Genomic DNA, 63,077 nt, shown 5'->3' with positions numbered 1-63,077 from the left:
GTTGTAGGACTCTTGGTGCTTTTAACTCCTAACTATATTCCCCAAAAAAATACACAAAAATTGACATGTAACGTCCACATGTTGTCTGATCTGCAAGAAAAATATATGCCGAGTTGGAGTTTTAAACCTAGCTACATGTTGCCTTGGAGAGAAGTTGACCTTCTGTTTGATTTGTTCATTTGTGGCCACGTGGTGTACGTGGTAAGCAACCCAAAAAAGTGTTGTTTATGTGTGGGCCACTAGTAGCTAGCATATGGCACATGCATGCCAGCATGCCAGCTAGACACATACAGTATATACTACTCCCTCCGTTTCTAAATATAAGTCTTTTTAGGCATTTCAAATGAACTACAACATACGATGTATCTAGACATATTTTAGAATGTAGATTCACTTATTTTGCTTCATATATAGTCACTTGTTGGAATCTCTAATATTTAGAAACGGAGGGAGTAGTATATTCGATCTGTACGGGCGTACCGTGGATAGTTGACCGTGGGAGCAGCCGGCCGGACAGAAGGCTGCCGTCCGTGGAGTAGTATGTTAATTTAGCACAACCAGACATGATTACCGACGATAATGCGACCTCCATTGTTTTGTCTTATGCTCCGTAAGCGCCCACAGATTTCAGCGAATGCAAGTACAAAACGTACGGCCGCTGGCATCATCATTGTCTAGCTTGTGGTTTTCGATCTCCTACGCACCCATAAAACAATCTTTGTGGATGTTTCCTTGGATTATAGGATGCGTCCAACGCATGTTCATGGACTTTCAAACACGCTACTGCAGACATAAAATTATGTTATAGTACGGATTTCAAGTAAACTTTGGTTGATTACCAATCGGTTAGACAGAAATCAGCATCAATGAGTTCATTACTACCAAGTTGTCAGTTGTTCTGATTGGTTTACAACGTCATTTGGATAGTCTCTTGTATGCACATCCATCAAGGAAAAATAATTTGGATCCATGATCCCAGCCTGACATTAAAATAGTGATCTAAAAATTCCTATATTTTCTTTATGAAGAGGGTACAGATTAACTGCAGAGTCGTGATCGAGAGCTAAAAAAGTGATCGCTCATTGACAGTGGTTAATTTCCGCAGGCTATTCATACGTCCCCGTTCGGCCTCATCCCTTCATATATAACATAATGTGCAGTGATTTGCTGACACGAGCAGGCGATCCCGTCTCACAGGCCTGATTTGACTATACAGACTTTTGACAACGAGTTCATCGCGCTGTATAATCGCTGTACGTAAGTCTTCTATACATACATACAGGAGAAGAAACTTCGAGGGCAGGACTTTGAATTGTAGAAAAATACAGACGTGCCGTACAACAAGCGTAGTATTGGCACCCATCCCTTGTCAAGTCAAAGCAGCAGCCATGCAAAAAAAAAGTCAAAGCAGCAGCGAGTCGTGCGTGCGTAACCGGCAGTTTTTTACACGTGGTGCAGTGCATGCAGCTACTCCAGGCGGCATGCAGCATGTCAGTAATCAACCGCGTATAAGCATGCATAAGAAAGAAGACGGTATGAATCATGGGGGGACACACACAGACGTACCCTGATAGAAAGACTGAAAGTCGAAAAGTGGCCGCTGAGGCCGAGCTCCACTGAGCTCTATATACATTTCTCAGCCAAAATATCTTTTTCATAACTCAAAAAAATCTGAAAAAATATTTTCATATAGACATATACTTAAAGTATACGTGTACAAATTTTTATAAACATATGTATTCATATGTGATGTATACAAAAAAGACAAATACACAGATTGAAATAGGCTTTTTCTTTGTTGTATTTGTGTCAGATTTTTGTCTTTTTTGTGTAGCATTCAAATGATCAAATTAGTTACTGAAAATTTATACATACTTAAAGAACATGCATATGTGTTTGTACAAAAAAAATTGGCATTTTTTGAAACTTTTAAATATATTTTGATTTTTTTTTGGTAAAACGGGCTTTCTGGAGCCCGGTCTCTGCGACGCCTCACTCGACTGAAAGTTCAGTATCCACAACACGAAGGACACACACGCACAATTATCCCTGAAGGCCCGCGCTTTCATGTCGACCCGGCCGGCTCTATCGTGTCCACTGAACCCGGCCACGGTAATTATCGGCTCCGGATCCCCCGAAATCCAAGGGGGAACAGAAGGAAAACGGCCGGTGAACCTAGTCCCAAACACAGGACCATCTCTGATCTTGACGGCGAGGCGTATGGCCTCCTCTGGTGCCGTGACCGGATCCGTCCGTCTTTTTAACTGTCACTAGCTTGGCTTAGACAGGATGGAAAGGAAGGTGTTAAGCGTGACAGGCTCAATGATCCCCGGTAGCGGTGTCGCCTTGGATGATCCCCGGCTCAATCTCCGGTGTCCAACTCAACCTGATCTTCCATCCGAATGGATCAAGGATCACAAGTCAAATCGTTTCGGAATTGAGCCAAACTTGCAGGAATAGCCATCGTTGCCTCACTTGCTGAGCCAGGAATTCGTACATAAAAGGGCCAAAACTATGTACTCCCTCCGTCCATGAATAAGTGTACATCTAGCTTTTGTCTTAAATCAAAGTTTTAAAATTTTAACCACCATTTTAGAAAAAAGTAGAAACATTTATGGCACCAAATTAGTGTCACTAGATTCGTTTTGAAATGAACTTTGATAATATATTAATTTGATGTTATATATGTTACGACTATTTGCTATAAAGTTGGTCAAAATTTTAAAACTTTGACTTAAAACAAAAGCTACATGTACACTTATTCACGGACGGAGGGAGTAAACGTTAAGACAAGGATGAGCACTGCATTTATTGGGGCAGACCGGCGAAACAACGTGAAGAAGTCCGAAGAAGTGTGGCCACAAGCCCACAACTGGTGTGGAGCTGGCTTCCAATCTTCATCTTTTTCCTTGTCGAAAAGAACCTCGAGGCGTTAGGACGTCAACAATTGCTGTGGGATCCGGCTGCTACGCTGCATACCTTGGTCTCTTTTATCCGTGGATTACTCAACATAAGTCGTTAATCTCGTTTCCGCCACTTCTTGCGTGTTTTGCATGGCAACTTCAACGGATACCGTGGATTCATTCGTCTTGTGTGTACGCTGTCTGCTGTGGTTCATAGTTCTCACACGTGAGCTGAATAAGGAACACGCCTACAATGCTGCACATGTTAACGAAAGATTGATATGATATCAACACACATGATTGTAAACAATGGCGCAACGTGTGCGGCGTATCAACGTGCGAAACGAATCCAACACATATACCTGCTCCCGCCGTGTCACTTCGAACCAGAATATAGCCGTCGTCATGATTCCTATTTCAGTTTAGAACGCACTGGACAGAGCAAATGAAGCAGCATCAAGGCACCCCAAGTACGTCAGATATGGTTACACCTTCGGGATTGATCCATTTGTTTACATTTTGAACGACAACACAAACCGAAATGGTTTTCAAATAGTAGTTATGTGCCCTACTCTGCAAGTTATCTGATCTCACGGAACGAAATGGTGCAAACGAAGACCCAGTGCACTGCCACGAAGATGATATTAGTGCTCCTTCCCAACATCCATTTGAAGCTAAATTCCAGCTTCCAAGTCAGCCACCAGGGGGCAGGGCCAGGCGTGTAGTTGTTAAAAGATATCGTGGCAAATCTCCAAAAGTGAGAGACCTAGCATCCACTCCAAACCTAGTGTATTTACAGATCCAAATCACCAGATAATTACAGCCCCGATCATGTTAAAAGCTCCAAGCAAAAACTGCAAAGGTCCTCCTCAACGTCAGCCCATCACTTCACACCACCTCGATTTGCTTCACACCACTGCCTTCCTTCCCATCATCAGCTGCACAACATAGAAGTCATGTGAGGGGGCACGATCAACAGAGGAGAACATACGCAAGAATAGTTTTTTGCAACAACAAAATAGGACATGCGAGGACAGTGGGTCAAGCCTAGGTAAGAAAAGGAAGCACAGGATGTGAAACATACCCTCTTTCTTCCCTGGGCAGCAGCAAGAGAACATCTCTAAGAACGGACGGTCTGGAACAGGGATAAGCTTTCCCACGAGTGCCAACGGCCAGCTGAACAAACAAGAGGAAGATCCCATCAGCTGAAGTTTCAAACAGGGGTACAAAGATATACACCCTCCGTTCCTAAATATAAGTCTTTGGGGGAGTGTAAAATGAACTCCCCCGACGACTTATATTTCGGAGCAGAGGTAATAGTATATATGTTCTGTTTCATCATATCATAAACTAAATAAACTTGTACCTGATAAAAGCAAGACCTATGGACACCAACCACAGCTGCCAGCTCAACCTGACTGTTGTCGTGAACTTGCCAAGGAACTCGATGATAAGCACCTGCACATACATAATACAGGAATGAGCAAGTGACATTAGCAAAACCTAGATCACTTCACGTGGCATACAGAACCCGCACAATAACTACTTCTGCGCCCTTCTCTTACCTGGAGCACAACCGTTATTGCTATAATGGCAATGAAGAGTTTGTTCCCTGCAATACCCTTGAAAATATTCAGCTCATCTGGTTTCCGAGCGTTGAACTCACTGAACACCTGCAGAAGACAAGATTGTGGGTTATGTTTAGTTTAACCCCACCACATCAACTGTACGTATTTCTGAGTCAGACTAGAGCAAAAGCCAATGACTCACTTGGCAGAGAACAAATGTGTTGAATATGAAGGTATTTTTCAGAATTTCAGCATGCGCTGGGTTGTCATGTTCCAACCGTAGAAGGCTCACGCCCTTGAAGGTGAGAGTAAGGAGGATTGCAACTTGATAGAAAGCCTGAATAAACAATACGTTAGGCAGCAGAATGGCCACAGATATGAAGAGTAAAGTGAAGTGCATATATAGCATACCATTATGAGCAAGTTTCTCCACATGATATTTGTTATCAAAGGCTCCCTGCAAACAACAAGATTGGGACATATTCAGCATGCAGAAAGCAAACTATGTTGGCACTTAATTGCAGAATGGAAGATATTGGCAAATCACTTCCAATCCATGAAGTTTGCAAGATAAGCGAGCTTAAATTATGCCGAAACAAAGTAAGATATTTGAGCAACAAAAGCACAAGAGAACAAACCTCCGCCCAACTGGTGGTCTCTGCATAAGATGGTTGTTTGGTGGCTCAGTCGCCAATGCAAGCGCTCCCAGCGTGTCCATGATTAGATTAACCCAGAGCAACTGTAAACAAGGGAGGCAAAAGCATATTACAGAAACTGGAATGAGCAATTCATGTATCTTATAACAGGTTCAGAATACCAGCATAAAGAAAATACCCTTAAACAAACTACAGTGAGACGTAAAAATACACAACCCACAATTGAACTTTACACAATATATCTTGAGAAAAACTTTGTCCAGTGATCTGGAAGTTTCCAGGCACAACATATTTAAGAATTCGAACCTGGACAGCATTCAGTGGCACGTCACCAGAACTGACAGCAGAAACTACATTAATTATCAAGGCTGCAACATTGACAGTCAGCTGGAACTGAATGAATTTCTGAATGTTTGCATAAACTGAACGTCCCCATCTGACAACCTAAATCCAGAAACAAATATCAGATGTCACCATAGAGAATACAATTTCTGCTAAAGCAGTTAATAAGAGGACACAATATACATACCCTCACGAGTGTCGCAAAATTGTCATCCAGGATAATAATATCAGAACTCTCCTTGGCAACTTCAGTTCCCTGGATGCCCATCGAGAGACCAATGTCGGCCTATAAATTCAAAATTGTGTAAGTACTACCGGATAGTGGTTCTTGAACATGTCCTGAAGATAGCTTCAACAGCTTGATGCAAAACAAAATGAAGAATAGCAATTCACAAACCTCATGCAGTGCTGGGGCATCGTTCGTGCCATCACCAGTTACAGCAACAACATGACCTTTGTTTCTGAGTGCCTTAACAAGTAGAAGTTTATCGTTTGGTGAAGACCTCCCCATAACCTATAACAATGTATAGAGTACACTCAATGCAAGGGCAAAGTAGAAATGATATGCAAAACTTAAAGCAATTGGTATAAACTAAACATATGGAAACATCAAATTAAGGCAAAATAGCATAATAGTTTTAATCATGGGGAAACAAAACTTTGTTCACTCATGCCAAGAACTGTGTTCTATATTTCTGCATATCTAACAGTTTAGCACATGATGGGGGGCATAGACGAAATCAAAACAACATAAACCCAGAACAAAAAAATGGATACCAGGAGATTTAGGTAATTAGAAAGTGTGCGTCAAACAAAAGTTTGGTTGATTCCTACAACACTGATGCAAATCATTTCTACTACTGCAACACAGCAGTTGATCATTCTGTTGGCTTTTGGTCTCATACATCACACCTCCCAGGTTCATGTACGCAGGGAACAAGAAATCACAGAAACAAGCACTGTAGTTTCTTACAAGGTTGTAATCTACTTATAGGTTTTATCCACTGAAATCAACAAGATGCAAGCAATTGAGGGGAATAAACATACAGAGATTTTGTCGGCGACTTCCTCCCTTTCCAAATCTGACAACTCCCGGAAGGTCTTCCCTTCAATGATGGTTGGCTCTGATACGTTAGGATCAGTAAGAATACCACATTCCAAGGCAATCGCTCTGGCAGTTTGAAGATTATCTCCAGTGACCATGCGGACCTAGACATTCAAAAATTAAACTCAATACAAAGAAACACTTGGCTAACAAAGCTAGTACAAAACAAAGTTATGGAGCTCATCCAAATGAAGACCGTCTATTCTTCATGGTATACAGTTACTAAGATATGGCAGAAACTAGTGTACTGTCACTGACTCGCACAAGAATATAAGAAATACCTTAATGCCAGCTGCGGCACACAAGCGAATAGAATCTTGAACTCCTGGGCGGCAGGGATCCTGCAAAGTGAATTGGTTGTAAATTCTTGCAAACCAATGAAGGTCTAAATGGTTCATGACTTATAAAGGAGAATGGCCTCATGCAAGTTATACATATGTTTGTATCGCCTACAGATTTGGTAGTAGCCCATGCTTGTTGTGCATGCAAAATTTCAATAAATGTTACAAAAAACATTAGGCAAGAAATATAAGGTAATGATCTCATGCATGTGGAAAAAATGTTATTATCACTAGAAATGTTATTATTGTTACTAGTACAGGCTTCTGCATTACTACCATCAAAGTTAGGAACAATCCTGATGGTTCTGTGTCTTAAGAGCAGCTAACAGATGTCCAACAGTATCTCTTTTTCTATAGCTTTTACTCATGATTTTAGCATGTACTTGTTTGAGATATGGGTAGTACTTATCCAGACGAACAGTTTAGTGGAAACAAATTGGATACAGAGGGTCTGAGGGAGAGAGACAGAGAGAGCAATGCCAGTAGAACTAGTAATATGCATGTATGCAAACACACACAATGACAGAACCAGTAATATGCACATACGCAAACGCAAACAATGACACGAGTCCCAACCACTAATCAAGGAGTGATAAGCTATCGAAATAATAATACCCCATTAATAGTCATGGCTCATAGTTCAAAATGCAGGATTGCTGCTTACCTTTATTCCCACGATCCCAAGCATAATCAGGTTATCCTCAGGTAATACCCAGTCAGCCCTCTGGTCCTCCTTTGGAACATCACTCATCTCACAAGGCCTGTAAGCAAAGGCGACGCAGCGAAGGCTAGCAACAGCCATGTCTTCAATGAATTTCTTGAACTCACCAACCTTAAACAGTAATTAGCTGGTTAGTTAGTTGCAACCATACTGTACTTAAGCAAATGATGGGAATTTGAAGTTTACTTTCTCAGGGGTCATTGATTGCTTTGAACCATCCGTGTCAATCCAACCAGTGCATGACTCTAAAATAAGTTCAGCAGCTCCTTTCCAGTATACGTGAACCTCAGAGTCACCCTCCAGAAAGAAAGAAAAAGGCATTACTTGAAGAGGTCGGAGAGAACACAATAGCAGCCAATTGAGCAGATATTAATTGAGATCTATAACTCTCTTGATATTAATTTCTCAACAGAAAAATATGTTCAATCTTTTAAGGAAGCAGGAAAGATGTACATCGTTAGTCATAATTGTGAGTAATGATGATAAAGAATACAATTAACCTGTTCCCACAGCCCACTGAGTGTGGAATACAGTGTGAAACAAATATAACAAATGAAGGGTACTGACATAGAATCATAGAAATGGTACAATTTCATCAGCTGAAACCATTAGCAGTACAACCATCAAGACATAACCATAGGATGGACGGAGATGCTATTCAGCCTATTATAGCAAAGTAAATTCAGCGATGGTTCACTGAAAGCACAATCAATTTTGTTTGCAAGATATGTCATGCAAAGTTACCAAACAAGGAATTTTGCTGAGGCCAAGAGAACCATAAATCCCCCATAATAAAAAAAATTAAGGAAATTGTCACTGCTACAGATAAAAATGAATTACCACTTGGACTGCGACGCCGCCTCGCTTTTTTTCTGAATTGAATGGGAAGACTTGAAGAATGGAGGATTTCGATCTTGTTTCACTGAATTTCATACCAAGCTGTTGAATATACAGATCATGGTTACCAAGCAGGAGACACAGAGAATATAGGTTGACACTACTATGAGAAGCTATACCTGCAACCCCCAAGACAGTATAGCCTTTTCAGTCGGCGATCCAGTCACCTCTGGAGCTTGACCACCCTGTGACAGTGAACAAAAGTCAGTAGCCACACAGCTGAACCATAACATGTTAAAAGGAAGAAACACATGTTCAGCTTCATGGACGAAAAAGTGCAGGTGACGTAAATTAAGTATAGCCTCACCTCAGGCTCGAATATACTTCCGGATGTATTCTGAGCAATTCCTTCAATAATCATTGTTGATACAGCAGCAGATAGCTTCTGAGTGTTATCTGGAGGATCCATCTTCTCTCCACCAAAGTATGCCTCAACAACAGTCATCTTAATAGTGACAATGAAGAAATTGGAAAGGAGTCAAGGCCCAAGCATATTTGAGAAATCATGAATCCTACAGGGAATTTCCATGTATTAAAACAAGGACAATACTAAAAAGAAATAGCTTTCCACCTGATTTAAAGTTAATGTCCCAGTCTTGTCACTGCAAATTGTTGTTGCAGAACCCATTGTCTCACATGCCGAAAGTCTCCTGACCTATAACATATGGTTGAGAGAATGCATGAGACGGGCTGTTACTACAAGTAACACAACACAAGCAAGCAATAGCAACATACCAGAGCTTTATCCCTCATCATTTTGCGCATCGAAAAGGCGAGCCTGACAAAAATATGCAGTGTGATTGATCAAGTGATTGCTAGCATGCTACAAGAAAATTACGCATTAAATTTATGCTTACGTCAATGTGACAGCCAATGGTAGTCCTTCGGGAACAGCCACAACCACAATTGTGACCTAATTACATCCCAAGATGATAAGTTGACAGAAATTGTAAAAAGAAAATCAGCAGCGATGAGTAAATTGAAAACCTACCGCCACTGTGAAGATTTTAACTACTCCACGTATTGTCTCACCGACACCCATCTTTCCTTTCACATATTGCGGAGTGCCATCCGGATTGTACGTATGCCCAGTGAAATACCTAGAAGAAAACAAGGTGACAGAAATAAGCCACAAAGCTAGTTGACCAAATTAAACTATGCATCAATATACCTAGAAGAAAACAACGTGACAGAAATAAGCCACAGGGATAGTTGGCCAAAATAAACTATACATTAATATACCTGGCCAAGAGGACAACGAGAACAACAACAGCAACAGAAAGTCCAATTATTCCAATGAAGGTAGCAACACCATTCAAGCGAACCTACTCCAGAACAAATAAGATCATGCCAATTCATACGATCAAACAAACATGTCAACACATGGAGTCATGCGTAGGCTAATAACAAGTACAGGATCAAACCTGTAGTGGTGTTTCTTCACCAGAGTCTTCAGATATGCTCGCCATTAACAAACCCCACTCGGTGTTAATACCAACAGCGGTCACCTGCGTAACATACAGTAGAGTCCCCATGATCAATGATCTATTGCAATGCATACCTCACTAGCATGCCCACTGTCATGACCATATATATTAATCAAAATATCTAGTACCACATACATATGTCACGATACCTTCTCATTTTTTTCAGGAAGTAAAATGGTTTCAAGCAAGATCCAATTAATAACTTAAATCTATTATGTCCCACAGGAAAAACATAAATTGAGGTTACTGCACTTCCAAGTTCACATCACTACAACAACAACAACAACAACAACAACAAAGCCTTTAGTCCCAAACAAGTTGGGGTAGGCTAGAGGTGAAACCCATAAGATCTCGCAACCATCTCATGGCTCTGGCACATGGATAGCAAGCTTCCACGCACCCCTGTCCATAGCTAGCTCTTCACATCACTACAACAACAACAACAACAACAACAAAGCCTTTAGTCCCAAACAAGTTGGGGTAGGCTAGAGGTGAAACCCATAAGATCTCGCAACCATCTCATGGCTCTGGCACATGGATAGCAAGCTTCCACGCACCCCTGTCCATAGCTAGCTCTTCACATCACTACAACAACAACAACAACAACAACAAAGCCTTTAGTCCCAAACAAGTTGGGGTAGGCTAGAGGTGAAACCCATAAGATCTCGCAACCATCTCATGGCTCTGGCACATGGATAGCAAGCTTCCACGCACCCCTGTCCATAGCTAGCTCTTTGGTGATACTCCAATCCTTCAGGTCTCTCTTAACGGACTCCTCCCAAGTTCACATCACTAAGTACAGACATTTTCAGAAGCTGAAAGTAGACATTTTCTCCATTTGGTAGGCACAGATAGACTCACCAGCATTGTACCATAGCCGTCGGCAACTTTGCAACCGGACATCATAAACGGTGACTTCTGGTCTTTGTTTACCTTCAATTGACAACCAGCTTGCAGTGTCAGCTTAAGACTTCACCTAAACTAGTTCCAAAAGGCAAAAAACGCGTATGAAAGTAGCTCACTATTTTGCTTTCGCCAGTCATGCTCGATTCATCTATGGAGAAGGAGTGACCACTAATAAGGACTCCATCAGCAGGTACCTGACACAGAAATTTGATTAGGACCTTGTATTTCTAAACTGCTTGCGGCCAAAATAAAGATCAATTGCATTCGTACCTGGTCACCAATCTTGAGGGGCACCACATCTCCAACAACCAAATCAAAAATTGATACCTTGATTCGCCTTCCACCTCTCACAACCTGAATGAGAACATCTGAGACATTATTCGGGAAGAATAAACAATTTATAACAAGATGAGTCTAAAATTTTAACCTCCAATTGAATGTTCTGTTTCTCCTCATTCAAGTTTTGGAACTGCAACGATTGCTTGTAGTCACTGGTAGCTGGACAACATTGTGAGACGTTAATAATAAATGCCAAGTAACATGTCTAAGATAAGTTTCAGGAATACATGATGTGACTGCAACACTTTACACTTTTTATTTTCTTATTCGGCACTGATCTATATTGTCCAAGGAATTTAGACGCTGACAGTGCAAGTTAAAGGACAGACTAAACGTTGATATTATTATAATTGCTCACAGAAATAACCAGAAACAGGAAACATGGTTGTGGTGGCATACCTGTAACAAAAATAACAAGGAGTACAGCAAAACCAATGCTGGCCCCATCATACCACCCTTCTTTTATCCCCTAGAAACCAGAAAAAGTTGTAATGGGAGTCATACACTCATATAACCAGAAACACAAATGGTGATGAAACATCTAGTTAATGGTAACCAGCTGAGCAAAGAGAAAAATCTAAATGAAAATAAGTTACAAGTACGGTTTTGCTTCCATACTATAAGTCATGAAAATTGCATACAGTACAAGGCATGATGCTGGAGCAACATGCTAAAGAACAGATGAACTAATGATGCAACATATTTTGGTTTCAAGCTACAAGTCATGAAAATTGCAAACAGTATGAGGAATGATGCTGGATCAACATGCAGAGGTAAACAACAGATGAACTAAAGATCCAACACACACCTCTGTATATATGCCCAAGGCCAATGAAACCGCAGCGGCGACCATGAGGATGATGAGTGTCAAATCTTTACAAGCATCCCACACAAAGGCCTAAATAACAGTGAGAAGACACCAAGAGTGAGTCTCCAGGACAGAAGACAGCAATTGCCATACTAATATAAGAGAACAATCTCATACCAAAAAGCTTCTTCCTTTCTTGCGAGGGTATGTGTTCGACCCGAATGCATTCTTTCTCGCATCAATATCAGACTCCTCTCCACTGATCCCCTTGTCAGTATCTGTCTTTAGCATATTTGCTAGCCCTGAAATCTGTAGGGAAGGTTACACGACGCAAACTATGACAGAAAAGTGTGAAGCACACTGACAACAGAATTAGCTCACCCCTTCATACTGCTGTAGAGCAGAGTAGTTATGATCTCTGGTCAGTGCTGTAAGCTGGTCTTCTTTAATTCCAAAGCCAAGAGCACCATCGGCATGAGCTTCTGCAAAAATCATCATCCAAGAAATCCTATCAGAATTTCATGAAACTGATCTGTACATCCCATCATTATAGTCTGAATTCAGTCCGAATTCAGATGACCACTATCGAATGATACATTACATATTAGCAAGTTCCTACAAAGCATTAATAAATTGTCTGCTTATAGAATGCTCAAAAGAGCAAACCCAAACGACAGTTGTACAGAGCACAGGAAGGACTGGTAAGTGGGTAGGTGAGAAAGGAAATTACCTGGTGCGTCCTTTGTAGTCGTACCGACTCGAGCTGCTTCTTTGAAACGGAATGCGGCCTAAAGAAGGAAATAAGAAAAAAATCAGCATAAATCAACTAATCAGCTAAATGAAACAAAGAGAAAACATGACGATGCAATACCCTGATAACATGAGCTTGTGCACGAATTTTTCTAATGACTTCCTCCTTTTGCGCCTCTTTTTTCAAGTCCAATGTGTACCTGAATCGCCTTGATGCATTCAGGACAAGAGCTGCTTGCTGCAGTGGACAAAATCAAAGGGATTATATTCAGAACAGTCTAAAAGATCAGCACTCAATCAACAGCAGTAAGAATCAATGTGTCCAGCCTCCTAAGAAAAGAAGCTCCTGTTGCTGACAGCACCCAGCAAAGAGCACATTGCGCTAGCAATGGCTTAAATCTTGGCATAGTATTTCATCAAGAGAAAGAGACGCATTAGAGTTAAATAAAAGGTTGCGTCACCAGCACAAACTTTGTGCAGCATACTGCAAAATTAAACTACAGACTAAACATTGTGTCAGAAACTCCAAGTTTGAAGGAGACCCAATACAATTATATTATCGGACACAACTATAAATTTGCCATCTCCACTCCTTGAAGTTGTTAGTTAGATGCAAACACAATACTCCCGTGCAAAAGATTTATTTTCAAAATAACTAAAATTGCTGGCAGCCCTAATGGCCAGCAACCACTTGTGCACGTGGCTGCAAGGGCCCCGGGTGGGGATCAAACCAACCTACAACCACATATTTCAACAAGTTCCAGCTAATATTTCCTGTTCTAATAAAACTTCTGAATGAGATCCGACAGTTGCGGGCCACCGGTCCCGAATATAATAGAGCTTTATGAAAAGACAATCGCAAAGCAAATCTGGAGGAATAGCACATGATAACAACAGTGTATATACGGAATTGCGAACATTGTGAATTCGGGCATGTTTGCAAAAAGCTCGAGGACTGCTTGCCGACATGGATGACGCAAATGTAGCCACTCCGCACAGAAAATTAAATACTACTTCATCTGCAGCAGTCTCGGACCATACCGGTGAGTCAAGCCTAGGTATGAGTATTATCAAATACAAGACGTCAGAACAATACTACTAATCTGCGGGAATACTCCCGAGACTAGCACGTCGGCAAGCACTGCCACGGTTCGACGCGTGGCTGCTGCTCCACTCCACCAATTCAGAATATTATAATGCGCATTCGTCTTCAGGGTTCTAAGGAATCGGCAGTATTCGGAAGAAAAATGCAAAAGCGAAGCGTATCTCAGAGAAAGCGAAGGGCAGCCCAAATCTAACGCAACTTCACAGCCGGCGTCAAAGGCGACAGAACAATTCGAAATCATTGAGGGCACAGCGCAAAGCCAGTGGAAGCGCGAATCAATTCCGCAACAGGCAAGAGAAGCCACCCTGAATCAAACCCAAACAAATGGCTCGGTGGGCTCTGCGCACGCGAAATCGAATCGAAGAACAAAGCGGCCAACTGAAGAAATCCACTCGGTGGAAGGGGATATTTATCTCTTAAAATAGAATTAAAGGGGAAATGGAAGCTAGCGAGTCCTGAATCTGAAGGCAAGCACGGATGCCAAAAGGGAAAAAAAATAGCATGGGAATGGAAGCGTCGGAAGGAGAAAACCCCACTCTCGCCTCCCAAACAAGCATCCAAAGCGGGGAAATCCACCTAACCATGTACAAATTCAGGCCCGACTCCGGAATGCCGGGGCAAAACCGCGTGATTCTGAACCCTAAACTCAACTAGCTTGCCTCTGAAAAAACAGAAACCCGCGATATATTTGGAATTCAAAAACCCTAGGCGCGGCGGCATGGAATCCTCGAAAAACTCCGCAAATCTGCTGGAGGAAACGAGCGGCAGAAAACCCCGAGTTCCCAGAACGAGCGAGCACTCGAGCAAACCACCACCCAAAACTCGCCGCCGCGCGCTCTCAGGAGTCGAGACATGCGAGGAAAAAAAACAGCTAGCGAAGGAGGAGCGGCGCGGCTCACCCGCCACTTTTTGAGGCGCTCGACGGGCGCGCCTTTGCCGGGGATGTCGAAGGGGTCGCCGCCGCCCGCGCTGCCCCAGCTGCCGCTCCGCCGCGTCTTGCTGGCGCCGCCGCCCGACGAGGACGACTCCATCCGCTCCTCCTACTCCTCACCCGCAGGCCCCGGCGCGTGGATTCCGTGTGGAGAGGGGCGAGATATTTCCCGGCGAGCGGTGGATTGGGGGAGAGGGCTTTTGTGAGGGGGAGGGCGTCGCTGCCGAGTTCTCTCTCTCTCCCTCTCTCCGCTGCCGTTGCCAGGCACCAGCACTACCGTCCACAGTAGGTATCACGCGGGGGCCGTGCCCAAGCCTTTTATGGGAGCGACGGGGGAGGGAGGGCGCGTGGTGGGGACAAGCCACGTTGTCCGCCTGTCTCCCCTCCCCGCTTCTACTGCTTGAATTTTTAACGCACGGCCTCGTCGCCACGTACAGGAGAGTGTCTCTAGTTGCGACGCGTGTATTTATCCGGTGGCCCCGATTTGCCTCGTAAAACGGTGTCAGCCAGAAGATCTGTCTTTTAAAAAATGGAAAATGAGATAGTATGGATGACTGGTATACACATAATAGAAAACTAAACATACCATTGGTTCACTGGCTTTCTATAGTAGTGGATCGGAGCCTTCCATCTTCCTCAATATGGATGTATGCTTTAATATTTGGGATGGTGTGTAAAAAACAGAGAGATGGCTACACATTCCCATAAACAACAACAACTACCATTGATTAATATACATCTTTATCAAAAGGGTCCCTTGACTGTATCCTCTCTCCTCTGTCCTGCTCGTAAGACAAGACGATGGTGACTTCCCCACGATGAATGAAGGTTCTCTCGGCCTTGTCTCTCTCCTGGCGGTGTGCTTATCATCATCAAATGGCGTGTGGAGGTGTGTTTTTAACGGATCTTCCTATATTTGGTCGGAGGTGGATATGTCCGGAACTAGTCTTCATTTGTCCACGTTTATGTGTCTTTAGCCTGGATCCTATTGATCTACGCTTCTCTTCATCGACGACGGTTGTTGTTTTGTTGCGTTGGTCGTATAAGGCGTTAGCGAGATGACTTTCTGAGTGTTTACTACAAGAAGTTCTGTCCGACTCCGGTGACGGATGGGCAATGACGGCGGCGTGCGTTCAACCGCTTCAGTGCTTGTAGTCGTCGCTAATTGGTCTACGAATCTAGATGTACTTTTTATTATTTCATGTGCTCGTTGCACAAACATGACTAAAGATGAATAGATTGAAAATTTTCCCGTGAAAAGGGAGAAAAGGGTCACCCACTCCATATTTATTAAAAATGAGGCAAGCAACAAAACTGTTCACAACGCTCGAGCTAAGCCGGAGTAGCTGAGCCAGAAAAGGTTAAAAACATCCAGCACATGAACGAAGGAAATTTCATCAACATAGCTAGAATGAGCACTCAAATAGAAGCTCTGCTGATCGGTCCTTGCGCCCATCTTATTCTTCATCTCCATGCGAACCTCAGGAGCTCTTCTCTTCTTCGATCTAGTAGAAGCAGGCATTCTTTCATTAAGCTTGATTGACTATCCAAGCACTGATCTTCCATCTATGCAATAACACACTTGTTTTCCACAAAAGAATCTGTATATCATTCCACACAGCTCCCTGAAAACATAATCATTTGGCATAGTCCATATAAGACATGCAATACAGGCCATACCAACAACACATTAAGTGTCTTTTTTAGTAATGGACCATAGTGGTTATATCTTCACGGTTGTATCTAAACGTACTGTAATAATTAAATATTTATAGGCTTACCAAAACAGATTAGGGCATCATAATTGTAAACAAACATAGCACATCCAGGAGCTCTAGCAATTTCAATTTCTTTAGAATACCAATTTCAAATTTATATGCCATATAACAATCTATAATGTGACTAATGAGTTGTCAAACTCAATATATGATCTTCAACCCTCTATACTCATTCTCATTTTATAACCCGAGGAGGATAGTTTACTTGTATTGATTGAATGAGTGTTGAGTGCCGACAACAAAAACAAACACAAATTATAAAATGTTGGTCTAATATGTAAAAGAAGTACTAAAAGAATAATGAAAATACAAGGGCCATACAATGGTCTACTCTTCGAGCTAACAAATTGCTTTGTCAATTATACGATATTGAGTATATTTTTTTCTAAAACAACATTGTAATGTAGATTTTATGCAAGTGAGAAACTAAAAATATACTTAATGTTCTTTCGGCACAAATGCATAAAGAGAGAGAGAGAGAGAGAGGGAGAGAGAGGGAGAGAGAAAAAGAGGCCATTCACATTGGACTAGCTCTATGGCAACATCTAGCTTACCTACCGCAAACCCTATCATCATGGAGAATAACTCACCACCCAAGTGACACGTGATCTAGTAAAGGGCACAAGATTTTAAGACAACGTCTTCAAAAAAGAATCGCTGTCCAAGATGAACCGTAGTTTGTCCAACAACAAGTTCAAACATAGAGTTGCCACCCCCAAACCAAAATTGTAAGTTATCATCTTCAGCAAGGAACAAGGTGCCGACGGCGACGATGTCCAATCCAAGATAGATCATGGGTTTTCACCACCAAAGGAATGCACCCTTGATGTCAATGCTGAGATCTGTCGTCATAGGCGTATTTCAGCTCAGGGCTGTTTGGGACGGGCGGTCTTTCCTCCGCCTTCTTTTGAATCGAGCGTTGCATTGTCGACAACATCCCCCCTGCTCCGAGATGTTGCGCTCCCGTGCAAGCACTAGTACGGATCGCCCGACGTTCCCCGTACAAAAGAGCTCGCCAAAAGTGAAACGGGCGTGCGCGCGCGGCGCGTAGCATATATTCCCTGACCCGAGCGAGATCGGAAGATGGACGCGTGAAGCCCGCGTGTAGGCTACATCGAAGCTCTGGACCTCTGGTGGTCGACAGTCGACACCGAGAATCAATGGCACGGACCGTGCGACCCGCCGATGACACATGCGTGTCACCCTACTTTGCGTGGATCCAACAGGGAGTTTACAGACACGCCCGTGAAAGGTGCAGCACTATTGGGATAACGACGCGTTCGTTCTGCCACCGGTTTGCGGGAACGGCGGGTTTGCACGCACTAATCCATCGTCGGATCGAATAACTTGCGCCTGTTTCCCCGGCCGGCCCTCGCCATGATACCCGTGGACGTGTTGCCCCGCTGCTTCATCACTGATCTGAAGGCCACTGATAGTCTTTGTTAACCTCCTCCGCTGCTAATCTAATCTATTCGCGCCACTAGCTATAGCTAGCTTCCCGCTGCCGCCACAGCGCTGGACCTGGACTGGATCCAATCCAACCGCCCGATCCAATCATGAACCGTCGAGTCAAAGAATCGATCATGGTCCACGGGCGACACGGGGTTTAGGCTGGCTGGCCATGTGGCCTCTCGTAGCCTCGCGAGCAAGCCGTCTACTGTCCAAAGCAGAATGAAGCATCCATGCATGCAGGCCTAACGTGAACACGTCGACGTAACGGTGCTACCGATCCCAGGCATATATTCTCCGTCCACGAGGCGGAGCAACGAGAACGTGGTCTGCTCTCCTCTCTCCATGGACCTGGATCGTCGTAGGAATTATGTGTGGGCTGGCTCCAACCTCCAGCGCCAACAGGTAGGCACGTACGTACTCCCTCCGTTCCGAATTACTTATTTTGGATTTGTCTAGATATGAATGTATCTAGACTCATTTTAGTGCTAGATACCTCCGTATCTAGATAAATCTAAGACAAGTAATTTGGAACGAAGGGAGTACGTACGTGCTCCTTCTCTTCTCGCTTCCGAGGGGCTCGCTGCTGGCATTCCTCCTCAAGCAGATCATACCCTCGCGCGCGCTTTACACCGAAGAGAGACAAGACGTAGAAACTGAACTTGATTAGCAGTGACATTTTTTAAACGAATATTGGCACTTTACACGTACGGCCAAGCCCAGAAGCTACTAAAACTGATTGATTAAGCCGCGTCGATATGAGCTCGAGAGAGAAAGTAATTAAAGGTCGCACGGAATCGCAACAGCAACTCGCAAGTACTCCCACTTTGTCTATTTTTCTCCTCCATCTGCTACTTTCTTTCGATGCCACCTGTAGGAAGGGCATGCATGACAGCATGAGCGCGGTACTTGCAAGGAAAGTGTGCATGCGAGTTCATCTCTTTCGCCGGCCGTTGCGTCCACCTCCCTCCCAGTCCCGGCACGGGGCAAAGCTAAACCAAAGAGCCTCGTCTTGAGAAAAGTCATGGCGGTGGTTTCTCGGTAACAAAAGGGAGGCAAAGCACAAACCAAGCGTACGGGGAAGGGAGAAGTAGATGGCCAGATGCGGTCATGGACACCCTGAAATGGGCCGTGGTAGCTGCAACGGACCGAAAGCTCGGAGCTGGTTTGACCTCATATATCAAAGGGGCAGATCGCATGCCGATCGCTCGGCTTGGCACGCAAGGAAGGAAGAACCCCATGCCGAAGCAATGCACCTATAGGCCTGTTGATGATGATGAGACCATCCAATCCGCGTCCAACAAGCTCTGTATTAAGAAAAAGGGTTTCCCCCCGCTTTGTATTTCAGAAAACTAGGGTTTACTTGTGAATTTGCGTCTCAAACAAGATGGTGTACGCATGCCGACTTGGAACGTAAGCAAGGAAGAACTCTCTGCTGAAGCAATGTACCTACAGGCTTGTTGAGACTGTCCATTTGTCAACGAGATGGTGGTGTATTTTAGGGAATCAAGGAGTACTTTGTTCGAGTTTCTTAAGCAACTATCCAATTCATGAAATAAATCATACAATATGTTTATTCCAACCAGATCCTGAACTTTGAAGTTGCCTTTAAAGTTGGTTCAGATTACAAGGTGTTGTGGTTGTTGTCTTTCACTTCTAGTTAGATGATGGTTTTCCTATAACACGTAGCAGAAACTGGCAAAAAAACTTGCTAGGTGGTCGCTCCTCTTTATGCCTTCCACACTGCTTTATCTTTATTTTTTGTGCTTTGGTTGATTTGTACTTTGATCGAACTAAAATACGTGTACTAGTTACGGATAGTGATTTTGCAATACCTTGTCATATTTTAGAGAAAAAAAGTGGGGCAACGAATTGATGTAGGCAATGCTACAAAATAATAGTAAGTTGCAAAATGTGATTTAAAAGATGACAAATGTTTTTTAGTGGGAAACAAATGATCCAATATTTGGTGGTATTTAATTTATACTTTCACACCCTTATTGATTTAGTTTTAGAAATATACATTAAAAAAAGATCCCCTTCTCAACCTCAATCTTATAGGACAGCTATGTCCCCTCAAAGTTTCAAAAATAATGCAAGTAATTCACAAGCTATAGTAATCCAGGGAGTATTTAATAAGAGTACTCAAGGATACTGTTTTTTTTCTCAGAGTCTATCAATAAGGCAAAAACTTACTAGAGAATCATCACGTGTTCGATTGGCAGCTTACATATGAAGTGTACATGAAACCTTATAGATGCTCGTATTCCCTATTTACCAAACATGTAAGGTTATGTTATAACTCGTCCTTCGTCCAACTTTTGTACTAAGATTAGTGGGTTGCGGGCATACCATTAGTTCATGCTTATCATAGGCTATGTGGAATTTATCTTGATATAACATTTCGGTTGGTGATGTCTTCACTGGAGGTTGGGGCTCTCTAAAATTCAAGACAACTCTATGGTGGGATAATTTACTCATGTGTGAAAATATCACCGAAAGTTGCTACGAGGTTGTTCTCTCCAAATCATATTATAAGGTTAAGTTGGACGGAACAAGAGAAATTGCATGGTGTGTGTTAGCTCATTGTACACAAGATAACTGTGCAATTTAAAAACAAATCACATGAGATTCCATGGAATGTAAAAACTCATCGGAAGTTGAAGGATTTTTGCAAGGTTAGTACACAAGAGTTAGGAAGGGTATCGTAACTCGGGATGACTTATTGTGGAAAGGATCAAATGGGAAGAAATGTTATGGATTCTGTGATGGAGGTGAAACGAGAGAAATGTTGAATTGTACGTTTTGAGCTGAGCATTCTACGACGTGCTTTCATCATAGGAATGGTCTTGTTTATGTTCATAGTGTGTATCACTTCTAGCTTTATGTGTTTATGAGTTAGAATAAGTTATGTTGTTTGAGTAGTTGTTGGATTTTGAGCTTTTTGGAAGTGTGGGAACGATGATTCCTTTAATAACAAGAAGTAAGATTGTTTTAGCCTAACTAATTCACCAATTGATTACTAGTTGAACTCATGCCATGTGATACGGATAAAACCATGAAAATAAGTGGCGTTATGGCGGGGAATAAAACTGTTCGAGCAAGTAGCAAGTGATATCTTCAGTGCTTCACTTAAATCTCTAACCGAGCTTGAAACATCCCGAATGACTCACTTTTGTTTGCCTTGCTTCTAAGTTTCCATTTTCCTCTTACTTGGTTCCTGTCACCTTTAAAGTTGGGTTTTAGTCACCTTTAAATTTCAAGGTGGTGTGGTTGTTGTCTTTCACCTCACAGTTAGATGACAGCTCTCTTACAATTTAGTGGAGAAAGTTAACAAGAAACATGAGGCGCTGCCTGTGGATTCTTCTTTCTATTCCTTTTCCCCACTCTTTTATTTTTGACTTTTGGATGGCTATCCTTGAAACGATCTACTTGACTCCCAATAGAAATCTGAGGGCTATCCAATTTCTTAAAACATGTGATTACGATTTGTTACATACTGCCTCTCTCCGGAATTAACAGTCGCTGAAATGAGTGTATCACAGTTGTTAATTCCGGATGGAGAGAATACATATTTGCCAACTACTTTTTTTTAGAATACATATGTGCCAACTCCGGCATAGCCGCTATCTATAACTCGTGTTAGAGTTCATTTCAAATAATTCCAAAACTTTCCTATAATTCCGTGTAAGAAAAATAGAGGTATATCATATACGGTTTTATATTTACGCCCAGGGGACATCAAGCAATATATACTCAGACCATGTAAAAAAAATGATGTACCTCAAGCAAAAGCTACGTCGATACTTGTACCTTCTCAACGCGTAAAGTAGGACTGGACGTGGCGATCCTTATTGGACGATCGGCTTTAAGATTCTCTATCATGCTGAAACCGCCCGAAAAGGAGTAAAAAGTTGGAGACAAATGCTGCCATCTCAGCGATCGATATCTCTTGCCCGCCCGCCCGCCCGTATGGGCTGACTCATCGATTCTCTATCTTCCTTTCTCACGGATAGCTTCTGAGACGACGGCGGCACACGGTCGACACATGGAGGAGCTGTCCTTTCTCCCCGTTTTTCTCACCCACGGGAAGGAAGTGATCCAAGCTGCTGGAAAACTCGGAGCTGGCCGGTGCTCTGGACGTGGCAGTCGGCTCGGGATCCACGGAGACACGCGCCGTCCGCGTGCAGACGCATGCAACCACCGTTGGGCGCCGGTTGTCTTCACCTGAGCCGAGCGTCTCGCAAAGGGCCAAACGAGCTCTCGGCGCAATAGAATAAGAGCATCTACCATTGGACCTCTCAAACTCGTTTCATGTGTCCGAACGGATCGTCCGGTCATTATATGCTCATTATTTTTTTATCTAGACAGGCCTTTAAACGACTCTCAAATGTTCGGGCTGACCGGCACCTTCTATATCCAGCCAAAATGGAGCGAATATGGGGCATCTGGGCACGCCTGTCATGTCAGACTGACGAATGGGTCCCAGCCGAAAACACCCTCAAACACAGTGGTCCAAATCTCGTCTCCCTTGTCGGACCGATGGCGCCCCATGGCACAGCTCCGACGGGCCGCGTAGTGCATTAACCCGCTATTTAAGTCGATCAGCGACATCGAAACTCTGCCATCCATTCATATTTTCCTCCTCTCTGAATCGCCGGCGGGCTATCTCCGGATGAAGTGGATCCGGAGAAGGAGGAGGATGTGCGAGACGCTGGCGACGGGGATTTTCAGGCGGAGCAGTAGGCCATCTTCGATTCCCTTCGATCGGAGTCGGGTACGGAGGTAAGACGCCGTCGCCGGCAGGAGATGGAGGCGCAAGAGGCCGCGGAGGAGGCGAAGATGTTCGCCTTACATGGATGAGGTCGAGCAGGAGGAGGATGAGCCGGAGCCTTTCTACCCGCCCGTCCAGCCAGTGCTCGGCATCGTCGTCGTGGACATCTTCGGTGACGAAGAGTAAATAGGATAGTACGTAGATGTAGTATTTAGGATTCCTTTTGCATGCTTTTCGTGGATTAAGGAAATGAAATATGAGAGAGATGGTTGCACAATAGTCATGTCCGATAAATGTCCGTGGATGTTTGACGGGCCGAATTTATAAAGTCCAGCCATAAATGCTTTAATAGGGGCCGAATAATAGTAGTAGATCGTGGTGCGTCAAGAATGTTCTGACCGTAACATTTGATGGATATGTTATACTTTGTCTTGCATTATTGGCATTAATATTGCCCTATTGGGGTTGGGCAACTGCGACATGCATAGTGGAGCAATAAACAGTTAAATTAGGATAAGTAGGAGTGCCGACTTGCTTCACGGGGAGTACGTGGCGGAGGGTGGAGCAAAACCCATGCAGTGGTGGTCGACTGGTCGCACGTGGCTTTCTGGCGAGTGGGTGAGCGATACAGCGGCGAGCATAGATGCGAAGGAAATAGCGAGCCCGTGCCCATCATCCTTTGGCGACGTGGACAGATGAGCAGAAATGCAGATATCTGGCTGGCCGACTAGCCGCATGGGACAACCGATTTCTCTGTAGGAGTCCATAATTGACAATTGAGTATAAGCACAGATCCTTTTATTAATCTTTGCCTGGCCGCGGTGGGCTTAAAGCATCTCCAATAGCTTATCTATATAAATGCATATACTCGTTTTTCACGACGTGAACCCAAAACAGACGTCCAATAACTTGTCTATATGATCGTTCAAATATACACATCCTCTAAATCGGCCTCGACAATGTCCATGCCTGGATAATGTGAAGACGTTGTCTAAACTCAACTGCAGTCATGATTTCTTCTTCTCCCTAGCGACGGCCCACCTGTCATGGTCCCTGTATATAGACATTCTGATGCAAAACTGGATGTGTATATGAGGGAATCTTTTTAGACCATTGTCTATATGAATATATAGACATCCAAATATACATATGCTATTGGAGATGCTCTTAGGGCAGCCAGAGGCATGCACGTGTAGTACTGGTAGAGAAGCAGCAGTAGTATTAACACCTGGTGTCACTGATTAGTGATGCGACGATGTGCAAACTTGCGCGAATTGACCTGCCAAATCAGCTTGCTACGTGTCCCGTCGGACGTTGTCCGGCGAAGAGTTGTCCGAGAAAGAAACAAAACGGGAGAGAGCCGAGCCGTACGTGCTCCGCTGCACGAACAAGAGTGGCAGGAAGCAGCAGGTGGCGGACTGGCGGAGAGAGCGAGCCTCGCAGTGACCGGCGGACCGGTCACGGATCACGACGCCGCGGCGGACAGCAATAAACAAAGGAGATTCAAACCTGAGACGCGACGCGCCCTTGCAGGCTAGTGTCGACATAGACCCACACGTGTCGAGAGGGCAGGAGGCCGCTCGGGGTAGGGTGGGGCGTGGAGCCCCGGGCAGGTCGGCGGGCACGCACGCAGCACGCTCCTCTCTCCCTCGCTGCGGGTCAGTCTCCGCTGCAACTCTGTACCGAGCACTACCGACCTGCACTCAACGTCTGAACCACTCTTCCCGTCTGCCCGACTGCTCTTCCCCTGTCTCACCTGCTGCCGACTGCTCTATTGACCGTCGCCTTTATCCGTGACGACCTTGGCTTGATTTTCCCGGCAGGAACCGTGGCTCCAAGTCTCGGTTTTGTTCTGTGAGGTGTTTCAGCTCTTCAGGTTCAGGGTAGCTCGGCTGTCTTTCGGAAAGGGACCGCGCGACTTGTCGACACGCACTGCTCAAACAGTCGGGTGGTATATCTCCCCATGGATATATACAATACAAAACAATCCAAGTCATATTAAAATATATGTTGGGTAGTACTCTAGTACGATATCACATGATGCTGGCCTGACATATTATCCACTACGGGAGGCATTATAGTTTTCTCTCAAACTTGGAAGGTGTTTTCCACTTTTTATACTTTTTATTTACTCCGCATATTAGAGTTGACTGATAAAGTTTGACCAAATTTATAGAAAATAATATAAACATTTATCATAACAAATTTATACTATCTGAAAGTACATTCAATAATAAATCTAATGATATTGATTTGTTATCGTATATGTTAATATTTTTGTTTATAAAATCAGTTAAAATTTATAAAGCTTGACTTTGACAGGGAGTACTACTTGTAGGCAGGTCGGCGAGAGCTCCAACCAAATCAATTGACTTTATCTCCGAAAGAGAAAGAAATATAGATAGGCTTTCTGATAGGTCCTTCCCTCCCGCATTAGCGTTCCCGCCCCGTCCTAATCCACGAGCCGACGAGCCCTCTTGGCAAATATCTGTCGTCGCTCCTGCTCCCACTTCGATCCCGAGCGGCTCCTCGCGGTCCCGGACATCCGTCGTTCTCGCCGAGCTGCCATCGCACACACACACTAGTGAGCTCCAGTGGAGCACAGCATCGACACAAAGGTGACATGGAACCTGCGTGCCACAGCTCATCAAGCAGCAGTGCCTTGCGCTGGTCCAGTGTCCCGTGCCGATCGAGCAGACAGCACCCTTTGAACGTCGGTTTCCGTGACAGGTCATATTTATAGGACATGCCCTGTGGAAACGTTCGACCAGACCCGCTCACATGGGCTGATCGTCCGGTCATTTCCGTTCTTCTTTCTTTTCTTGAGTGCAACATGCCACTGTGGTCTACTATACATCTAGATACATCCATATCTGCAACAAATAATTCGAAACAAAAGGAGTATTTTTTTTTAGAAATTGTTCATTCAAATCACGAATCAGTACAGAGTAGGTATCCTAAGACAACCCTAACACAAGAAGATCTCCGGAGCTCTGTGTCATCATCCTTGAATCTTGAGAGGAGACCCCTACAGCAGAAGGATATGCAACCAGTCACAAACAGGTCATCATTTTCGACCACGGTACAATTGCCGCCTCGCTGCTTCCTTCTTTCTTGACACCAGCGCTGGGAGGGCATGGACATCAATCCAACGCACCTGCAACAGTCGTCGCCATCTTTGGCTTTGAGTACCGCGAAAAGTGTCCCTTCTGGAAAGAAGAGAACTCGAGTCATCCGACCGGTCCAGCACCGCGGCCGGACCATCAGCCCGGGCAAAGCAGGATCTCCCACCAGTATCAGTGCAGAGGAAGGAGAAGAACAACAGCAGCAAATCGTACCAACAAGGAATAAGAAAGGTCTTCGTCTCCCTACCTCCATCGCCCATCTGAGGATCCAAACGACCAGTGTCGATGGACCTCCAACCACCATAGCCCGCGACCTCGACGAGATCCGGGGATTCTCAACACCGCTGGCTCCTAGACGAAGGCAAAAACCTCGCCTGACCGCGAACGGAGCCCGGAGAAATTTATTCCGATGCGACACCACCGCAACGTCCTCGACAGCATCTCCCTCAACCCTAACCATACCACACACCAACCTAGCGAACAGACCCGAGGTTCCCCCTCCCTCCCGCCGCCGGAGCGGCCGACGGAGAGAGAGGGAACCGGCGGCGCGCAAGGGACCCCTAGTCGCCTCCTTGATCGCCTCGAGCGATCCAATTTTTCGGGGGTGCGGTTGACGGTGACACGGAGGTGAGGTGTGTGCCGCCTCTGTTTTGTTGCTCTCCCTGTTACTACTTTGGGCCGATCACTTCTTTTTTTTAGGATCGATCACATCTTTTTTCTAGGGGTAGCTTGATAGCTACAGTGTTATAGCGGACTGGGCTGCACGTCCAGTCGGCAGCGACATCCGGCCCTTTCGGCCTCTTCCTTTCCGCTCCGGTCCAGTGTCCAGGTTCCACCACTCTTTTTGAGTGGTACCACCCCGTGTCTTCTGCTAGACAGAGATGTACCGGGCCTCGCTGGGGTCCGTGTCTCATTGCGCGGCCCTGGGCCAGGCATGATTGACCCCAACAGATCGGATCCATGCTAAATGGATTCTTTTAGAAACACCCGGTAACTTTATTTTATTCATGCACGTAACAATTTTTGTGTGTGGATGCTCATAGCAATTACAGGTAAACTGATTTTAATCTAAGATCCAACAAAATACAAAGTAACTCTTATGACTAAGAATTACAACGAAATCTTTTGAAAACACTCGAAGAAATACTCTAAAGGCTTCGGTAAAGAGTCTGCAATTGGACTGCTGCAGCGATCTTGTCATTCTTTCACCCGCACGGATATTATCATCAATGGTTTTTGAAAGTGCCTTGAGTTGCCCATCCAAAACGATGGGAAGCATTGATCGATGAACATACTTGGCTGCGATGATCCTCTAGAAGTGCAATCCACTGAATCACTATATTTTCATAATGCTGTCGATGAAAGATTTCATCTCCATAAAAAATCAAACCAACAAAAAAAGTTTGACACAATAACATAAACTTATTAGATTCGAATAATCGGATCTGCGAGGACTGAAAACTTTTTAACCTTATGACACCATCAAAGGAACGAGAGAAAATTTATTCTCACAACACTATGATGATCACTAGATATTGACGAAGAACATGAAGATCTGAGGTCCCCCATCTCTCAGCGTCAAGTTGACAGCCGGAGGCGAAGGGACCAATTTCTCATATGGCAGCAACACCAGAAAGGGAGACCCAATGAAGCGATTAGATACCCGCCAATAGTTAGTTCCGGTATGATGAAGTCACAAATCGACGATGCTTAACAAGAGGCTCATGTCAACTACAGATATATCTCTACTATTAAAGGGGGATTTGTAGTCGTCGTGATGGTTCGACCTCTTCTTCTATAACCCCACGCTAGAAAAGATCGCAAGGAAAAACCCACATTCGAGTATAGCGAAAAAAACATCTCACACGATCTCCACCTCCTCCCCGACCTTCCCGTTTGCATCCCAGATCTCTCTCCCCAAACACGACTCGTTCGCACCCCTTCTCCCGTGACCACCCACCACCTCCGATGGACGCGGCACTCTCCGGCGACCGCCCGACTCCTTCCTCTCCCGTGAGCGTGACTCCATCTACGCCAATCTGTTATGTGCCGCTTGGCCATGGACTTCTCGCCATGAGCGCCTCCTTTTGCCATGCCCGCAATGTAGCCATGGTCGGGACCGCCACCGCACGGTGGAGACAGCGACGAAGGTCTAGGATGGGAGGCACAAGAGCTGCGGCGGTGGAGGCGCCGGCGAAGGTCGAGGAGGACTGCTCGGGGAAGTGTGCAGGGTGCTTGCCGGAATACCTACGCCACCGATGGGCGCCACAACTCTCCCCGGTGGGTTCAAATTTGTCGTCTACTCCAGCGGCATCACCGCTGCCGCGCTTTACCGAGTCACGGCATCACCGCCCTTGACGACTTGTTCAGGCACGGCCCCCGCGTCAAACAGTCCAAACTCGACTGGGTAACTTCACCATCCGTCTCGGACACTGCCCAATTAGTACGTGCTTGCCATTGTCTCGAATTCTCACACCTGGATGGATTTGTACTCGGACGACGACTCACACTTGACACGTCACATGTCTCCTCCCTCGGCCCTCGCTGCCGGTAGGCAACTTTGCCTTTCTAATTTCTTCAACGATGTTAGACGCATGGTTAAACATGTGATTTTGGTTCTGGCTAGCTTGATCATCTGTCACGTGTGATGATGCACAACGCCCAATAGAGTGGTTCTACTTGTCTATATGCTTTCCGGAAGTTAATTTTGCAGGCACCCCTAATTTCTTGCTTAATGTAATCAATTAGTTTTTGTTGTATGTTGCTTTTGATGAATGGATTAACTTCTAACTTGGACTTTTGTATGAACTCAAGGTGTACTTGTCAGCTACCTTGGAACTTGTCATCCTAGATTTTTTTCTGAAGAATTAGAACTGCATACGAGGTATGCGTCTGCCTCCTGTATCAACATTGGTGCTGACCCGGACCATGTTTTTGCACAGGTTTGTTACCACCTCGCTGCCCCTGGTACAACAACGACAGGGGCAACTGATGGCTTCACGATTAGGAGACGGAGGATGAGGACGGCCTGGCTCTCATCAACATTATTATCATACCATGAATTACAACTGGTTAATGTCGGTAAAATTCAGGATGATGTCTTTTTCTATCTCTTGTCTGGCACAACACATGTACACAAGTCCTCTCTGTTGTAACTGAATATTTGCATTCCCTACTTGGGTAACATTATTTCCACTTTCTACCTTTCTTTCTACTTAATTGATTAATTATCATGGTATCTTGGTAAACTATGCTTGAATAGGTCAATCGCAATTGGCACGCGGGAGCCTCACCTTTCAACTGAGAATGTCAATAGTGACACAGCCTGAGACCATGGTGAGTGTAGATTCTGTACACTCCGCATCTTGATGGAAAGGTAAATGAAGTTGGGTGTTATTATGTACACACATGATCTGCTAAGCCTATTCTTTAGCATCTGCATTCTTTTTAGTTTTGTAAATTTTACTTTGAATGCTGTCTTGGTGCAAGGAAAAGTTACAAATGTCTATTGCTTGTTCATAGCCCTGTGGATGGTGCATGATGCAGATGTTATTTGGTTGTGTACTTAACTATATGGAATTGACGAGGATGAATGAATGGGGTTTTTGGATATAGATCTGTGTTCGATGCAATATGCATTTACATGAAACCTGTGAATCTAGGCATCTAGCACATCATGTTGATATATGCACATTATTACAGGTGAGTCTATAGACCGGTTGGATTGATGGGGAGGCATGATAGACAGTGAGGGGTGGATGAAGAGGCAAGATATGCCTGAGCGGAAGGAAGGCAATATCGTCAAAAGAATAAGTAAAAAACAGGGGAGTTGGGAGAGGAATTTGGTACTGTATAGGGTTTCAGTACCATGCCGCGACGGACTGAGTTTCTCGGCTCCATCGCCACCATGATAACGTAAATATGCTAAGCCTATTTTGTTAACATGTGCGTTATTTTAACTTTTCTAAATTTACTAGGAGTGCAGTTTTGGTGCAAGAAAGTCTGCAAATGTTTATATCGGTGAATGCCTAGATTATAGTTGGTGTTCAACATTTCAGTATGCATGTGACAGCTTATAGAGAATATAATTGCTTCGCTTCGTATTGCATTTGTCTCTCCTTCCACTCTTAGATAACAGATATCACCCTAGCAAGGATTGTGATGACATGCTAATACATTTGTTTCCAAGGCTCTTCTCTTTCTATCTAACTTATTCCCTCAGTGTCTTGCTTCTTTTGTTTTCGTTACGGATATTTTTGTTTGCACATCAGTTAATGAAAACCAAAAGTAAAGTTACTAATGTATGCCTACTTTCAAGTCTGCTTTCAGAAGTACACAATGAAAGATTTTTTCTTTCGATTTGACATAAATTGGTGTGCCTATTAGCTGTGCGAAGTGTGCTTTGAAAAATACTGCACCCAACCTAACATGTAGGTTCCATGAATTGGTATTTAGTTACAAAACATAGTGCCAATATGGATTTGCAGATACACTATGACCTAACAACTTTCAACCGTATCTATTCCAGGTTGCAACTAAGATTTCTTTAAAGTACATTGAAATGTCCCTGTGTTGGATTTTCTATGATTGGTGGAGGTGAGGACTTGATGCGGCGGAGATTTACTTTACGACATTAGTTCCAATGTGTATGTGGGTTTAGTAGTGTGGTTGTTCTTGTCTTTCCTTCACTCCAACAACTTGTGTTGTGCCTTTTGTATGTGGTTTTTGACTGATTTTTCTAATTAATTAGGAAATCTTTCTTGCCCCTTTCAAAGTGCTATATGACAAAATCTTAATATATTTCAATAGTTTTATACACATTTTAAATTAAAAGCATGTTAAATCAATATTTTTATGTCTAATTTTACTGTCTCGTGGCAACGCACGGGCATTCAACTAGTATACTATTAAAAGAAAGCGCAAATGACATCCTTTTCTACTTTTTAAATTTAATAATCATATAAATTTCAGTTAGAACAATTGTTAATCTAAATGACATTAGTGAAACCGATTGTTCGGTTAATTCACTAAACCAGTCCAGTATTCAGTTTATACACAGAAGGATCAACCAGTTGCGTGCCTATCAATACATGCAGCACACCTTATTATATACTCCCTCTTTACCGAAATATATGTCGCTGGAGTAGCTGACTTACTGCTACTCCAGCGACATATATTTTAATACAGAGGGAGTAGCTGAGCTCTCCTTTCCTTCCGCTAACAAGGCGAGGTGGGACTGAACCCGGAACGGCAGCATGCATCATGGATTCGTCCTGCGTTTTCGTATCTTTTTTGAGAAAGATCGCTAAGCATTATTGATCGGCAATGTTTACAGGAATGACAAAAGCATCAAAGGGCACTCCAACTCTCCAAGCCACACATGGCGCCCCAATGCTAGAGAACTACTAGCATACTTAGCGATGCAATGGGCTTCGGAATTGTTAGTCCTGCGTTTCTTACATTGGCTATCGTGTTTGTGCACGTATACATTACAGTCAAACTTGAGCAGACTCACGCGGCCGAAGCTATGTCTCGCTTCTAGCGAGCTACATGTTTTTTTTAGGCAAACTTGCAAAGCTTTTATTTATCCGTCACACAGTTTACAAGGACGAAGCAAAGATCTCCAGGATGACCTAGCCAAACATGGCGGCCGGTACCCAGCGTTAAAGCATGCTTTGCAAGCTTGTGGGCCTCAACATTTGAGGTTCTAAACTCATGCGAGAAAATGCAAGAAATAAAATTCCTAGAAGACTGCTCTATCTCAAGCACCACTGCTCCATAACAAGATGATGAAGCTCCCCTCGTAACTGCCTCGACTGCCCTCTTACAATCCGAAGCGACTAAAATCCTTGACGCGTATAGATCAGTGGCTAGTGCTAACGCTTCTCTTATTGCCAATACCTCAAGTACCTCTGGATCTTCAATGTGCATGAATTTAAGCGACGAAGCCCCCTGAAAAGATCCTGTCTCGTCCCTGCACACGACCCCAACTGCACCAAAGCCTCCGGATCTAGACGTCGCAGCATCGACATTGATCTTCAGGTGATCGCTCTGAGGTTTAACCCATCCAGTCGGTTTCGGTGGCGCTGGATTCTGTACTCTGTTGGTGGGTTTTGCAATGATTTGGATATCAGACAAGAATCTCTTTTGCAGTGATTCGTGAATCACTTTTCGTCTGGCATACCAGATAGCCCACAGCGTGACTATCATGGTGGTAAATTCATGTGGTGAGAGAGAGCTGCTCATTATAAACAGCCAGTCCTTCGCGTTTTCTTCTCCACTCAAACACATGTGTTGAACAAGCTCATCATCAGATAATGCCCACACGCTCCTTGAGAGTGTGCAATCCAGAAGTGCATGCCTCCAGCTATCTTCTGCGCCACAGATTGCGCAGACATGACTAGGCGCCATCTTACGGTGTTTTAAGAGATCGTAGGTGGATAATGAGTGTTGTGCCAATCTCCAAGTAAAGACCTTCAACTTTGATGGAACCTGAAGACTCCATACAGACGACCAGCCCCTCCTCTCTACCGCCGGGTTAGACACCGTCTCAGCACTTTCCATCCAAGCTTCTCTTCCCGATTTTATGCCATATATGAGTTTATATGCAGACCGCACTGAGAACAAACCGCGAGGATCAGCAGACCATGCCCAGAAGTCATCAAAAAATAGTCCTATATGTGAACGTCGGCTCAAGCGCGAGACTGTTGGGCCTCCGTTTTTCATTCGTTCGGTTCTCTTATTATTTTTATTTTCTTCATAATTTAGAAAATAGTCTAAAATAAATATATTTCCAAAATAAAATTTACTTCAAAAATTAAAATCATGAATTTGAAAAATATTAACACACTCCTTCCGATCCATATTAATTGACGCTACTTTAATACAACTTTGTACAAAGGTTCCACTAAAGTGGCGTGAATTAAGATCAGAGGGAGTAGTATATAATTTTTGTTAGCACAGTTTTAAAGATTGATAACTTTCAAAAAGATGTTCCGCATTCCAAAAAAATGTATGCTAATTTTGTTTTTTAAGAAAAGGGTGTCTAATGTAAAAAAATGCGTAACATAAATATACATGTATAAAAATATTTATAAAATGTAAAAAATGTTCGCATTGTTTAGAAATATTTGTTTCCATTGAAAAAATGTAAATGACATTTTAAATAAACTTACGTGTTTCCAAAAATTGTTCATGATTTTCCCTAAATGTTCATGCAATGTAAAAGAAAGTTCGAGTAGTTTAAAAAATATTGCCATTTAAAAAGTACAACATGTATTTGGAAAATATTTCCATGTATTTAGAATGTTTTTCAAAATATGTATTTAAAAATATTGAACGTGTATATTTTTTAGTGTGCGCTTAAAATACACATTGTGTACTGAGAAAAAGTTGACATGTGTGTAAAAGAAACCAAATAAAAACCAACAAAGAAACAAGAAGAACATCAAAGAAAACCAAGAAAAAACAAAAGAAAACTAGAGTATTAAAAAAAGAAATAAGGCAGTGAAAAACAAAGAAAACCAAATTTGTCTATACGACCAAAAGCCTAGAAATTCAGTTTCCACATCGGTAATGTCTTCAGTTTGTCGATTTTTATGCCCTCCCCGAATCCCCATAGCGCATCCTTGTCCATGGCGTCCAAATATTTCAATTTCCTTATAGCGATAACAAGTGCAACAATGTGAGTTTTTCTCTTAGCATTTTGTCTTCTTCCCCTCGACGACTAGGCAAATTTTCCTCCTGAGGCTTCACCGGCGCGCCTGTGGATTCGCCTCCCCTCTGTCGGCCACTCCGCCAGTCGGTGGCGGGGAGGGGAATCCAGGTGCCTTCGTTCCAGCTAATAGTTTAGGTTATGTTTTTTAATCCTCACAGGTACGACGCTCGGACGAATGACCGTGCTTCTTATTCGAGTTTGTCTTTCGTTGTCCGATCCTCCTCTAGTTTGCTCATCTGGACTGGCGGAGCTCCGGTGTGGGTTCATGTTGTTTTCTTAGGGTGGCGAGGTTACGATTTCTTGTCGTGCATGCACGACTGCGAGATTTGGTATCGCTTGCTTGATATCTACTAGTAAGCAAAACATGTATTATTTAAATAAATGCACATTGTTTGTGATATCAATCAAGACATATTTTTAAAAATGAACAACTATGTGGAACCATGTTGTTGCGTAAGGGCAATAATATATTTGTTTCATCCCGCAATTTTTTTTGTTTCGTCCATTCTGTCTGTGATAGGCCGTGAAAGAAGAACATTAAATCTATTAATTAAATCCTCCAAACTCCCATTGTCAAAGATACTGAGTTATTAGGCAAGCTAATTATATCATGATACTTCTTAATAAAACATGATTTCAGTATACAACATAAATTGATCCCAAGAAAAAGGTCTGGTTGAAGAATAAATAAGTACTACATTTTAGACCCTTCGGTATCCCATACCATAGGTTGTTCCCTCATTCCTCCTGACGGCATGTAGATTTCTCCCACGCACTCTCGGTAAACTCTCGATTTTCTGTGATTAAGATTAAAGGGTAATTTGTGAAATAGGAAAATAAATACATTGCTTATAAGCTGAAAAAAGCATGTAGTTCCATTTAATTCTAAAAAGCTACATAACTGTTTTAGTATGAACAAACTTCAGTCAAGAACTATTATTACAATTAAGTGTCAATCATAATAGTGAGAAGAGACCACTATGGTTTCTTGGAAAGAGGAGGCCATTGTCAGACTATAGAAGTGTAGAGATGTCTTGACCGCAAAGGTTAATGTGTAAAACATGACAAAACAAATGCTAGTTGAACCATTCGATATTGCTATTGCACCACAAGTGTCGCACATGTCTGGAAGCAAGAAAAGTGACTTTATTATGAAAATAGAACATGTAAACCAAATAAAAATTGCAGTGATTTTTTAATAATTATACTTGTTATTCATTGGACTAAAGCATCAATATGCCAACTTGGAACAGTAACTGGAGCACTACACATTTCTTTGAGGGCTCAACATTCTAAAATTTTGACAATATGACAAATATCCTCTCAGCTTGTAGATATAATGATATGAAGATAATAAGTTGGATCCGTAGGCTAGCACTTGTAAGAATAACAGTGGCAACAAAAGGCCAACAAATGCAGGTTTAAAAAAAAAACTGCAGACATGCTTCCACTGTACCACCTTCGGTGGATAAAACATACCTGTACTTCTCAAGTTAGGTAATCGTTAAATAAGAAAATGTACTTATTAAATGGCCGGTTCATTCTTCATAATCCTGAATTTGCATGTCAATCTTCCTGGACAGGATGATTTTCTTAAAGTTAGATGGAAAACACAACACATGCAACAGTTTAAATTGCCCAAAATGAAGACTAAAAAGGTGGAGATGGCTCCCTGGAGAGCTCTGCTCCGCCCAGCCCTCCGCCTTCAACCTCATCGGCGGCTGGTCACTCTGACCCCTGCCGAACACCAACCTCTCGAGGAGACCGCCGTCTTGGCCTTGACTTCACCGACATCCCTCTTTCTTCCCCGTTCCCTTCCCCACCCGCTGCGGCAGACCCGCGCAGGGCCACCTTCAAGGCCGCCCTGCTCGCTGCGCCGGCCTCCCCGCCTAGGTCTGGCGCTAGCCTGCGACTCGGCGACGCTGGGGGGTCGATTCATGGCGCCCAGCCGGGTAAGGAAACCTCCGCAGGCCCCGCCTCTGGGTCTACCCGGGATGGGCTTTGCGTGCCCAGCTCTTTGGGTAGCATTCATGGTGCTCAGCCGCCCTCGGGCATGCCACCAGGGTCCTCGAGGTTGTCTCCCTCTGCGCCGCGTGCGCCGGCTGCGCCTATCCCATGCCCTGGCCCCTGGTCGATCCAGCGGAGCAAAAGCTGGTGGAAAAGGAGTGACGTGCACGCCGTCTGGAGGAGCTGCAGGCCATTAATGGTCGCAACCTCCCTCCGCGCCACCCCGCGCGCCCGGCCGCCGAGATGCCCTTCCTCCCTCTTCTTAAGGAGAAGGCCCATGGTCGTTGTTTCCGCTGCCTCTCCAACCTCCATTGCATCCGTGATTGTACCGCTCCGCCCACTTGCCTCCTTTGCGGCCTCTTCAGCCACAAAGCTCGTAACTGCCCCCTCCCCGTCGCTCGCCCTCCCGTTCGCCAACGCCTCATCTTCCCTCCCGACCACCCCTCCTCCGCCCGCCTCCCCGTCTCCTCTCGCATCACAGCCTCAGCTGAGCCTGCCCCTGCTCCCGCTGCTTCGCCGGACCTTCCCGCCTCCGTGCACCGGCAACCTGTTTCCTCGCTCCCTCATTCTGTTGCCAGCGCTCTCCCATCCATCCTTGGCCCGACTCCTTCCTTCCCTAGGCCCGCTTCCCCGCCCATCTCGGCTGCCCCTGTGGCCATGGATTTCCCCCACATCCCGGGCGACTCGAAGAAGCGCCCTAATTTTGTCTCTGGCATGGCACCCTTCTCCTCTGCCATGTACTCGGCGGAGAGCTTTTGCGAGCGCCATGGTGCTATCCTTGTTACCATTGGCAACAGGCCGCGCCTGCGCGTCAACCAGGTCTGCGAGGCAATCGCTAGCCGCTTCGCCCTCGCCCCTGGGACCTTCTCGGTCACCATGCCCGCGCATGTCGGCGACTTCTTCGTCCTCTTTAATGACAAGCTCGCACGCAACATCGCCGTCGGCATGCCGGGTACTCTTCGTGTGGGCTACACCTCGCTCGCGTTCCGCCCCTGGACGCGGTTCATTGGGGCGGACCTGGTGCCGCTGCCTTATCACGCCCGCGTCTGCCTTGAGGGCGTGCCAGAGCACGACCGCCAGCTCGAGACGGTGGCTGTCCTGTTCAAGAGCTCCTGCCTGATGGACTGCATCGACGACTTCCACCCCACCGACCAAGACGCCGCCTGCTTCTGCTTCTGCATCTGGATCTGGACTGCCGACCCAGAGTCTATCGCGCGCAGGGGCGCTCTCGGGCTGGAGGAGTGGCCGCACGCCGCGTCGCCTCTCCTCAACTACCCTGATCTAGGCATCAACGAGCCACCTCCGTCACACGACGGCCCTGCCAAAGCGCTCTCCTACCCCATCTCCTGCACCTGGACAAAATGTGGGACTTCACCCCGCGCTCCCCAAGCCCTGACTCCGGCGCCAGCAGCCACTCCGCAATGAGCGGGATTCCATCGAGCGGCTCCGATGACGAGCTTCCTCGGAGGCAGTCCCTCACGTGGCGCTATGCCTATGAGGATAATCGAAACCACCCGTCAAGACGCAGCGTGCACCAGAGGCTCGAGCCGCGACCACGCGACCGCTCGCCCAACAATGGCGATCAGGGCGGCGTCTCCCACCGCCAGTTTCATCGCACGCTGTACGGTGGTCAGCCAGGATCCTCGGGCGGCGGTGGCACGTAGGCCGCTCCTCCTCCTACGCCGGCGACATCGGCTGGCGCCGCCGGCGTCAAGATGCCAACGTCACGGCTTGCCCTAATGGCGTGGCGGCGGTGCCTGCTTCGCTGCGCGCGGGGATGACCTCCGCTGTCAGGGAGGGCACGATGCCTGTGGGCCTCACGGTCGCCCTGTCGCCTCCTGACACCCGTGGCCTGCCATGCAGCCCCATGCAGCCCCCTACGTCAGCCGCCCCCACTCTTGTTCCCACTCCTGTTCCGGAGATCGACACTTCGCCTTTCGCTGCTCAGGATGGACCGCACCTGCTCTCTTCGGCTTGCCATCGCAACTCCCTGTCTCCTGGTCTGCCGCTCGTCAACAAGGTCGTCCCAGGCTTTGGGGGTGTTGGTCCCACCCTCTCCATCTCAGATGGCGCCCCGCATGTGTCCATTGGACCCGACCCCACCCCGGTCCTAGTGGCTTTCGAGACCGGTCAACCAGACGGCTCTGCTCCTTCCTTGCTCAACATGGTGGACCCTGTTGGGCCGGCCCCTCCCCTGCCTGCTCATCTTGGGCCAGATGGGTTACCCTCCCCTGCTTTGGAGGCCGGATGCGTTGCCGCTATTCCTCCTACCGAAGATGTGGTCGCCGCCCCACTTCCAACCCCCTTCGTGTCGTCAATCAGCGCCGAGATCCCACCCCCATCCTGGAGCTGCCCCCGGCGGCGATGCCCACTCTGCCGGCCCTGATGTCTACTACACAACCTTCTTCTTGTAGACGTTGTTGGGCCTCCAAGTGTAGAGGTTTGTAGGACAGTAGCAAATTTCCCTCAAGTGGATGACCTAAGGTTTATCAATCCGTAGGAGGCGTAGGATGAAGATGGTCTCTCTCAAGCAACCCTGCAACCAAATAACAAAGAGTCTCTTGTATCCCCAACACACCCAGTACAATGGTAAATTGTATAGGTGCACTAGTTCGGCGAAGAGATGGTGATACAAGTGATATATCGATAGTAGATAATGGTTTTTGTAATATGAAAATATAAAAACAGCAAGGTAACTAATGATAAAAGTGAGATTAAACGGTATTGCAATGCTAGGAAACAAGGCCTAGGGTTCATACTTTCACTAGTGCAAGTTCCCTCAACAATAATAACATAGTTGGATCACATAACTATCCCTCAACATGCAACAAAGAGTCACTCCAAAGTCACTAATAGCGGAGAACAAACGAAGAGATTATGGTAGGGTACGAAACCACCTCAAAGTTATTCTTTCCAATCAATCCGTTGGGCTATTCCTATAGGTGTCACAAACAGACCTAGAGTTCGTACTAGAATAACACCTTAAGACACAAATCAATCAAAACCCTAATGTCACCTAGATACTCCAATGTCACCTCAAGTATCCGTGGGAATGATTATACGATATGCATCACACAATCTCAGATTCATCTATTCAACCAACACATAGAACCTCAAAGAGTGCCCCAAAGTTTCTACTGGAGAAACGATGAAAATGTGTGCCAACCCCTATGCATAGGTTCATGGGCGGAACCTGCAAGTTGATCACCGAAACATATATCAAGTGAATCACGTGATATCCCATTGTCACCACAGATACACACGGCAAGACATACATCAAGTGTTCTCAAATCTTTAAAGACTCAATCTGATAAGATAACTTCAAAAGGGAAACTCAATCCATTACAAGAGAGTAGAGGGGGAAGATGTTGGCTAACGTAGTAATTTCAAAAAAAAATTCCTACGCACACGCAAGATCATGGTGATGCATAGCAACGAGAGGGGAGAGTGTTGTCCATGTACCCTCGTAGATCGAAAGCGGAAGCGTTAGCACAACGTGGTTGATGTAGTTGTACGTCTTCACAATCCGACCGATCAAGTACCGAACGTACAACACCTCCGAGTTCAGCACACGTTCAGCCCGATGACGTCCCTCGAACTCCGATCCAGCCGAGTGTTGAGGGAGAGTTTCTCAGCATGACAGCATGGTGACGATGTTGATGTTCTACCGACGCAGGGCTTCGCCTAAGCACTACTACAGTATTATCGAGGTGGACTATGGTGGAGGGGGGCACCGCACACGGCTAAAAGATCACACGATCAATTGTTGTGTCCATGGGGTACCCCTGCCCCCGTATATAAAGGAGCAAGGGGGGGGGGGTGCGGCCGGCCATGGAGGAGGCGCGCCATGAGGAGTCCTACTCCCATCGGGAGTAGGACTCCCCCCTTTCCTAGTTGGATTAGGACTTGGGAGGGGGAAAGAGTGGAGGAGAAGAAGGAAGGGGGGGGGGGCGCCGCCCCCCTCTCCTTGTCCTATTCGGATTGGGGGGGGGGAGGGGCGCGCGGCCCAGCCCTAGCCGCCTCTCCTCTCTTCCACCTAGGCCCACTAAGGCCCATTAAGTCCCCGGGGGGTTCCGGTAACCTCCCGATACTCCGGTAAAATCCCGATTTCACCCGGAACACTTCCGATATCCAAACACAGGCTTCCAATATATCAATCTTCATGTCTCGACCATTTTGAGACTCCTCGTCAAGTTCGTGATCATATCCGGGACTCCGAACAACCTTCGGTACATCAAAACATATAAACTCATAATATAACTGTCATTGAAACGTTAAGCGTGCGGACCCTACGGGTTCGAGAACTATGTAGACATGACCGAGACACGTCTCCGGTCAATAACCAATAGCGGAAACTGGATGTTCATATTGGCTCCCACATATTCTACGAAGATCTTTTATCGGTCAGACCGCATAACAGCATACGTTGTTCCCTTCGTCATCGGTATGTTACTTGCCCGAGATTCGATCGTTGGTATCTCAATACCTAGTTCAATCTTGTTACTGGCAAGTCTCTTTACTCGTTCCGTAATACATCATCCCGCAACTAACTCATTAGTTGCAATGCTTGCAAGTCTTAAGTGATGTGAATTACCGAGAGAGCCCAGAGATACCTCTCCGATAATCGGAGTGACAAATCCTAATCTCGAAATACGCCAACCCAACAAGTACCTTTGGAGACACCTATAGAGCACCTTTATAATCACCCAGTTATGTTGTGACGTTTGGTAGCACACAAAGTGTTCCTCCAGTAAATGGGAGTTGCATAATCTCATAGTCATAGGACATGTATAAGTTATGAAGAAAGCAATAGCAACATACTAAACGATCGGGTGCTAAGCTAACGGAATGGGTCATGTCAATCACATCATTCTCCTAATGATGTGACCCCGTTAATCAAATGACAACTCATGTCTATGGTTAGGAAACATAACCATCTTTGATCAACGAGCTAGTCAAGTAGAGGCATACTAGTGACAATCTGTTTGTCTATGTATTCACACATGTATTATGTTTCCGGTTAATACAATTCTAGCATGAATAATAAACATTTATCATGATATAAGGAAATAAATAATAACTTTATTATTGCCTCTAGGGCATATTTCCTTCAGTCTCCCACTTGCACTGGATTCCTTTATTATGCTTGGTTCTCTTGTGAAATCTGGATTCCTTCGCCAAGGCAATTGCTCCAGTATTGTCACAAAAGATTTTCATTGGACCCGATGCACTAGGTATGACACCTAGATCGGATATGAACTCCTTCATCCAGACTCCTTCGTTTGCTGCTTCCGAAGCAGCTATGTACTCCGCTTCACATGTAGATCCCGCCACAACGCTTTGTTTAGAACTGCACCAACTGACAGCTCCACCGTTCAATGTAAACATGTATCCGGTTTGCGATTTAGAATCGTCCGGATCAATGTCAAAGCTTGCATCAATGTAACCGTTTACGATGAGCTCTTTGTCACCTCCATAAACGAGAAACATATCCATAGTCCTTTTCAGGTATTTCAGGATGTTCTTGACCGCTGTCCAGTGATCCACTCCTGGATTACTTTGGTACCTCCCTGCTAGACTTATAGCAAGGCACACATCAGGTCTGGTACACAGCATTGCATACATGATAGAGCCTATGGCTGAAGCATAGGGAACATCTTTCATTTTCTCTCTATCTTCTGAAGTGGTCAGGCATTGAGTCTTACTCAACTTCACACCTTGTAACACACGCAAGAACCCTTTCTTTGCTTGATCCATTTTGAACTTCTTCAAAAGTTTGTCAAGGTATGTGCATTGTGAAATTCCAATTAAGTGTCTTGATCTATCTCTATAGATCTTGATGCCCAATATATAAGCAGCTTCACCGAGGTCTTTCATTGAAAAACTCTTATTCAAGTATCCCTTTATGCTATCCAAAAATTCTATATCATTTCCAATCAACAATATGTCATCCACATATAATTTTAGAAATGCTACAGAGCTCCCACTCACTTTCTTGTAAATACATGCTTCTCCAAAAGTCTGTATAAAACCAAATGCTTTGATCACACTATCAAAGTGTTTATTCCAACTCCGAGAGGCTTGAACTAGTCCATAAATGGATCGCTGGAGCTTGCACACTTTGTTAGCTCCCTTTGGATCGACAAAACCTTCCGGTTGCATCATATACAACTCTTCTTCTAGAAATCCATTCAGGAATGCAGTTTTGACATCCATTTGCCAAATTTCATAATCATAAAATGTGGCAATTGCTAACATGATTCAGACAGACTTAAGCATCGCTACGGGTGAGAAAGTCTCATCGTAGTCAATTCCTTGAACTTGTCGAAAACCTTTCGCAACAAGTCGAGCTTTGTAGACAGTAACATTACCGTCAGCGTCAGTCTTCTTCTTGAAGATCCATTTATTCTCAATTGCTTGCCGATCATCGGGCAAGTCAACCAAAGTCCATACTTTGTTCTCATACATGGATCCCATCTCAGATTTCATGGCCTCAAGCCATTTTGCGGAATCTGGGCTCACCATCGCTTCTTCATAGTTTGTAGGTTCATCATGATCTAGTAGCATGACTTCCAGAACAGGATTACCGTACCACTCTGGTGCGGATCTTACTCTGGTTGATCTACGAGGTTCAGTAGTAACTTGATCTGCAGTTCCATGATCATCATCATTAACTTCCTCACTAATTGGTGTAGGCGTCACAGAAACCGGTTTCTGTGATGAACTATTTTCCACTAGAGGAGCAGGTATAGTTACCTCATCAAGTTCCACTTTCCTCCCACTCACTTCTTTCAAGAGAAACTCCTTCTCTAGAAAAGATCCATTCTTAGCGACAAATGTCTTGCCTTCGGATCTGTGATAGAAGGTGTACCCAACAGTCTCCTTTGGGTATCCTATGAAGACACATTTCTCCGATTTGGGTTCGAGCTTATCAGGTTGAAGCTTTTTCACATAAGCATCGCAGCCCCAAACTTTCAGAAACGACAACTTTGGTTTCTTGCCAAACCACAGTTCATAAGGCGTCGTCTCAACGGATTTCAATGGTGCCCTATTTAACGTGAATGCGGCCGTCTCTAAAGCATAACCCCAAAATGATAGCGGTAAATCTGTAAGAGACATCATAGATCGCACCATATCTAGTAAAGTACGATTATGACGTTCGGACACACCATTACGCTGTGGTGTTCCGGGTGGCGTGAGTTGCGAAACTATTCCGCATTGTTTCAAATGTAGACCAAACTCGTAACTCAAATATTCTCCTCCACGATCAGATTGTAGAAACTTTATTTTCTTGTTACGATGATTTTCAACTTCACTCTGAAATTCTTTGAACCTTTCAAATGTTTCAGACTTTATGCTTCATTAAGTAGATATACCCATATCTGCTTAAATCATCGGTGAAGGTGAGAAAATAAGGATATCCGCCACGAGCCTCAACATTCATCGGACCACATACATCTGTATGTATGATTACCAACAAATCTGTTGCTCTCTCCATAGTACCGGAGAACGGTGTTTTAGTCATCTTGCCCATGAGGCACGGTTAGCAAGTACCAAGTGATTCATAATCAAGTGGTTCCAGAAGTCCATCAGTATGGAGTTTCTTCATGCGCTTTACACCGATATGACCTAAATGGCAGTGCCACAAATAAGTTGCACTATCATTATGAACTCTGCATCTTTTGGCTTCAACATTATGAATATGTGTATCACTACTATCGAGATTCATCAAAAATAGACCACTCTTCAAGGGTGCATGACCATAAAAGATATTACTCATATAAATAGAACAACCATTATTATCTGATTTAAATGAATAACCGTCTCGCATCAAACAAGATCCAGATATAATGCTCATGCTCAACGCTGGCACCAAATAACAATTATTTAGGTCTAATACTAATCCCGAAGGTAGATGTAGAGGTAGCGTGCCGACCGCGATCACATCGACTTTGGAACCATTTCCCACGCGCATCGTCACCTCGTCCTTTGCTAGTGTTCGCTTAATCCGTAGTCCCTGTTTTGAGTTGCAAATATTAGCAACAGAACCAGTATCAAATACTCAGGTGCTACTGCGAGCTCTAGTAAGGTACACATCAATAACATGTATATCACATATACCTTTGTTCACCTTGCCATCCTTCTTATCCGCCAAATACTTGGAGCAGTTCCGCTTCCAGTGACCAGCCTACTTGCAGTAGAAGCACTCAGTTTCAGGCTTAGGTTCAGACTTGGGTTTCTTCTCCTGAGCAGCAACTTGCTTGTTGTTCTTCTTGAAGTTCCCCTTCTTCTTCCTTTGCCCTTCTTGAAACCGGTGGTCTTACTGACCATCAACACTTGATGTTCCTTCTTGATTTCTACCTCCGCAACCTTTAGCATTGCGAAGAGCTCGGGAATTGTCTTATCCATCCCTTGCATATTATAGTTCATCACGAAGCTCTTGTATCTTGGTGGAAGTGATTGGAGAATTATGTCAATGACTCTATCATCCGGAAGATTAACTCCTAGTTGAATCAAGTGATTGCAGTACCCAGGCATCTTGAGTATATGCTCACTGACAGAACTATTCTCCTCCATCTTGCAGCTATAGAACTTATTGGAGACTTCATATCTCTCAATCCGGGCATTTGCTTGAAATATTAACTTCAACTCCTGGAACATCTCATATGCTCCATGACGTTCAAAACGTCGTTGAAGTCCCGGTTCTAAGCCGTAAAGCATGGCACACTGAACTATCGAGTAGTCATCAGCTTTGCTCTGCCAGACGTTCTTAACGTCGTCAGTTGCATCAGCAGCAGGCCTGGCACTCAGCGGTGCTTCCAGGACGTAATTCTTCTGAGCAGCAATGAGGACAATCCTCAAGTTACAGACCCGGTCCGTGTAATTGCTACCATCATCTTTCAACTTTTCTTTCTCAAGGAACACATTAAAATTCAACGGAACAACAGCACGGGCCATCTATCTACAATCAAACATAGACAAGCAAGATACTATCAGGTACTAAGTTCATGATAAATTTAAGTTCAATTAATCATATTACTTAAGAACTCCCACTTAGAAAGACATCCCTCTAATCTTCTAAGTGATCACGTGATCCAAATCAACTAAACCATAACCGATCATCACGTGAAATGGAGTAGTTTTCAATGGTGAACATCACTATGTTGATCATATCTACTATATGATTCACGCTCGACCTTTCGGTCCCAGTGTTCCGAGGCCATATATGCATATGCTAGGCTCGTCAAGTTTAACCTGAGTATTCTGCATGTGCAAAACTGGCTTGCACCCGTTGTAGATGGACATAGAGCTTATCACACCCGATCATCACATGGTGTCTGGGCACGACAAACTTTGGCAATGGTGCATACTCAGGGAGAACACTTTTTATCTTGAAATTTAGTGAGAGATCATCTTATAATTCTACCGTCAATCAAAGCAAGATAAGATGCATAAAAGATAAACATCACATGCAATCAATATAAGTGATATGATATGGCCATCATCATCTTGTGCTTGTGATCTCCATCACCGAAGCACCGTCATGATCACCATCGTCACCGGCGCGACACCTTGATCTCCATCGTAGCATCATTGTCGTCTCGCCAATCTTATGCTTTCACGACTATCGCTACCGCATAGTGTTAAAGTAAAGCATTACAGGGCGATTGCATTGCATACAATAAAGCGATAATCATATGGCTCCTGCCAGTTGCCGATAACTCGGTTACAAAACATGATTATCTCATACAATAAAATTTAGTATCATGTCTTGACCATATCACATCACAACATGCCCTGCAAAAACAAGTTAGACGTCCTCTACTTTGTTGTTGCAAATTTTACGTGGCTGCTACGGGCTTAGCAAGAATCGTTCTTACCTACGCATCAAAACCACAACGATAGTTTGTCAAGTTGGTGCTGTTTTAACCTTCGCAAGGACCGGGCGTAGCCACACTCGGTTCAATTAAAGTTGGAGAAACTGACACCCACCAGCCACCTGTGTGCAAAGCACATCGGTAGAACCAGTCTCGCGTAAGCGTACGCGTAATGTCGGTCCAGGCCGCTTCATTCAACAATACCACCGAACCAAAGTATGACATGCTGGTAAGCAGTATGACTTATATCGCCCACAACTCACTTGTGTTCTACTCGTGCATATGACATCTACGCATAAAACCTGGCTCAGATGCCACTGTTGGGTAACGTAGTAATTTCAAAAAAATTCCTACGCACACGCAAGGTCATGGTGATGCATAGCAACGAGAGGGGAGAGTGTTGTCCATGTACCCTCGTAGACCGAAAGTGGAAGCATTAGCACAACGCGGTTGATGTAGTAGTACGTCTTCACGATCCGACCGATCAAGTACCGAACGTACGACACCTCCGAGTTCAGCACACGTTCAGCCCGATGACGTCCCTCGAACTCCAATCCAGCCGAGTGTTGAGGGAGAGTTTCGTCAGCACGACAGCGTGGTGACGATGTTGATGTTCTACCGACGCAGGGCTTCGCCTAAGCACTACTACAGTATTATCGAGGTGGACTATGGTGGAGGGGGGCACCGCACACGGCTAAAAGATCAATGATCAATTGTTGTGTCCATGGGGTACCCCCTGCCCCCGTATATAAAGGAGCAAGGGGGGTGCGGCCGGCCAGGGAGGAGGCGTGCCATGAGGAGTCCTACTCCCACCGGGAGTAGGACTCCCCCCTTTCCTAGTTGGATTAGGACTTGGGAGGGGGAAAGAGTGGAGGAGAAGAAGGAAGGGGGGCACCGCCCCCCTCTCCTTGTCCTATTTGGACTGGGGGGGGGGGAGGGGCGCACGGCCCAGCCCTAGCCGCCTCTACTCTCTTCCACCTAGGCCCACTAAGGCCCATTAAGTCCCCGGGGGGTTCCGGTAACCTCCCGATACTCCGGTAAAATCCCGATTTCACCCGGAACACTTCTGATATCCAAACATAGGCTTCCAATATATCAATCTTCATGTCTTGACCATTTCGAGACTGCTCGTCATGTCCGTGATCATATCCAGGACTCCGAACAACCTTCGTTACATCAAAACATATAAACTCATAATATAACTGTCATCGAAACGTTAAGCGTGTGGACGCTACGGGTTCGAGAACTATGTAGACATGACCAAGACACGTCTCTGGTCAATAACCAATAGCGGAACCTGGATGCTCATATTGGCTCCCACATATTCTATGAAGATCTTTTATCGGTCAGATCGCATAACAACATACGTTGTTCCCTTTGTCATCGGTATGTTACTTGCCCGAGATTTGATCGTCGGTATCTCAATACCTAGTTCAATCTCGTTACCGGCAAGTCTCTTTACTCATTCCGTAATAAATCATCCTGCAACTAACTCATTAGTTGCAATGCTTGCAAGGCTTAAGTGATGTGAATTACTGAGAGGGCCCAGAGATACCTCTCCGACAATCGGAGTGACAAATCCTAATCTCGAAATACGCCAACCCAACAAGTACCTTTGGAGACACCTGTAGAGCACCTTTATAATCACCCAGTTACGTTGTGACGTTTGGTAGCACACAAAGTGTTCCTCCGGTAAACAGGAGTTGAATAATCTCATAGTCATAGGAACATGTATAAGTTATGAAGAAAGCAATAGCAACATACTAAACGATCGGGTGCTAAGCTAACGGAATGGGTCATGTCAATCACATCATTCTCCTAATGATGTGACCCCGTTAATCAAATGACAACTCATGTCTATGGTTAGGAAACATAACCATCTTTGATCAACGAGCTAGTCAAGTAGAGGCATACTAGTGACAATCTGTTTGTCTATGTATTCACACATGTATTATGTTTCCGGTAATACAATTCTAGCATGAATAATAAACATTTATCATGATATAAGGAAATAAATAATAACTTTATTATTGCCTCTAGGGCATATTTCCTTCAGAAGAAACATCATAGGATCCAAATATAATAGCAAAGCTCGCGATACATCAAGATCGTATCACCTCAAGAACACGAGAGAGAGAGAGAGATCAAACACATAGCTACAGGTACATACCCTCAGCCTCGAGGGAGAACTACTCCCTCCTCGTCATGGAGAGCACTGGGATGATGAATATGGCCACCGGAGAGGGATTGCCCCCTCCGGCAGGGTGACGGAACGGGTCTAGATTTGCTTTCGGTGGCTACGGAGGCTTCTGGCGGCGGAACTCCCGATCTATTATGCTCCCGGATGTTTTAGGGTATATGGAGATATATAGGTAGAAGAAGTACGTCAGGGGAGCCATGAGGGGCCCACGAGGGTGGAGGGCGTGCCCAGGGGGGGTGGGCGCGCCCCCTACCTCGTGGCCTCCTCGAAGCTTCCCTTACGTGGACTCCAAGTCTTCTGGCCTTCTTCTGATCCAAAAATAAGTTCCGTGAAGTTTCAGGTCAATTGGACTCCATTTGATTTTCCTTTTCTGTGATATTCTAAAACAAGGAAAAAACAGAAACTGGCACTGGGCTCTGGGTTAATAGGTTAGTCCCAAAAATCATATAAAATAGCATATAAATGCATATAAAACATCCAAGGTTGATAATATAATAGCATGGAACAATAAAAAATTATAGATACGTTGGAGACGTATCAACATCCCCAAGCTTAATTCCTGCTCGTCCTCGAGTAGGTAAATGATAAAAACAGAAATTTTGGTGTGGAATGCTACCTAACATATTTATCCATGTATTTCTCTTTTTTGTAGCAAGAATATTCAGATCCATAAGATTCAAGACAAAAGTTTAATATTGACATAAAAATAATAATACTTCAAGCATACTAACAAAGCAATCATGTCTTCTCAAAATAACATGCCTTAGTGCCGCCCCGGCCCCCGCTTCCCCGAGCCGCCGGCGAGCTCTCTCCGGTGGGATCCGCCGCCGCGCCGACCCTGTGCTACAGTAACCGACAAAGAACCCTAGATCCGGATTCAAACATCGGTTGACTTTTCCATTCTCCCCTTAATTTTTTGCTATGTTCATTGCATCGTAACTCCGCATCCGTAGCTCCATTTTGGGCATATAGCATATCAAAATGTTCGTCTCAGAGAGCACATCATTTCATCTCATTGCATCATTTTCATTTGAGTTCATCTTGATGCCCGAAATGCTGCTAGAAGAGTGCTATTTGAGATAATTGTCAGATCTGCTGCTCCAATTAGATATTTGTCATTTTTGCCATAATTATTGTGTGCATGATATGCCCCTGAGCTCTACATGAGTTTTGTTACATGTTTTTCCATCTATCCAGTGGTGCAACCCATGTATTTTTGTGATGTGTGTGGTGACTAGCACAAGCTTGCAAAGTGGGGCATTCGTTAATGCTGATTTCAGGGACTTAGCATTTCCACCAAGTCCTTGAGCTGTTTATCTCAATATGCCATATGTTCATGTTGATTCCTAGTGATCCGTGCCTCTTTTGAGGATGATCAGTAAGGATGTTTTGTTAATCTTGTAGTTCTCTATCCATCCATGTCTTTGTTTGAAATTATGGAGCACCCTAGCGTGAGTCAATCGAGCTCTACTTTTGTCATTTCATGAATCTGGGCAGATTGTCTACTTGTTAGCAATTTTGCCGAGGATGTTGTAGTTGATCCGTGCATGCTATGTTATTGTTCTTGCCATGTCTAGCTTGTATTTTGTGTATTCTTGATGGGTGCATGCTTAGATTGTCATGACTTGCTCTGTAGTGAGTGCATCGAGCTCGTAAACATGCCTAATCGATATCTGTTTCAGCATGCTCCAGTTTTCACTAAGTCTGAGAACTGATTATGTTTTTGCCATGTTCACATGCTTGCAAATGTATTTTCTGATCCCTTTTGGCTCAAGGTCACTAAGGGATTTTTGTTAAGCTCTTCGAGTAGCTCCATGCCATGCTTTACTTTGCTATGTTCAGGTCCTGTAGCATATAGTTTTCATGCTCCAAAGTGTGCTACCTGATCTGAAATTTCAGACAAGTGTTAATTTTACTAAGTCTGAAATCTGTTTATCAAATGCATTTTTGCCATGCTTGTTTGAACCTGTTAATGGATGAATTGGCCATAGCTCAGTGCTAGTATTTTGTTAAGCATCATGAGAGGATCCCTGCCATGTATTTTTATGCCATGTTTGGGTGCTGTAGCATGTTCATCTTGTTGCATTTAGATGGCTACTTGCTGTAAATCGCAGAACGTGGTCATATTTGAATCGCTTGCCATTTCCAAACCGTAACTCCGATTCCGGCGTTCTTTATATCGTTTTCAAGAGGTTTCATCTCATCTTTCCAGTGGCACACTTGGATTTTCAAGTTGAGGCCAGGTTCATGCATTCCTTGTCAAATCTTGCATATGCATCGCATATTGCATCCCGCATAGCATACCATGTTTGCATCATGTTGATTGAGTTTGCACGTGGTTGATTGTGTCCTTGTTGCTTGTTTGGGTAGAGCCGGGAGACGAGTTCGCTAACGAGGAGCTCGTTGAGTTTGCTTTCGAGGATCCAGTCAACTCTGACAACGTTGCAGGCAAGATGATCATACCCTCGAAATCACTACTATCTTTGCTTTGCTAGATGCTCGCTCTTTTGCTATGCCTATGCTACAATGCCTACCACTTGCTTATCATGCCTCCCAAATTGCCATGTCAAACCTCTAACCCACCATGTCCTAGCAAACCATTGATTGGCTATGTTACCGCTTTGCTCAGCCCCTCTTAGAGCGTTGCTAGTTGCAGGTGAAGATTTGAGACCGTTCCTTGTTGGAACATTTTTTACTTGTTGGGATATCATTATATTGCCATGTTATCTTAATGCATCTATATACTTGGTAAAGGGTGGAAGGCTCGGCCTCTCGCCTAGTGTTTTGTTCCACTCTTGCCGCCCTAGTTTCCGTCATATCGGTGTTATGTTCCCGGATTTTGCGTTCCTTACGCGGTTGGGTGATAATGGGAACCCCTTGATAGTTCGCCTTGATTAAAGCTTTTCCAGCAATGCCCAACCTTGGTTTTACCATTTGCCACCTAGCCTCTTTTTCCCTTGGGTTTCCGGAGCCCGAGGGTCATCTTATTTAAACCCCCCCGGGCCAATGCTCCTCTGAGTGTTGGTCCAACCGAGCGATGTCCGGGGCTACCAGGGGCAACTCTGGGCTGGCCTACCCGACGTCTGGCTCATCTGAGTGTGCCCTGAGAATGAGATATGTGCAGCACCTATCGGGATTTGTCGGCACATTTGGGTGGTGTTGCTGGATTTGTGTTAACTTGTCGAAGTGTCTTGAAGAACCGGGATACCGAGTCTGATCAGAACATCTCGGGAGAAGGTCTATTCCTCGTTGACCGTGAGAGCTTGTCATGGGCTAAGTTGGGACTCCCCTGCAGGGATTTGAACTTTCGAAAGCCGTGCCCGCGGTTATGGGCAGATGGGAATTTGTTAATGTCCGGTTGTAGATAACTTGAACCTTAATTTAATTAAAATGAATCAACTGTGTGAGTTACCGTGATGGTCTCTTCTCGGCGGAGTCCGGGAAGTGAACACGGTGTTGGAGTAATGCTTGCCGCAGGATGCTCTCTAGTTTCTCGTTCGCGCTTTGCCTCCTCTTCTCGCTCTCTTTTGCGAAAAGGTTAGCCACCATATATGCTAGTCGCTTGCTGCAGCTCCACATATTTTCCTTGCCTTACCTATTAAGCTTAAATAGTCTTGATCGCGAGGGTGCGAGATTGCTGAGCCCCTGTGGCTCACAGATTACTTCCAAACCAGATGCAGGGCCTGATGATTCCGTTCCAGATGACGCGCTTGAGCTCAAGTGGGAGTTCGGCGAGGACTCACGTCGATACTACGTGTCTTTCCCTGATGATCAGTAGTGGTGCCCAGTTGGGGTGATCGGGACCGTGTCGCATGTTGGGTTTATCTTTCATTTTGGCGCCGTAGTCGGGCCATGAGTGTTTGATTGATGTAATGCTATTTATGTACTTTGATTGACGTGGCGAGTGTAAGCCAACTATGTATCTCCCCTTTTATTATCTATATTACATGGGATGTTGTGAAGATTGCCTAACTTGCGACATTGCTTTCAATGCGGTTATGCCTCTAAGTCGTGCCTCGACACGTGGGAGCTATAGCCGCATCGAGGGCGTTACACGTATCAGCATCCCCAAGCTTAATTCCTGCTCGTCCTCGAGTAGGTAAATGATAAAAACAGAAATTTTGGTGTGGAATGCTACCTAACATATTTATCCATGTATTTCTCTTTTTTGTAGCAAGAATATTCAGATCCATAAGATTCAAGACAAAATTTTAATATTGACATAAAAATAATAATACTTCAAGCATACTAACAAAGCAATCATGTCTTCTGAAAATAACATGGCCAAAGAAAGCTATCCCTACAAAATCATATAGTCTGGCTATGCTCCATCTTCACCACACAAAATATTTAAATCATGCACAACCTCGATGACAAGCCAAGCAATTGTTTCATACTTTTGATGTTCTCAAACTTTTTCAATCTTCACGTAATACATGAGCGTGAGCCATGGATATAGCACTATAGGTGGAATAGAAGGGTGGTTGTGGAGAAGACAAAAAGGAGAAGATAGTCTCACATCAACTAGGTGTATGAACAGGCTATGGAGATGCCCATCAATAGATATCAATGTGAGTGAGTAGGGATTGCCATGCAACGGATGCACTAGAGCTATAAATGTATGAAAACTCAACAAAAGAAACTAGTGGGTGTGCATCCAACTCGCTTGCTCACGAAGACCTAGGGCATTTTGAGGAAGCCCATCATTGGAATATAAAGCCAAGTTCTATAATGAAAGATTCCCACTAGTATATGAAAGTGACAACATAGGAGACTCTCTATCATGAAGATTATGGTGCTACTTTGAAGCACAAGTGTGGTAAAAGGATAGTAGCATTGCCCCTTCTCTCTTTTTCTCTCTTTTTTTATTTTTTTATTTGGGCCTTCTCTTTTTTATGGCCTCTTTTCTCTTTTTTTATTTGGGCTTCTTTGGCCTCTTTTATTTATTTATTTATTTATTTATTTTCGTCCGAAGTCTCATCCCGACTTGTGGGGGAATCATAGTCGCCATCATCCTTTCCTCACTTGGACAATGCTCTAATAATGATGATCATCACACTTTTATTTACTTACAACTCAAGAATTACAACTCGATACTTAGGACAAGATATGACTCTATATGAATGCCTCCGGCGGTGTACCGGGGTGTGCAATGACTCATGAGTGACATGTATGAAAGAATTATGAATGGTGGCCTTGCCACAAATATGATGTCAACTACATGATCATGCAAAGCATTATGACAATGATGAAGTGTGTCATAATAACCGGAACGGTGGAAAGTTGCATGGCAATATATCTCGGAATGACTATGGAAATGCCATAATAGGTAGGTATGGTGGCTGTTTTGAGGAAGATAAATGGTGGGTTTATTGTACCGGCGAAAGGTGCGCGATATTAGAGAGGCTAGCAATGGTGGAAGGGTGAGAGTGCGTATAATCCATGGACTCAACATTAGTCATAAAGAACTCACATACTTATTGCAAAAATTTATTAGTTATCAAAACAAAATACTATGCGGATGCTCCTAGGGGGATAGATTGGTAGGAAAAGACCATCGCTCGTCCCCGACCGCCACTCATAAGGAAGACAGTCAATAAATAAATCATGCTCTGACTTCATCACATAACGGTTCACCATACGTGCATGCTACGGGAATCACAAACTTCAACACAAGCATCTCTCAAATCCACAACTACTCAACTAGCATGACTCTAATATCACCATCTCCATATCTCAAAACAATCATCAAGTATCAAACTTCTCATAGTATTCAATGCACTCTATATGAAAGTTTTTATTATATCCCTCTTGGATGCCCATAATATTAGGACTAAATTCATAACCAAAGCAAATTACCATGCTGTTTAGGACTCTCAAAATAATATAAGTGAAGCACGAGAGCAACAACAAACTACTCCGAAAGATATAAGTGAAGATCAATGAGTAGTCGAATAATTATGCAACTATGTGAAGATTCTCTAACATTTAATAATTTCAGATCTTGGTATTTTATTCAAACAGCAAGCAAAACTAAATAAGATAAAATGACGCTCCAAGCAAAACACATATCATGTGATGAATAAAAATATAGCTCCAAGTAAAGTTACCGATGAACGAAGACGAAAGAGGGGATGCCTTCCGTGGCATCCCCAAGCTTAGGCTTTTGGTTGTCCTTGAATATTACCTTGGGGTTCCTTGGGCATCCCCAAGCTTAGGATATTGCCACTCCTTATTCCATAGTCCATCGAATCTTTACCCAAAACTTAAAAACTTCACAACACAAAACTTAACAGAAAACTCGCAAGCTCCGTTAGTATAAGAAAATAAACGACCACTTAGGTACTTTTGTGAACTCATTCTTTATTTATATTGGTGTAATATCTACTGTATTTCAACTTCTCTATGGTTCATAAACTCTATTACTAGCCATAGATGCATCAAAATAAGCAAACAACACATAGAAAACAGAATCTGTCAAAAACAGAACAGTCTGTAGTAATCTGGATCAAACATATACTTCTGGAACTCGTAAAATTCTCAAATAAATTTCTGTACGTGAGGAATTTATCTATTAATCATCTTCAAAAATAATTAACTAAATATCACTCTCCAATAAAAAGTGGCAGCAATTCTCGTGAGCGCTAAAGTTTCTATTTTTACAGCATGATCGCAAAGACTTTCCCCAAGTCTTCCCAAAGGTTCTACTTGGCACAAACACTAATTAAAACATAAAACCACATATAAAAAGAGGCTAGATGAATTATTTATTACTAAACTAGATCAAAAAGCAAGGAACAAAAATAAAATTGGGTTGCCTCCCAACAAGCGCTATCGTTTAACGCCCCTAGCTAGGCATGATGATTTCAACGATGCTCACATAAAAGATAAGAATTGAAACATAAAGAGAGCATCGTGAAGAATATGACTAACACATTTAAGTCTAACCCACTTCCTATGCATAGGGATTTTGTGATCAAACAACTTATGGGAACAATAATCAACTAGCATAGGAAGGCAAAACAAGCATAACTTCAAAACTTTAAGCACATAGAGAGGAAACTTGATATTATTGCAATTCCTACAAGCATATGTTCCTCCCTCATAATAATTTTCAGTAGCATCATGAATGAATTCAACAATATAACCAGCACCTAAAGCATTCTTTTCATGATCTACAAGCATATAAATTTTATTACTTTCCACATAAGCAAAATTCTTCTCATTCGGAATAGTGGGAGTATCATAAGAGACTCGAATACTATAAATTGTTTCCACATTAAAAGAGTAATGTTCAGAAAAGGGGTAATCATAATCATGACAAGTTTTATAAATATAATCAATACTTTTTATAGCATAAGTATCATCACAATAATCATCATAAGTAGGAGGCATGCTATCATCATTATAAATTTGCATATCAAAACTTGGGAGACTAAAAATATCATCTTCATTAAACGTAGCATCCCCAATCTTGGGACAAACATTAATTGCAACAAATATATTCTCAAAAACATCATCTTCATCAAACATAGCATCCCCAATCTTGGGCCTTTTCATATCATAAGCATAATGACTCTCATCATTAATAGCATGGATAGCACCAATAGTATAGCAATTATCATATTCTTCCAAGCAAGTGCCAAAAAGATTTTCAAGATCATAAGAAGTATCATTATCTTCCACAATTATATTTTCATGAGGCACAATAGTAATAGGATCAGCATTATTTGGGGGATATATCTTTTTACCTTTCTTCCTTTTTCTTTTCTTCTTCTTCACCACATCATGTATGGGTTCAATCCTATTTTTGGAGCTCCTTATTAATGAGATTGGTTGAATAGGAGGCTCCTCCTCGTTACCTGATTCATCATAAGAAATAATAGGAGGATATTGGGAAGTATCTTCCCTTTCATTAGTATTCTCTTCATCTTCTATTTGTTTTCTTTTCTTTATGTAGTTGGCAATATAAGGCTTTTCAATACAATTCACCGCACAATACATATAAATTTCCTCTAGATCAAAATGAAGAACTCTATCAAGGACAAATTTTGGAATATCCTTAGTTATACGTTTCATTTCTTCATAACCCAAGTGCAAACTAAGTTCATTATGATGTGCAAGGGAAATCAAGTCATCACAATTTTTGGACACGATACGATCATGAAACAATTTGCATTGGGTATTGAAATGATCATGTTCATTGCAAAGCTCACAAGTATGGCCAAGATAATTTAAATTTTCAACACATTCATCTAGCCTTTCTTGCAACAATTTAGTTTCTAAGTACTTATGCCTCTTGCAATATCTATCTTCCCTATTTGGTGTGTACTTACAAACCCAATGCACTCCACAAAAATTGACATGTTTATAGGAGACATCATAACTAGTGCAATCATCATTAGTATCATGGATATTAAAAGAATTCGTACTAACAACATTGCAATCATGCTCATCATTCAAAGATTTAGTGCCAAACATTTTATAAACTTCTTCCTCTAGCACTTGAGCACAATTTTCCTTTCCATCATACTCACGAAAGATATTAAAAAGATGAAGCATATGAGGCAAACTCAATTCCATATTTTTTTTAATTTTCTTTTATAAACTAAACAAGTGATAAAACAAGAAACTAAAAGACTCGATTGCAAGATCTAAAGATATACCTTCAAGCGCTAACTTCCCCGGCAACAGCTCCAGAAAAGAGCTTGATGTCTACTACACAACCTTCTTGTTGTAGACGTTGTTGGGCCTCCAAGTACAGAGGTTTGTAGGACAGTAGCAAATTTCCCTCAAGTGGATGACCTAAGGTTTATCAATCCGTAGGAGGCGTAGGATGAAGATGGTCTCTCTCAAGCAACCCTGCAACCAAATAACAAAGAGTCTCTTGTGTCCCCAACACACCCAATACAATGGTAAATTGTATAGGTGCACTAGTTCGACGAAGAGATGGTGATACAAGTGGTATATGGATAGTAGATAATGGTTTTTGTAATATGAAAATATAAAAACAGCAAGGTAACTAATGATAAAAGTGAGCGTAAACGGTATTGCAATGCTAGGAAACAAGGCCTAGGGTTCATACTTTCACTAGTGCAAGTTCTCTCAACAATAATAACATAGTTGGATCACATAACTGTCCCTCAACATGCAACAAAGAGTCACTCCAAAGTCACTAATAGCGGAGAACAAACGAAGAGATTATGGTAGGGTACGAAACCACCTCAAAGTTATTCTTTCCAATCAATCTGTTGGGCTATTCCTATAGGTTTCACAAACAGACCTAGAGTTCGTACTAGAATAACACCTTAAGACACAAATCAATCAAAACCCTAATGTCACCTAGATACTCCAATGTCACCTTAAGTATCCGTGGGCATGATTATATGATATGCATCACACAATCTCAGATTCATCTATTCAACCAACACATAGAATCTCAAAGAGTGCCCCAAAGTTTCTATCGGAGAATCACGACGAAAACGTGTGCCAACCCCTATGCATAGGTTCATGGGCGGAACCCGCAAGTTGATCACTGAAACATACATCAAGTGAATCATGTGATATCCCATTGTCACCACAGATATGCACGGCAAGACATACATCAAGTGTTCTCAAATCTTTAAAGACTCAATCCGATAAGATAACTTCAAAAGGGAAACTCAATCCATTACAAGAGAGTAGAGGGGGGGGGGAAGAAACATCACAGGATCCAAATATAATAGCAAAGCTCATGATACATTAAGATCGTATCACCTCAAGAACACGAGAGAGAGAGAGAGAGAGATCAAACACATAGCTACCGGTACATACCCTCAGCCCCGAGGGAGAACTACTCCCTCCTCGTCATGGAGAGCACCGGGATGATGAAGATGGCCACCGGAGAGGGATTGCCCCTTCCGGCAGGGTGCCGAAATGGGTCTAGATTGGCTTTCGGTGGCTACGGAGGCTTCTGGCGGCGGAACTCCCGATCTATTGTGCTCTCGGATGTTTTTAGGGTATATGGAGATATATAGGCGGAAGAAGTACGTCAGGGGAGCCACGAGGAGCCCACGAGGGTGGAGGGCGCGCCCCCTACCTCATGGCCTCCTCGAAGCTTCCCTTACGTGGACTCCAAGTCTTCTGGCCTTCTTCTGATCCAAAAATAAGTTCCGTGAAGTTTTAGATCAATTGGACTCCGTTTGATTTTCCTTTTCTGCGATATTCTAAAACAAGGAAAAAATAGAAACTGACACTGGGCTCTGGGTTAATAGGTTAGTCCCAAAAATCATATAAAATAGCATATAAAACATCCAAGGTTGATAATATGATAGCATGGAACAATCAAAAATTATAGATACGTTGGAGACGTATCAGGCCCCGCCCCCACCTCGCCACACCAGCCGCCGCCTGGCCGGGCAGCCTGCCTCGACTCTCCACTCCATCGAGCGGGCGCGCTCTATCCTGAAGAAGAAAAGGGGCATCGCTGATGACCCCAATGGCCCGGACTCGTCGGAGGCGGCCACGCAGCACTTCCTCGACCTCTTCAGGGAGCCCCTCGCTGCGGACGAAATCGAGGCGGTTAGGGCGATCTTTGGCGCCTTCCAGCTCTCCAAGGCGAGTCAGCCCCAGCGCAGGCGCCCGGCCCCGGCGGCCGCCCGGCGCCAGCGTGACCGTCGCGCGGCTGCCTGATGCTGCCGGCCACTAATACGTCTCCAACGTATCTATAATTTTTGATTGCTCCATGCTATATTATCTACTGTTTTGGACATTATTGGGCTTTATTTTCCACTTTTATATTATTTTTGGGACTAACCTATTAACTGGAGGCCCAGCCCAGAATTGTTGTTTTTTGTGCCTATTTTAGGGTTTCAAAGAAAAGGAATATCAAACGGAGTCCAAACGGAATGAAACCTTCGGGAACGTGATTTTTGGAACGAACAAGATCCAGGAGACTTGGACCCTACATCAAGCAACCAACAGGGAGGCCACGAGGTAGGGGGGCGTGCCTACCCCCCCAGGCGCGCCCTCCACCCTCGTGGGCCCCCTGTTGCTGCACCGACGTACTTCTTCCTCCTATATATACCTACGTACCCCCAAACGATCAGATACAGAGCCAAAACCCTAATTCCATCGTCGTAACTTTCTGTATCCACGAGATCCCATCTTGGGGCCTGTTTCGGAGCTTTGCCGGAGGGGGCATCGATCATGGAGGGCTTATGCATCAACACCATAGCCTCTCCAATGAAGTGTGAGTAGTTTACCTCAGACCTTCGGGTCCATAGTTATTAGCTAGATGGCTTCTTCTCTCTTTTTGGATCTCAATACAAAGTTCTCCCCCTCTCTTGTGGAGATCTATTCGATGTAATCTTCTTTTGCGGTGTGTTTGTTGAGACCGATGAATTGTGGGTTTATGATCAAGTTTATCTATGAACAATATTTGAATCTTCTCTAAATTCTTTTATGTATGATTGGTTATATTTGCAAGTCTCTTCGAATTATCAGTTTGGTTTGGCCTACTAGATTGATCTTCCTTGCAATGGGAGAAGTGCTTAGCTTTGGGTTCAATCTTGCGGTGTCCTTTCCTAGTGACAGTAGGGGCAGCCAGGCACGTATTGTATTGTTGCCATCAAGGATAACAAGAGGGGGTTTTCATCATATTGCATGAGTTTATCCCTCTACATCATGTCATCTTGCTTAAGGCATTACTCTGTTCTTATGAACTTAATACTCTAGATGCATGCTGGATAGCGGTCGATGTGTGGAGTAATAGTAGTAGATGCAGGCAGGAGTCGGTCTACTTGTCTTGGATGTGATGCCTATATACATGATCATACCTAGATATTCTCATAACTATGCTCAATTCTGTCAATTGCTCAACAGTAATTTGTTCACCCACCGTAAAATACCTATGCTCTTGAGAGAAGCCACTAGTGAAACCTATGGCCCGTGGGTCTATCTTCATCATATTAATCTTCCAATACTTAGTTATTTTTATTACCTTTTATTTTACTTTGCATCTTTATCATAAAAATACCAAAAATATTATCTTATCATATCTATCAGATCTCACTCTCGTAAGTGACCGTGTAGGGATTGACAACCCCTTATCGCGTTGGTTGTGAGGATTTATTTGTTTTGTGCAGGTGCGAGGGACTCGCGCATAGCCTCCTACTGGATTGATACCTTGGTTCTCAAAAACTGAGGGAAATACTTACGCTACTTTGCTGCATCACCCTTTCCTCTTCAAGGGAAAACCAACGCAGTGCTCAAGAGGTAGTAAGAAGGATTTCTGGCGCCGTTGCCGGGGAGGTCTACGCAAAAGTCAAACATACCAAGTACCCATCACAAACCCTTATCTCCCGCATTACATTATTTGCCATTTGCCTCTCGTTTTCCTCTCCCCCACTTCACCCATGCCGTTTTATTCGCCCTCTCTCTCTATCCTCCCTCTCTTTCTTTATTTGCCTCTTTTTGCCCGTTTCTTCTTTGCTTGTGTGTTGGATTGCTTGCTTGTCGCGATGGATCGAGATAACACTAAATTGTGTGACTTTACCAATACCAACAACAATGATTTTATTAGCACTCCGATTGCTCCTCTTACCGATGCTGAATCTTGTGAAATTAATGCTGCCTTGCTGAATCTTGTCATGAAAGATCCGTTTTCCGGCCTTCCTAGTGAAGATGCCACTACTCATCTAAATAGCTTCGTTGATTTGTGTGATATTCAGAAGAAGAAAGATGTGGATAATGATAGTGTTAAATTGAAGCTATTTCCTTTTTCGCTTAGAGATCGTGCTAAAGCTTGGTTTTCGTCTTTGCCTAAAAATAGTATTGATTCTTGGAACAAGCGCAAAGTTGCTTTTTATCTCTAAGTATTTTCCTCCCGCTAAGATCATCTCTCTTAGAAATGATATTATGAATTTTAAGCAACTTGATCAGGAACATATTGCACAAGCTTGGGAGAGGATGAAATTAATGATACGTAATTGCGCTACTCATGGTTTGAATTTGTGGATGATTATATAATTTTTTATGCAGGATTGAATTTTGCTTCTAGAAATCTTTTAGATTCAGCCGCGGGAGGAACTTTTATGGAAATCACTTTAGGAGAAGCTACTAAACTTCTAGATAATATTTGTTGGGGAACGTAGTAATTTCAAAAAAATTCCTACGCACACGCAAGATCATGGTGATGCATAGCAACGAGAGGGGAGAGTATTGTCCACATACCCTTGTAGACCGAAAGCGAAGCGTTAGCACAACACAGTTGATGTAGTCATACATCTTCACGGTCCGACCGATCAAGTACCGAACGCACGGCAGCTCCGAGTTCAGCACACGTTCAGCCCGATGAGTCCCTCGAACTCCGATCCAGCCGAGTGTTGAGGGAGAGTTTCGTCAGCACGATGGCGTGGTGACGATGATGATGTTCTACCGACGCAGCACTTCGCCTAAGCACCGCTATAGTATTATCGAGGTGGACTATGGTGGAGGGGGGCACCGCACACGGCTAAAAGATCAAATGATCAATTGTTGTGTGTCTAGGGTGCCCCCTGCCCCCGTATATAAAGGAGCAAGGGGGGAGGTGCGGCCGGCCAGGAGGGTGATGACCCACAAGTATAGGGGATCTATCATAGTCCTTTCGATAAGTAAGAGTGTCGAACCCAACGAGGAGCAAAAGGAAATGATAAGCGGTTTTCAACAAGGCATTCTCTGCAAGTACTGAAATAAGTGGTAACAGATAGTTTTGTGATATGATAAATTGTAACGAGCAACAAGTAACAAAAGTAAATAAAGTGCAGCAAGGTGGCCCAATCCTTTTGTAGCAAAGGAAAAGCCGGAACAAACTCTTATAATAGGAAAAGCGCTCCCGAGGACACATGGGAATATCGTCAAGCTAGTTTTCATCACGTTCATATGATTCGCGTTCGATACTTTGATAATTTGATATGTGGGTGGACCGGTGCTTGGGTTCTGTTCTTACTTGAACAAGCATCCCACTTATTGCAAGCATCCGCAACTACAGCAAAAGTATTAAGGTAAACCTAACCATAGCATGAAACATATGGATCCAAATCAGCCCCTTACGAAGCAACGCATAAACTAGGGTTTAAGCTTCTGTCACTCTAGCAACCCATCATCTACTTATTACTTCCCAATACCTTCCTCTAGGCCCAAATAATGGTGAAGTGTTATGTAGTCGACATTCACATAACACCACTAGAGGCTAGACAACATACATCTTATCAAAATATCAAACGGATACCAAATTCACATGACTACTCATAGCAAGACTTCTCCCTTGTCCTCAGGAACGAACGTAATTACTCACAAAGCATATTCGTGTTCATAATCAGAGGGGTAATAATATGCATATAGGATCTGAACATATGATCTTCCACCAATTAAACCAACTAGCATCAACTACAAGGAGTAATCAACACTACTAGCAACCTACCAGCACCAATCTCGGACTTTGAGACAAGAATTGGATACAAGAGATGAACTAGGGTTTGGAGATGAGATGGTGCTGGTGAAGATGTTGATGGAGATTGCCCTCTCCCGATGAGAGGAGCGTTGGTGATGATGATGGTGATGATTTCCCCCTCAGGGAAGGAAGTATCCCCAGCAGAACAGCTCTGCCAGAGCTCTAGATTGGATCTGCCAAGGTTCCGCCTCGTGGCGGCGGAGTCTCGTCCCGAAAAGTTCCTTTCTATTTTTTTCTCATCGAAAGACCTCATATAGGAGAAGATGGGCATCGGAGAGCCACCAGGGGGCCCACGAGGTAGGGGGCGCGCCCTAGGGGGGGCGCCCCCCACCCTTGTGAGCAGGGTGTGGGCCCCCTGGCCTTCATCTTTGGCGTGGATTTTTCTTTATTTCTTCTAAGACGTTCCGTGGAGTTTCAGGACTTTTGGAGTTGTGCAGAATAGGTCTCTAATATTTGCTCCTTATCTAGACCAGAATTCCAGCTGCCGGCATTCTCCCTCTTTATGTAAACCTTGTAAAATAAGAGAGAATAGCCATAAGTATTGTGACATAAAGTGAAATAACAGTGCATAATGCAATAAATATTGATATAAAAGCATGATGCAAAATGGACGTATCAGAGGGGCGCGCTAGGAGGAGTCCTACTCCCACCGGGAGTAGGACTCCCTCCCTTTTCCTTGTTGGATTAGGAGAAGAGGGGAAAGAGGTGGAGGAGAAGAAGGAAAGGGGGGGGGCGCCGCCCCCTCTCCTTGTCCTATTAGGACTAGGGGGAGGGGCGCGCGGCCCTTGCCCTGGCCGCCTCTCCTCTTCTCCACTAAGGC

The 63,077-nt window shown here is 44.1% G+C and overlaps 1 protein-coding gene across 1 annotated transcript; it reads right to left on the bottom strand.

Annotated features, from left to right (window-relative positions):
* Positions 1-3,349: 3,349 nt before the first annotated feature.
* LOC125539561 (calcium-transporting ATPase 5, plasma membrane-type) lies at positions 3,350-15,159 on the bottom strand. The gene is made up of 34 exons (XM_048703048.1): positions 14,828-15,159; positions 12,945-13,061; positions 12,804-12,861; positions 12,455-12,555; positions 12,251-12,382; positions 12,074-12,163; positions 11,665-11,734; positions 11,354-11,424; positions 11,197-11,280; positions 11,043-11,120; positions 10,882-10,953; positions 9,958-10,041; positions 9,776-9,858; positions 9,525-9,633; positions 9,391-9,446; positions 9,269-9,311; positions 9,105-9,188; positions 8,841-8,978; positions 8,653-8,718; positions 8,477-8,575; positions 7,823-7,933; positions 7,580-7,747; positions 6,856-6,915; positions 6,517-6,678; positions 5,867-5,983; positions 5,657-5,755; positions 5,434-5,571; positions 5,110-5,210; positions 4,883-4,928; positions 4,674-4,808; positions 4,469-4,576; positions 4,270-4,361; positions 3,988-4,079; positions 3,350-3,841 (listed from the first exon to the last, which is right to left on the bottom strand). The coding sequence occupies exons 1-34, from the start codon at positions 14,957-14,959 to the stop codon at positions 3,792-3,794; spliced, it is 3,246 nt and encodes a 1,081-aa protein (XP_048559005.1). The 5' UTR covers positions 14,960-15,159; the 3' UTR covers positions 3,350-3,791.
* Between the last annotated feature and the right edge of the window lie 47,918 nt (positions 15,160-63,077).

The sequence above is a fragment of the Triticum urartu genome, chromosome 2 (assembly GCF_003073215.2).
Source record: "Triticum urartu cultivar G1812 chromosome 2, Tu2.1, whole genome shotgun sequence".
NCBI classification, from domain to species: Eukaryota; Viridiplantae; Streptophyta; class Magnoliopsida; order Poales; family Poaceae; genus Triticum; species Triticum urartu.
This window is presented reverse-complemented; position numbering and strand designations above follow the sequence as displayed.

What these genes read in the sequence shown, in the direction of transcription:
- LOC125539561 (XM_048703048.1), bottom strand. Translation starts at nt 14,959, where the DNA reads ATGGAGTCGTCCTCGTCGGGCGGCGGCGCCAGCAAGACGCGGCGGAGC. An exon ending in GTGCCGCAGCTGGCATTAAG is followed by an intron (nt 6,679 to 6,855) that starts GTATTTCTTATA and finishes TTGAATGTCTAG; the next exon opens with GTCCGCATGGTCACTGGAGA. An exon ending in ACACATTTGTTCTCTGCCAA is followed by an intron (nt 4,577 to 4,673) that starts GTGAGTCATTGG and finishes TGTCTTCTGCAG; the next exon opens with GTGTTCAGTGAGTTCAACGC.